Below are 72,089 nucleotides of genomic sequence, written 5' to 3'. Positions count from 1 at the left end.
TGCCCAGCTTGCCCCCAGTAGTATACAGCACTGCCCAGCTTGCCCCCAGTAGTATACAGCACTGCCCAGCCTGCCCCCAGTAGTATACAGCACAGCCCAGCCCAGCCTGCCCCCAGTAGTATACAGCACTGCCCAGCTTGCCCCCAGTAGTATACAGCACTGCCCAGCCTGCCCCCAGTAGTATACAGCCAAGCCCAGCATTAAAAAAAAAATAAACTTATATACTCACCCTCCGGTGGCCCCGATCTGCAGCGCTGCTCCCCCGATGTCTGCGCGGGTCCTCTTCTGGCTTCCGCGCCTGTCTTCTGTACATCGTGCCTGGGAGACAGCAATGGCGGCGCCCAGCGCGATGTACAGGGGGCAGAACAGGCGCCGGGAAGCCAGAAGAGGACATCGGGGGAGCAGCGCTGCAGAAGAGGACATCGGGGGAGCAGCGCTGCAGATCGGGGCCACCGGAGGGTGAGTATATAAGTTTATTATTTTTTAAGTATTTTTTAACTCGTTGTGACTCGTGTATAAGCCGAGGGGACGTTTTTGAGCACATTTTTTGTACACGAGTATATACGGTATTTAAAAAGTAATTTTTGTTGTTGGCATAACAAAGGAATTCTGCAATTTTTGGGGGTTTTACTTTTTGTCTTCATTTTACATTTACATTGTGGTATACCATATTTTTCAGACTATAAGACAAACTTTAAGCAAGAAAAAGTCTACCTGTGTCTTATAGTCCAAAGGTCAACGGGGTCCATTACTGCCAGATCCTCTTGAACAGTGGTTCTCAAACTTCTAACTACAAGGACCCTTTAATAAAGTTCCTCATGTTGTGGTAACCCCCAATCATAAAATAATTTTTTTTTTTGCTACTTCATAACTGTTATGAATAGTAGTCACAGTGATCCCTCTAGTAGCCAGTGGTCACAGTGTTGACCCCTTTAGTCACAGTGAGGTCCGCAGTAGTCATATAAATGCTCCCATTAGCAGATGGAGAGCAGCGGAGCAAGCGAGGTTTTAGCCATACTTTGGAGATGGGAGCCAACACTCTGCCCTGCAGTGTTTTGGTCCATAAGACCATCGGTAAACACATGCTTTTGATGGTTTTAGGCGACCCCTGTGAAAGGGGTTTTTCTTCATATTCTGAGATCTGTGTTTTCATAATCAAATACATGAAAGTTAAAACTCACAGTAGTACATTATACTACTATATTCGACTCAGTTTTGACTACTGCAAGAAAAAAACCTAAGTCCCAAAGCTTAATCTGGCCTAATCTGTTGTAAATGTGCATTATACTACTATGTAACACCAGCCCCATTGAGAAGTAATATCAACAGGGAAATCATGCTGGAAGATTGTAAACTTGAATACTATGGAATTCACTAGTACATGAGAAATGTCTATGGGCTGGTGTGCACATGCTCCCATTTCCAGAATCCCTCCAGGCTTTTGAAGTCACATGACCCATTTCAATCAATGAGTGGCCTCCTAGGATTCATAGATTATATTTTTTTTATTCTAAAATGATAAACATAAGTAACAATTATCATTTGGTATCTGTAACAGTTTAGCATTATTGAAAGCATAAACCTACTGCACAAAGTCAGCTTGAGATATACGGTATATAAAAAAATCCATTGTAGCACACCAAATGGTAGAGTTTAGATCATCTTATAACATACATCCTGTACTATTAACCAATAAACCACAAACTCATATGTATTGCATATGACTAGTGAACTTCTCCTGCCATTGTGTCTTTGAAAATAAGAGATAAAATGTCAATGCGTTACTCCCTTATCCTACACAACATCTGGTCTGGATTTCATGGTTTTCAAGTATTAATCCCAAACAAGGCCCACAGTGTCTCGAGTTCTGTTATTAAAAATGATGGTAAATGAAAATGAAATGACACATTTATACTTTTATATTACACTAGCTGTAGCTCCAGGCATTGCCTGGGAAAGTAAATAACTGCTCTTAGCTATAACAAAAAAGAATGGGTTAACAAAAGATATTTTATACTTATGTATCTATTTCTCTCTTACTGTCTCTGACTGCTTTTGACTGTCTCTTTCTCTGTCTGTCTCTGTCTGTCACTGTCTGTCTCTGTCTGTCTGTCTGTCTCTGTCTGTCTCTGTCTGTCACTGTCTGTCACTGTCTGTCTCTGTCTGTCACTGTCTGTCACTGTCTGTCTCTGCCTGTCTATCTCTGTCTGTCTCTTTTTGTCTGTCTGACTCCAGAGAGTTTTGTTGATTGCAAGAAACAATCCACTTCACCATTGGCCTGAGGCCAGTACGGAGGTATTTTCCGGTATGTGAATCCAAGATAAGTGGAGAAAGATTTCTAGTCTGCACTACTGAATGGAGGCCTATTATATGTTTTTACTGTTTCTCGTATAACATTTGCAGATATAATCTTGTACAATTTAGGTATAAAAGCCCTTGCAGAGGTTGTGGAAACAGGTTGAAAAACTGGAAAGCTAGAAAAATCATCCATGACAATTAGAAGATAAGAATGATTAAGCAATGCACAGAAATCAACACTGCAGTGCATGGACTTTCAGGCCGGGGTGTCATTTGTAATGGAGCTTGTCTACGGTCCACTGTCAATGCTTGGCAAGGAATGTATGCTTTAACCTCTTCCCGCTCAGCGTCCGATATATCGGACGCTGAGCTCAGTGACTTAGCGCTCAGCGTCCGATATATCGGACGCTGAGCTGATGCCGGTTTGGCTCAAGATCTGAGCCGAACCGGCATCGGGAAAGACGGGGTGCCGGCTGTGACTGATAGCCGGCACCCCAGTGTAACACCCGCGATCGGAGTTGTCTCCGATCGCGGGTGCTTAACCAGTTAAATGCCGCGGTCAGCGCGACCGCGGCATCTAACATGTATCTGGGGGGTCTTTCCCCCACGATCGGCCCCCCCGAACCGTTTTCGGGGTGCGCCGATCGTTGCTATAGTAACTCTGGGGTCTGATCTGGACCCCAGAGTTACCTGCAAGAATTGCCAGTAAGATGGCGTCTGTGACGTCATCTTACTGGCACAGTGCCAGCCTATGCAAGTGCATAGGCTGACACTGATAATACTCTGCAATACATGAGTATTGCAGAATATTATCATGAACAAGCAATCAGATGATTGCTTCTTCATGTCCCATGGTATAAAAGTGAAAAAGTAAAAAAAAAATGTTATTCAATAAAAAAATAAAGTAATAAATCACTAAAAATGCCCAAAACCCCCAAAACATATAAAGAGACATATAACTAAAAAAAAAGTCTAAATCATAACACAAACCCCACATATATAGTATCACCGCGTCCGTAACAACCCGTAGAATACAAGTAAATCATTATTGAACCCCCACGATAAACGCCGTAAAAAAAAACTGCTATAAACCTTCCAAAAATTATGATTTTTAGCTATTCAATCCCACAAAAAATGCTATAAAATGCGATCAAAAAACCATGTGTACTCCGACATGATACTGGTGCAAAGTACAACATGTCCCGCAAAAAACAAGCCATCAACCAGCTCCGTAGCCAAAAAAGTAACAATGTTATGCCACTTGGAAGACGGCAATACATAAATGATAGATTTTTCCCCACATTAGGGTTTTGTTTGACAAATTTAGTAAAACGTAAGAAAATATATTCATGTCTGGTATCCCCGTAATCGTATCAACCCATAGAATAAAGATAACAGGATTATTAGGCTATACGGTGAACACCAAAAAAAAAAAGAGTAAAAAATCCAGTACAGAATTGATGCTTTTCTACTCCTGCCCTCAAAAAAAGTTCCTAAATTTTCAACAATAGGTGATACCAACCCCAAAATGGTAACAATGGAAAAAGCATCTCATCGCGCAAAAAAAATGGCATCACATGGCCCCAATAACGAAAAAGCGAAAATTTTATAGCCTTCAAAAGGGGCCAATGAGGAAACTAAAATCCTGGCAGCTGCAGGGTGCTCCTTCCCTTCTGCGTCTCGCTGTGCGCCCATAAAACAAGTAACGGCCACATGTGGGGGGTCTCTGTACTCGGGAGAAATTGCAGAACAAATTGTATGGTGGGTTTTCTCTTTTTATATTTTGGAAATGTGTAAATTTTAGTGCTAAATGAACGTATAAGGGAACAATTTGACCATTCTAAATTTCACCTCCATTTTGATTCAATTACTATGAAGATCTCAAGGGGTTAACAATCTTCGTAAAAGCGGTTTCTGATAGCTTGAGGGGTGCAGATTTGAAAATGGGTTGGTTATATAGGTGGTTTTGATGCTAAATATGTAAAATTTCATTCCAAACTGTATTTATCCCCAAAATAGTCAATTCTGAAAATCCGGAAAAGCGATATTCTATTTGTAAGCCGCGTGACGTCAAAATAAATTATCCAAACATTTCAGAAATTATGAAAATGTAAAGTAGACAAATGGGAAATGTTATTCAGCAACTTATTTAGGTGGTAAATCGATCTGCCTGAAAACGCGGTGATTTTGAATTTCGAAAATGGCAAATTTTTCAAAAAATGTATCATATTTTCTTTTTTTTTGTAAATAAACGCAAAACTTATCAGCCAAAATTTACCACTAAAATGAAGTACAACATGTGGGGAAAAAACAATGTCAGAATCGCTTTGATAAGTAACAGTGTTCAAAAGTTATACCATATAAAGCGACGCAGGTCAGAATCCAAAAAATCGGGCTGAGCCTTAACCTGCAAAATGGCTGCGTCCTTAAGGGGTTAATGAGGGACTCCACCTTATTGTCAATTCCTGGAAACCACACCTTATCTCTAAGCAGTTGCTTAGATTTTACAACCCCTTCATGCACCTCATAAGCCAAATCAAGCACTCTCGACCACATTTACTAAAAACAGTGCCGCACGTTCTTAATGAATGACAGAGTGCACAAACTTTTTTTTGGTGTACCTGCAACATAGGGTGTGTGACACTCTTTTGGCAGACTTTGCATGATAAATGTGTTGTAAGGTCCGACTGTGCACCTGAACGCCCCTTTTAGTGCAAAAATTAGCATCATGCCAGGTATATTGCAGCCGCGATCCAAAACTTAAGTGGCACAAATACTTCTTAAATACCTGTACAAGCAGTTTGCACATAAAAGAACATCCAAATCCAACAGAAATCTGGTGCAGGGATTTTGGCGCATCGGCGCCGGCTTGCACGCAACACAAAGCGGGGGGCGGATTCGGACAACACGCGGGATTTAAGATTTTGAATTGTGTTGGAAGACACGCACTTACAAGCACTGGGAAGAAGAAGGTGAACTCCGGCGGACCTCGGCGGGGAAGTGACGGACGCAGGAACTCGGGCGCACGAGCTACGTGAATCGCACCGGACTTCATCTTCGTTGGACCGTCCGAATCAGGGATCGTGACAGGGCCAGGTAAGTAAATATGCCCCAAAGTCTCAAACTTATTCCAGTCCCCTGCTGGTCTATGAACTGAGACTTTTTATGCATTTTGTGACTTTTTTGGGACTTTTTGAAAAAGAAATCCCATACAGAAAATAGATCATAAGAACATTTATTAAAGGGCCAAAAATAGACATAGAACTGTCCCAAAGAGCTGGTCTAATGTTAAATCTTCCCCACATTGTGAATACTACTACAATATGTGTTTAAAAGATCTCTTAAAAAAGAGAAAATATCAAGGGCAGGTAAGTATTATGTCATAAGTAGAGATGAGCGAGCACTAAAATGCTCGGGTACTCGTTATTCGAGACGAACTTTTCCCGATGCTCGAGTGCTCGTTTCGAGTAACGAGCCCCATTGAAGTCAATGGGAGACTCGAGCATTTTTCAAGGGGACCAAGGCTCTGCACAGGGAAGCTTGGCCAAACACCTGGGAACCTCAGAAAAGGATGGAAACACCACGGAAATGGACAGGAAACAGCAGGGGCAGCATGCATGGATGCCTCTGAGGCTGCCTAATCGCACCATTATGCCAAAATTATGGGCAACAGCATGGCCATGACAGAGTGACAGAATGAAGCTAGATAGCATCTAAAACATGCAATAATTGACCCTGACACTATAGGGGACGGCATGCAGAGGCAGCGGCAGCAGGCTAGAGAGTGGCATGGCGACATACCCTAAATGGACTCAGGCTTCAAACCAATGGGTAGCAGAGAGGAACCAAAGAAGGTGAGCAAGAAGCGCTCAAATAATATTGGTACATGATAAAAGTTTGCCAGTATATTTTGTGGATTACACAGCAGGGTGGCGACAAAGTTAACATGGAAGCCATGAAAACAATCCAAAATTCTGCCTGACACAGCTCGTTTGATAAGGGGACCATGTATGGAGGCAGTGAACTAGTAGTAGATTAAAGGTACTGCAGTTAAAACTATGTTAGTTGGTTCTTGGCATGGAGCTGGCGCTCCGCTGCCAGGCGAGCTTTCGCCAATCCAAGCCCCTGTCTCTAGGCTACTCCCCAAACAGCACTTCTAAGAACCTTTTGTATAAGATCAAGTGTAGTAGCGTTCTTATAAGTTTGGGATATGGCGGGTGAGGGGAATGTAAACATCTGCGCAAGAAGCGCTGAAATAATATCCGTAAATGAAAAAAGTTTTCCAGTATATTTTGTGGCTTACACAGCAGGGTGGCGACAAAGTTAACAAGTTTGATGTGGAATGCCCTGCAATAGCTCTTGGGCGGTGTGCCTTTTATCACCTAGGCTCAGCAGTTTGAGCACCGCCTGCTGTCGCTTAGCAACGGCACTGCTGCTGTGCCTAGAGCTACCGACTGATGGCGCCATGCCCACGGATGGTAATTCGGAGGAGGAGGAGGTGGAGGAGGGGTGGGAGGATTTGAAGGTATAGTAGGCCTTTGAGACCTGGACCGAGGTAGGCCCCGCAATCCTCTGCGTCGGCAGTATATGACCAGCCCCAGGGTCAGACTCGGTCCCAGCCTGCACCAAGTTAAGTGTAGTAGCGTTCTTATAAGTTTGGAATATGGCGGGTGAGGGGAATGTAAACAGATGCGCAAGAAGCGCATGATGCGCATGGAGCTGGCGCTCCGCTGCTAGGCGAGCTTTCGCCAATCCAAGCCCCTGTCTCTAGGCTACTCCCCAAACAGCACTTCTAAGAACCTTTTGTATAAGATCAAGTGTAGTAGCGTTCTTATAAGTTTAGGATATGGCGGGTGAGGGGAATGTAAACAGATGCGCAAGAAGCGCATGATGCGCATGGAGCTGGCGCTCCGCTGCTAGGCGAGCTTTCGCCAATCCAATCCCCTGTCTCTAGGCTACTCCCCAAACAGCACTTCTAAGAACCTTTTGTATAAGATCAAGTGTAGTAGCGTTCTTATAAGTTTAGGATATGGCGGGTGAGGGGAATGTAAACAGATGCGCAAGAAGCGCTGAAATAATATCCGTAAATGGTAAAAGTTTGCCAGTGTATTTTGTGGATAACACAGCAGGGTGGCGACAAAGTTAACAACTTTGATGTGGAATCCATGAAAACAACCCAAATTTCGGCCTGACAAACCTCGTTTGATAAAGGGACGATGTATGGAGGCAGCTATATGGACGACTTTTGGAGGTAGCAATGGAGACAACGTGTGGAGGCTGCTATGGAGACAATTCAATTTGGATAGTGCCTGTATGTGGCAGTCCAAAAAATTTTTCAAACCAGAGGAGCAGGTAGGTGGCCCTCCAGAAAAATGGAATAGATTGAGTGCCTGTATGTGGCAGTCCAAAAAATTTTTCAAACCAGAGGAGCAGGTAGGTGGCCCTCCAGAAAAATGGAATAGATTGAGTGCCTGTATGTGGCAGTCCAAAAAAGTTTTCAAACCAGAGGAGCAGGTAGGTGGCCCTCCAGAAAAATGGAATAGATTGAGTGCCTGTATGTGGCAGTCCAAAAAAGTTTTCAAACCAGAGGAGCAGGTAGGTGGCCCTCCAGAAAAATGGAATAGATTGAGTGCCTGTATGTGGCAGTCCAAAAAAGTTTTTAAACCAGAGGAGCAGGTAGGTGGCCCTCCAGAAAAATGGAATAGATTGAGTGCCTGTATGTGGCAGTCCCAAAAAATTGTTTAAAACAGAGGACCGGAAAGGTGGCCCTCCAGAAAAATTGAATAGATTGAGTGCCTGTATGTGGCACTCCCAAAAATTGTTTAAAACAGAGGACCGTGTCGGTGGCCCTCCAGAAAAATTAAATGCATAAAGTACTATACCTAGAGCCAGTGGGCCCTGTCAAAAAACAGCCAGTTTCCTCTGCTTTACTGTAGAAAGAGGAGGAGAAGGAGGAAAATGAGGAGGAGGAGGAGTGGATAAATTATTCAGGTTGAGCTTCCTTCACCTGCTGGAGATTTGAAATTAGGAGAAATCCATGCTTTATTCATCTTGATAAGCGTCAGCCTGTCAGCGCTGTCAGTCGACAGGCGTGTACGCTTATCGGTGATGATGCCACCAGCTGCACTGAAAACCCGCTCTGACAAGACGCTAGCGGCAGGGCAGGCAAGAACCTCCAAGGCGTAGAGCGCCAGTTCGTGCCACATGTCCAGCTTTGAAACCCAGTAGTTGTAGGGAGCTGTGTGATCATTTAGGACGATGGTATGGTCAGCTACGTACTCCCTCACCATCTTTCTGTAAAGATCAGCCCTACTCTGCCGAGACTGGGGACAGGTGACAGTGTCTTGCTGGGGTGACATAAAGCTGGCAAAAGCCTTGTAAAGCGTACCCTTGCCAGTGCTGGACAAGCTGCCTGCTCGCCTACTCTCCCTCGCTACTTGTCCCGCAGAACTACGCACTCTGCCGCTAGCGCTGTCAGAAGGGAAATACTGTTTCAGCTTGTGCACCAGGGCCTGCTGGTATTCATGCATTCTCACACTCCTTTCCTCTCCAGGGATGAGAGTGGAAAGATTTTGCTTGTACCGTGGGTCCAGGAGAGTGAACACCCAGTAATCGGTGCTGGAATAAATTCTTTGAACGCGAGGGTCACGGGATAGGCAGCCTAGCATGAAATCTGCCATATGCGCCAGAGTACCAACGCGTAAGAATTCACTCCCCTCACTGGCCTGACTGTCCATTTCCTCCTCCTCCAACTCCTCCAACTCCTCTTCTTCTGCCCATACACGCTCAACAGTGTAGGACTCAACAATGGTCCCCTCTTGTGTCTCGCCAACATTCTCCTCCTCTTCCTCCTCATCCTCCTCCACCTCCACCTCCTCCGATATGCGCTGAGAAACAGACCTAAGGGTGCTTTGGCTATCAACAAGGGAATCTTCTTCCCCTGTCTCTTGTGAGGAGCGCAAAGCTTCCGACTTCATGCTGACCAGAGAGTTTTTCAACAGGCCAAGCAGCGGGATGGTGAGGCTGATGATGGCGGCATCGCCACTGACCATCTGTGTTGACTCCTCAAAGTTACTCAGCACCTGACAGATATCAGACATCCACGTCCACTCCTCATTGTAGACTTGAGGAAGCTGACTGACCTGACTACCAGTTCTGGTGGAAGTTGACATCTGGCAGTCTACAATCGCTCGGCGCTGCTGGTAAACTCTGGATAACATGGTCAGTGTTGAATTCCACCTCGTGGGCACGTCGCACAACAGTCGGTGAGCGGGCAGTTGGAGGCGGCGCTGCGCTGCCCTGAGAGTGGCAGCATCTGTGCTGGACTTCCTGAAATGCGCACAGATGCGGCGCACCTTCGTGAGCAAATCAGACAGATTGGGGTATGTCTTGAGGAAACGCTGAACTATCAGATTTAACACATGGGCCAGGCATGGCACATGTGTCAGTCTGCCGAGTTGCAGAGCCGCCACCAGGTTACGGCCGTTGTCACACACAACCATGCCTGGCTTCAGGTTCAGCGGTGCCAGCCACAGATCAGTCTGCGCCGTGATGCCCTGTAATAGTTCTTGGGCGGTGTGCCTTTTATCGCCTAGGCTCAGCAGTTTGAGCACCGCCTGCTGTCGCTTAGCGACGGCACTGCTGCTGTGCCTAGAGCTACCGACTGATGGCGCCATGCCCACGGATGGTCGTTCGGAGGAGGAGGTGGAGGAGGGGTGGGAGGAGGAGGAGGCATAGTAGGCCTCAAACACCTGGACCGAGGTAGGCCCCGCAATCCTCGGCGTCGGCAGTATATGACCAGCCGCAGGGTCACACTCGGTCCCAGCCTCCACCAAGTTAACCCAATGTGCCGTCAGGGATATATAGTGGCCCTGCCCGGCAGCACTCGTCCACGTGTCCGTGGTCAGGTGGACCTTGTCAGAAACGGCGTTGGTCAGGGCACGGATTATGTTGTCTGACACGTGCTGGTGCAGGGCTGGGACGGCACATCGGGAAAAGTAGTGGCGGCTGGGGACCGAATACCGAGGGGCGGCCGCCGCCATGAGGCTGCGAAAGGCCTCGGTCTCTACTAGCCTATAGGGCCGCATCTCCAGGCTTAGCAATCTGGAAATGTGCACATTAAGGGCTTGGGCGTGCGGGTGGGTTGCACTATATTTGCGTTTCCGCTCCAGCGTCTGGGGTATGGAGAGCTGAACGCTGGTGGATGCTGTGGAGGATCGTGGAGGTGACGATGGGGTTTTTGTGCCAGGGTCCTGGGCAGGGGGCTGACTATCAGCTGACACAGGGGAAGGAGCAGTGGTGTGCACGGCCTGAGGTGAACGCGCTTGTTGCCACTGAGTGGGGTGTTTAGCATTCATATGCCTGCGCATACTGGTGGTAGTTAAGCTAGTAGTGGTGGAACCCCTGCTGATCCTGGTTTGGCAAATGTGGCACACCACAGTCCGTCGGTCATCCGGTGTTTCCTTAAAGAACCTCCAGACTTCTGAAAATCTAGCCCTCGCCGCAGGAGCCCTCGCCACGGGAGCTTCACTAGTTGACACATTTGGCGCTGATGCACCAGCTCTGGCCCTGCCTCTCCGTCTGGCCCCACCACTGCCTCTTCCAACCTGTTCTGGTCGAGGACTCTCCTCCGTCTCAGAAGCACTGTGTTCACCCGGCCTCTCAACCCAGCTTGGGTCTGTCACCTCATCATCCTCCGATCCCTCAGTCTGCTCCCCCCTCGGACTTCCTGCCCTGACAACAACTTCCCCACTGTCTGACAACCGTGTCTCCTCATCGTCGGACACCTCTTTACACACTTCTTCCACTACGTCAACAAGGTCATCATCACCCACAGACTGCGACTGGTGGAAAACCTGGGCATCAGAAAATTGCTCATCAGCAACCGGACAAGTGGTTTGTGACTGTGGGAAGGGTCCAGAAAACAGTTCCTCAGAGTATGCCGGTTCAAATGGCAAATTTTGCTGGGAGGGGGCAGACTGGGGGGGAGGAGGCTGAGGTGCAGGAGCTGGAGGAGTGCCAATTTCGGTGACATGGGTGGACTGCGTGGAAGACTGACTGGTGGACAAATTGCTCGAAGCATTGTCGGCAATCCACGACATCACCTGTTCGCACTGTTCTGGCCTCAACAGTGCTCTACCACGAGTCCCAGTAACTTCAGACATGAACCTAGGGAGTGTAGCTCTGCGGCGTTCCCCTGCTCCCTCATAAGCAGGTGGTGTCTCACCCCGCCCAGGACCACGGCCTCTGACCCCTGCAGTAGTTGGACGCCCACGTCCCCGCCCTCGTCCTCTACCCCTAGCCCTCGGGTTAAACATTTTGAAAATGAGAGTTATAACTTGTATTTTTTTTTTAACTTTTTTTTTTTTTTTTTTTTGTGTTTTTTAGTTTTTAAAACCAAACGATGCTATCCTATTGCTATGGCTATTTTCTAGCCAAGTATTACAGCACACTACTATGCCAGATGAGATGACGCTGAGTTATGAAAAAAATAAACGTAAAATAAAAAAGGAAATGGCAGACTGTGCCTAGTTGAAATACAACCCCGGGCCCTAATAAATTTTCCCACTTCGGTCTTTGCGATGGATATGTGCGTCACTAAAACACAGTGGTCGCAAGTCTGACTCCAAATTGCTCCCAATTTGATAGTAGATGCACTGCAGCAAGTACAGCCACCAGCAGATCAACCAGAAATCAAATATATATAACGCTACTGTAGGCGTAATTAAGACGTTTGTATTCTCCTATGGCTATTTTCTAGCCAAGTATTACAGCACACTACTATGCCAGATGAGATGACGCTGAGTTATGAAAAAAATAAACGTAAAATAAAAAGAAACTGGCAGACTGTGCCTAATTGAAATACAACCCCGGGCCCTAATAAATTTTCCCACTTCGGTCTTTGCGATGGATATGTGCGTCACTAAAACACAGTGGTCGCAAGTCTGACTCCAAATTGCTCCCAATTTGATAGTAGATGCACTGCAGCAAGTACAGCCACCAGCAGATCAACCAGAAATCAAATATATATAACGCTACTGTAGGCGTAATTAAGACGTTTGTATTCTCCTATGGCTATTTTCTAGCCAAGTATAACAGCACACTACTATGCCAGATGAGATGACGCTGAGTTATAAAAAAAAATAAACGTAAAATAAAAAGAAACTGGCAGACTGTGCCTAATTGAAATACAACCCCGGGCCCTAATAAATTTTCCCACTTCGGTCTTTGCGATGGATATGTGCGTCACTAAAACACAGTGGTTGCAAGTCTGACTCCAAATTGCTCCCAATTTGATAGTAGATGCACTGCAGCAAGTACAGCCACCAGCAGATCAACCAGAAATCAAATATATATAACGCTACTGTAGGCGTAATTAAGACGTTTGTATTCTCCTATGGCTATTTTCTAGCCAAGTATAACAGCACACTACTATGCCAGATGAGATGACGCTGAGTTATGAAAAAAATAAACGTAAAATAAAAAGAAACTGGCAGACTGTGCCTAATTGAAATACAACCCCGGGCCCTAATAAATTTTCCCACTTCGGTCTTTGCGATGGATATGTGCGTCACTAAAACACAGTGGTCGCAAGTCTGACTCCAAATTGCTCCCAATTTGATAGTAGATGCACTGCAGCAAGTACAGCCACCAGCAGATCAACCAGAAATCAAATATATATAACGCTACTGTAGGCGTAATTAAGACGTTTGTATTCTCCTATGGCTATTTTCTAGCCAAGTATAACAGCACACTACTATGCCAGATGAGATGACGCTGAGTTATGAAAAAAATAAACGTAAAATAAAAAGAAACTGGCAGACTGTGCCTAATTGAAATACAACCCCGGGCCCTAATAAATTTTCCCACTTCGGTCTTTGCGATGGATATGTGCGTCATTAAAACACAGTGGTCGCAAGTCTGACTCCAAATTGCTCCCAATTTGATAGTAGATGCACTGCAGCAAGTACAGCCACCAGCAGATCAACCAGAAATCAAATATATATAACGCTACTGCAGGCGTAATTAAGACGTTTGTATTCTCCTATGGCTATTTTCTAGCCAAGTATTACAGCACACTACTATGCCAGATGAGATGACGCTGAGTTATGAAAAAAATAAACGTAAAATAAAAAGAAACTGGCAGACTGTGCCTAATTCTACTCAAACCCCTAATAAATTTTCCCACTTTGGTGTTTGAGGTGGATATGTGTGCCACTAAGAGCTAAACACAACGGTAGCAAGTCCCCCTGCTAATTCCTCACAAAATGGTACTAGATGCAAATAAAAAAAAAAAAAGTAGAACGTTATTGTAGCCCTAAGAAGGGCTGTTGGGTTCTTTAAGAATCACTCCTGCCTAACAGTAAGCTAATAGAACATCCTAACGCTTTCCCTGAGCAGCAGCAGCTCTCTCCCTAGCGGCATCCAGACAGAGAATGATCCGAGCAGCGCGGGCAGCGGCTAGTCTATCCCAGGGTCACCTGATCTGGCCAGCCAACCACTGCTATCTACGTGTAAGGGTACCACGTCATGCTGGGTGGAGTGCAGAGTCTCCTGGCTTGTGATTGGCTCTGTTTCTGGCCGCCAAAAAGCAAAACGGCGGGAGCTGCCATTTTCTCGAGCGGGCGAAATACTCGTCCGAGCAACGAGCAGTTACGAGTACGCTAATGCTCGATCGAGCATCAAGCTCGGACGAGTATGTTCGCTCATCTCTAGTCATAAGCAAATAACAGGTAATATTCAAAATGTATTGGGAAGACCAACACATTATATTGCCCATAAACCCAATATTAGCATAGATGTATTATAAAAGGTTAGGACATTGTGGCAATCCCCTAAATGTGAATGGATATATATACTAAGTTACACCATCTATGCACATGAATAAGTAAATAAGGGAAAGGAAAGCTCTCACCAATCCAGGGCTTGTAAGGTTTCCTCTGTAACCAACAAATTCCTCAGTGGCTCTAATGGTGCTTTAGTTAGTTAATGCTTTGCCATTAATACCTGCACTCATGGGAGTATGGTCAAGCAGTGGCTTGACACTCATTGCCAGACATGGGGGCAGATTTACTTACCCGGTCCATTCGCGATCCAGCAGCGCGTTCTCTGCGGTGGATTCAGGTCCGGCCGGGATTCACTAAGGTAGTTCCTCCAACGTCCACCAGGTGGCGCTGTTGCGATGAAGTTCCCTGAGGCCCGCTGGAATGCCCTGAAGTTCACCAGCCTATACCTGGTGAAGGTAAGTGCAAGTCCCGCGACACTTTTTTTAAAAAAATGCGGCGGTTTTTCCGAATCCATCAGGTTTTCGTTCGACCACACCCCTCTATTTCCGTCGTGTGCATGCCAGCGCCGATGCGCCACAATCCGATCGTGTGCACCAAAATCCCGGGGCAATACAGGGAAAACCGGTAATATTCGGGTAACACGTGGGGAAAACGCGAATCGGGCCCTTAGTAAATGACCCCCATGATGTCAACCAGACAGCCAGCTAGTGTGTGCAGTTTTCTGCTGCACATGCGTCCTCTAATATTTTTCCAGACACATGAGATACTGCCATCCTCGTACCCCATAAGCCCATTACGTGACCTCTCATGTAAGGGAGAGGGGCGGAGTCGAGCTCCAACCCTGATAGGTCGATCCATGGTGCACTATTTATAAAGCTAGATCCTTAACATATAAAACCTAAGAATTAAGCAAGCATCAAATAATCTCAAATGGCATTGCCCGTCACATAAAAGACTCCTCGTAAATACCTTGTAGATTGCCTTCCCAGTGTTTTCATTAGGCATCACTTATATTGTAAATTATTTTTCAACTCTGCTCATTTTCTAATGGGATTAATTCCTTTCCCTCTCTATTTATTCACCAGTTGTCCTTGAGGCTATGGTCCAATCTGTCTCGTCAAGCCCGATCCCCAGAGACGTGCCTGGAGGGCTGCGCATGGGCCGAGGATCATTGACTTGACCGGAAGTGGGGACCATGTGCTGACAGAGATAGCAAGAGAGAGAAACTGCTCAGATGCCAGCATTAAATTTATCACCACCTATAACAATGGTCCCTTTTATAGAAAATATGATGGCGACTACTCCCCAAATAACCAATGACCATAACCTTTCATTGCATGACCTGGACTGCCCGTATAGGAACGGTGTAATGTACAGTTCAAGAAACAATGTAGGGTGTCCTCAATCCCCAAAGAAAACATCCAATTTGTATGCTGTGGAAAGAACTTGGAAGGGCATTCCCCCAATTACAGTCGTATTATTCTTCCGATATGTTCCTTTATTGATGAAAAACTTTACATACCATCAGAGAGGGAGTGATGTGATCAGTGCATTGTTCAAGGGATTGCCGCTTCGCTCTCTCAGCGCTTCTTCCAGCTTGTTGACAACAAGTCCAAGAAGCGCTGAGAGCATGAAACAGCCGATGCTTGAACTATGCACTGTTTTTAATAACAGTGAATTAGAGAACGTGTTATTTTGTTACATTTAAGAAACTTGTCTTCATGGGAAGCTATGCATGTTTCATTGATACTAAATTTAACAAATAATTATTGACTGCTAGCTTCAACTCCTATCCCTAGAAGGATAAGTGATATCACCACTCCTTTCGGAGATATGCTCCTTTTGCATTATTACCTCTAGGCAATTGTCATGACAAGTCAGGAGCCATATGTGAAGGGTAACATGGAAGTGGTAACGGGGGAACTATAACGCCTGAATTTTATGTGCTAGTATAGATGTAAGATGGTGGTCCATCACTCACATACACCATGTACTAGTGTAGAATCAGCTTCCACATCATTACTGTAGAAGTTATTAATTACCACAGGAATTCATGTCTCCATGTCTCCTCATGTACCTGCTCCCACCTACCTCACACATAGCAGCTCTGGCTGTGATATCTGTGAGCTCATAACCCCACACAATGGATATGACTGGTTAATGTTACGGAGGAGCAGCATTACCTGATGTCATGTGCACATGGATGTAAGAAGCCGCCATGTCTCCTCAGCCATGTCTCCTCAGGAGTCTGCTACTAGCTATCTTATACCCTGCAGATATGGATATATATATATACTATACTTTTCTATATATACTATATCTTACACATGGCAGCTCTGGCTGTGATATCTGTAAGATTATACCTCACACACTGTAGATGTGACTGGTTAGTGTTACAGGGAAGCAGCATTACCTCATGTAATGTGCACATGGCTAAAGGTATGTAAGAAGCTGCCATGTCTCCTCAGCCATGTCTCCTCAGGAGTCTGCTACTAGCTATCTTATACCCTGCAGATATGGATATATATATATATATATATATATATATATATATATATATATACTTTTCTATATATACTATATCTTACACATGGCAGCTCTGGCTGTGATATCTGTAAGATTATACCTCACACATTGTAGATGTGACTGGTTAGTGTTACAGGGAAGCAGCATTACCTCATGTAATGTGCACATGGCTAAAGGTATGTAAGAAGCCGCCATGTGTCCTCAGGAGTCTGCTCCCAGCTCTCTTATACCCTGCAGCTATAGCTGTGATATCTGTAAGATTATACCTCACACACAGGGGTGAACCTTGCCTTTCTGCTGCCTGAGGCGAACTATAGAAAGTCACCCCCCCCCCACATGTATTATATGTAAACGCACGTACACGCCGGATACAGCAGAGTGCCACATATCTCAAAAGGATGTGCTGAGGCAGCTGCTGAGGTGTAGAGAATGTAACACTTTCATGTAGAAGAGCTGAGATGGACATAGCTCCCAACCGTCCCGGACTGCCCTGGACACTCCCGTTTTTTTACCTCTGCCTCACGTCACAGGCAGCTGGGAGATTGTCCTGGATATACCCTCCAGGTCCCTCAGTGGCTGGGGTTGTCCCGGCTCTGTGTCCCACATAGTAAATACTTTCAAAGCCAGAACCTGCAATACAGAATGGCTTCTACAGACATCGGGCAGGGAATCCTTTTGGGAGAAGTGTCGGGTGAGCGCAGAGCAGGGACCACGTCATCATGGAGAGATCACTATCTTTCCATATATGGTCTCCACATCTCCTAGGGTTCCCCCGGAGCAGACATTGGGCAGGGAATCCTTTTGAGAAATGTGTCGAGACACCTCTTTATTTAATTCAATTAAATAAATTTATGCCCAGAATTTGAACCTACAGTCTTCTGTAATAGACACACAGAACCTCTATCCACTAGGCTATAAGCTCAGGGGATGTCAGGGAGAGGATTTTATGAAACAAAGAGTTTCACTGTTACATTGTGACACACTGGTATATAAAGAGGGATCTTCTCAGAGATTATTATTGAGATTATTATTATAGAGATTATTATTATTGAGATGATTATTGAGATTATTATAATTGAGATTATTGATATTATTAGTATTGAGATTATTACTATTGAGATTATTGAAATTATTGAGATTGAGATTATTATTGAGATTATTAGTAATATTATTGTGATTATAATTATTATAATGAAGTTGATTATTAGTAATAAAAATTTGGGGCGTGGCCAGAGAGTTATTAGGGGTGTGGCTTAGGGGCGTCGCCATCGCCATTTTGTCCCTCTTCCTTTTCCGGAAATGTTGAGAGGTATGGAGGTGGACACTTCGACTCTACTACTCTTGTCCCAGCACATTTATATGATATGGCACGCAACTCTGCTATAATCTAACAGGGTTGAGGGTGCAGATCATGTACCAGCAGATAGCAGGGCTTGGGCTGCAAGGCTCAGGGATTACATGACATTACATATAACTACTATAATACTGACCCCTATGTACAGGAATATAGCTTTTATAATACTGCCCCTATGTACAATAATAGAACTACTATAATACTGCCCCCTATGTACAAGAATATAACTACTATAATACTACCCCTATGTAGAAGAATATAACTACTATAATACTGCCCCCTATGTACACAGAATATAACTACCATAATACTGCCCCCTATGTACAAGAATATAACTACTATAATACTGCCCCCTATGTACAGGAATATAACTACTATAATACTGCCCCCTATGTACAATAATATAACTACCATAATACTGCCCCCTATGTACAAGAATATAACTACTATAATACTGCCCCCTATGTACAAGAATATAACCACTATAATACTACCTCTATGTACAAGGATATAACTACTATAATACTGCCCCCTATGTACAAGAATATAACCACTATAATACTACCTCTATGTACAAGGATATAACTACTATAATACTGCCCCTATGTACAAGAATATAACTACTATAATACTGCCACTATGTACAGGAATATAACTGCTATAATACTGCCCCCTATGTACAAGAATATAACTACTATAATACTGCCCCTTTATACAGAAATATAGCTACTATAATACTGCCCCTATGTTCAAGAATATAACTACTATAATACTGCCCCCTATGTTCAAGAATATAACTACTATAATACTGCCCCCTATGTACAAGAATATAACTACTATAATACTGCCCCCTATGTACAAGAATATAACTACTATAATATTGCCCCTATGTACAGGAATATAACTACTATAATACTGCCCCCATATGTACAGGGATATAACTACTATAATACTGCCAGAGCAACGAGGGGTCTCTGAGACCCCCACTGATCAGCAAGGGATAGGGCCTAACTTTTGTTTCTCAGAAAACCCCTATAATAATTAACATGTTAATTAATATTATAAACTAGGGTTGTACCGATACCAGAATTTTGATTGCGATACGATACCCAGAAAAGTATCATGATGCTCGATACGATACTTTCAAGAACAGAAAAAAAGGATTATCTGAATGTTTAAGGTGCGGTCACATGGGGCGTTTACATTGCATTTAAAATTTGCATTTCCATTGAAACACATGCCCCGGGATTTTGGCGCACGCGATCGGATTGTGGCGCATCGGCGCTGGCATGCACGCGACGGAAATCGGGGGGCGTGGCCGAACGAAAACTTGACGGATTCGGAAAAACCGCCGCATTTAAAAAAAAGAAAGTGTTGCGGGGCTCGCGCTTACCTTCACCAGGTTCAGTGCATTCCGGGGGAACTTCAGCGCAGCAGCGTCACCTGGTGGACGTCGGAGGAACTGCCTTAATGAATCCTGGCCGGATTCCTGGCCCCACTGTTTCCTATGTTCACATGTCCATTTTTTTCACGGAAGTGCAGAAAGCGAGAAAAAAAATAGCAGCATGCATTATTTTGTCTCGCATGCAGACCACGCTCATCCATACAGTAGTAGTCAATGGATCCACAAAAAAATGGATGACATTTTTAGGCAACCAACTGGGTGGGGCAAGAAGTAGATTAGAAACCCATCATTGCATACGTGAAAAAAACGGATGGCGTACGGATACAATATAGACATCACACAGACATCACACCTGCATTTTTTGCAGATGAGCAGCGCAAACCCAGGAGCCCTTATTCTTTGTCTTATACATTTTTATTCATTTAATTTAACTGTATTATATGCTTACGATATTATAATCTCCATAATAATAAGTAATAATCACCTCAATAATAATAATAATCTCTGAGAAGATCCCTCTCTATATACCAGTGCATGGAGCCTGTGTCACAGTTCAAGCTTTTGGTTACAAAAAATTCCTCCCATAGACAACCACTAAGCTCATAGAGGCTCTGGCCGCGGTCACACGTTCCACTAGGCGTCCGTTCATAACGCGAAGCTAGCGCACAGGGGGAGCTCCTCAGCCCGAACGCACATGCGTTTCCAGGGAAACGCATGCGACTGATAAGACGATCGCATGCGTTTCTCTGGAAACACATGTGCGTTCGGGCCGAGGACCGCCCCCTGTGCTCTAGCGTCGCGTTATGAACGGACACCTAGCGGTATGTGTGACCGCGGCCTCTGTGTTTCTATGGCACGTGGAGTGTGGAGGTTGTAGGAGGTTCAAATCCCAGGCTGGGCAAAAAATTATTTAATTGTATACTTTAGAGCCTTGTGTCTGGGGAAGCCCTGAGAGATGTAGACACTATATATTGACAGTCGTATTTTTATGAATATTTATGAATAATTTTTTTGTGTATGTGTGTTTTTACTTCATATGTTCCCCATGAGGTTATAAAAGACCCCAGGGGGATATTTTCACTTTTTAAAATTTTTTTTACAAGTTTTCTCCTATAACTGAGCCATCTGTAAGAGCCTCAGTTACAGGGGAAATGACCACCTGTCAGTGGGGATTCTGATCAGAGCTGTACTGGGTCTAATTAGACCCAGCAGCTCAGTTTAACCCTTTTAGATCCGACAGTCACATGACCGGCGGCTCTGCTCCTCTGTGCATCGCACTCTTTCAATGTAATGCTGTGAGGAACAGGGAAAGGAGAAGCAATAACAAACTTTATCTCCCTTCTCCCTAGGGTCTCCGGGTCTCTCTGACTGATTTATCTTTTTGGTTCGGTACGATCACAGTGATAACAAATTTATACAGGTTTTATTGTGTTTTGATACATTTTCAAAAATGAAATGAATATGTATGAAAAAGAAAAAAAAAATTGCCATCTTCTGACGCTAATATCTTTTTCATGCATTGGTTTACGGAGCTCTGTGAGGTGTAATTTTTTGCAAAATGAGGCGACATTCTCATTGCTACCATTTTGAGGACTGCGTGATATTTTGATTACTTTTTATTACATTCTTTATAAAATTATGTAAATTTTGGCGCTATTTTCCATTATGGGGTTCACCGCCGGCAATAACTATTATAATATTTTGATAGATCAGGCATTTTGAGATGCAGCGATACCTAAAGTGTTTGAGATTTTTACTGTTTATTACATTTTATATTAGTTCTAGGGAAAGAGGGGTGATTTTGACTTTTAGGTTTTTTTAAATTTTTATTATTTTTGAAACTTTTTTTTAAGACCCTCTAAGGTCCATTAACCCTAGATGGTCTGATTGTTCCTACCATATACTGCAATACTACTGTATTGTAGTATATGGCATTTTTGCACTGGCACATTGTAACGAATCTGCAGAAACCAGACAGTCTGCCGGAGACCCGAGGCTGTCTTTACTAGTGGAGTAAGGAGGCTGTAAAAACAAAAAAGCAGTTGTACTCACCAGCTCTGGAATACAGAGATAGAGAAGTGACATCACCATCACAGCGCCCCCTGTGCAGCCTCTGCTTGCAGCCTATGCAAGAGTTAAACTGAGGTTAGATTTTCCCCCTGTTGCTCCCTGAGATGATCTGAGCAGACGATCGAGCATGCTGTCCCGTTAATGTCCATGGAGCTGGCGGAGATAGCTGAGAGCCGTACTTGCTAGATGAGACAACCCCATTGGTGAATAACAATGTCCCACACATGTTGCTACTAAGAAAATGTATTTACATGTGATGAAGTATTTTGCCCAATGCATTTCAAAACACAAGGCAAACGCATCATGTGAACGTAGCCTGAAGCAGTTTTTGATTCTAATGCTTACCGTGGATCATTAGAGAGACTCCTCCTGGGTTTCAGCGCTTATTTTTTTCTAGTAACGTGCTGAGGGTTATAGGCAGAGGCATTAGCTTAACGGCTCCAATAGGGGGCATAAGCACTGAGACTGCCTAGGGCAGCACCAACACTAAATACGGTCCGACACTTTTATTTAGCTTCTGAACATTGTACTAGTATCTGACACATAGAAAGAGAGATGAGACAGATCAGAGATGATAAGATCCATGAGATGCCTATTACACACAATGACACAGGCAGCTCTCCTACATCTCTGCTATTCCCCAACACACTAGATCCGCTGTGCCATCCTGCTGTGCCTCCCCAAGAAGAACTTATCTGCCTGTACCTTCTAGTTCTCCTCATGCTACTGCTGCCAGCAGGAACTCAGTGTCTGTGTGTCGCATCAGGAAGTCAGTGTGTGTGCATCAATTAGTGAGCTCTGTTCTGGTGTGCAGGGGGGCAGGGCTAAAGTGAATCTCAGCTCCACGGCTGTCACACAGAAATCCAATATGGCGTCCCCAACACTAAGTCAGAAGTTACAGGGTCGTGTCTAGGGGCAACTGAAATTGTGTACAGCAGGACTGATAGAGACAGGTTGCACTTGTATGTGGAATGCTGCATTTTTGTTAATAACAGTGAATTAGAGAATGTGTTATTTTGTTATCCTGAGTACATATAAGAAACTTGTCTTTGTGAGAATACCCCTTGAAGCCGGGGGCCAAATCCATTTCACTAATATCAGAGACACATGCGAGCTGCGTTATTGATTTACTGCTTGAAGTTGTTGGACGAGAAGCTTTTCAACTATATTAAAACCTTTGAATACAGCAACAAAGACATTTATGCTTGTCCTCATCAGTCTCATATTAACCATTCATTGGACATTCATATTGGAGTTCCCGCCACACCAGAGAGGAATAAGTACAAGAACACTTCCCACTCTTTGTATTGGAGATGATTGTTTGCTCATGTAGTAACCAAAAATGTATTATGATAAACATACTGCAGAACCTAATGGGGGATGCGTATCTTTATTTCTGCTAGTTAAATTGTCTCATGTTTGCACTTTTATAATTTTGCGACTTTTCACTGCGACTTTTGCTGTCGTTTCTCAAATACAGCTTGGGGATCATTTCTTATATCTTCATTTCTTGTTTTTGCTATTTTTTGTCTGTCTTTTTTTCTGTCTGCTTCTTTGGTAATTTATCAATCTCACTTTTTCCTTGTGTTAAATTTTTTTTTTTTTCAGATCTCCTTTGGAGACATTTGTTACAAATGTCGCAAAAATGTTGCACAAATGTCACAAATCATTACTTTACATTTTCTAAGTTTTCCTTAAGTATGTTTTGCTCTGGAGTTATTTGCTCCAATAAATGTTGCAAATTTGAGACAATTTGAAATGATAAATGTCATTTGCGACATTTAGCACATCTTCAATAGAAGATAAATGTCTTACTGACGAAAAACAAATGTCCGACAGACATCTCAAAATGTCCCTAAAAAGTCGAAAAAATTGCAATGCGCCAAAAAGTGTCTAAAAAAAGACAGAAAAATACAGGAAGAAAAATAAAGATAAATGACCCCCCTTATGTATCTTTATTTTCCAGATGTTCCATGCGACATTTCACTTATATATCACTTTTTTTTGCTTATTTTTACAACTTTTTAGGCACAAATCTCCACCTGGTCCAGGGAAGGTGCAAAGGAAGGATTTTTTTTTTCATGGATCCTGTTTTAACATGTAAATTGGAATTATTTCACATGCTTCAAATGATAAAAATTTTGCACATTAACCTGTTTTTCTAAGCCCTTCCTGACGGGGTGCGGGTGCCGGTAAGTGCCCTTTACATAGCCGGTAAGTCTTTGCTGCATATTGCCATAGTGTTATGCCGCCTCCAAAGCTGCTGGCGACTTCAAAAAGATGGCGGCGCATGGGCACCACCATCTTGCCGAAAATCATCGCCCCCCCATGATGTAATAGGGGAGAGGCGATCCATTGCTATGGGAGCCTCGGGTTTAAAAAAAATTTAAATTAAAATCACCCCCCTTTCCCTTGAAGTCATATAAAAAGTTTGTACAGTCCTAAAAACTATAGCATTGAAAACACCATCAAAAGTCACAGAAAATGACACCACCCACAGCTCCGTACAATTAAGTATGAAAAAGTTATTAGCTCCAAAAGACGGCAAAATTTTTTTAAAAACCTATTTTGTACAGGAGGTTTTAATTTTTGTAAATGTATGAAAACATTATAAAACCTATACAAATTTGTTATCCCCGTGATCATACCAACCTAAAGAATAAAGTAGACATGTTATTTAGGGCGCACAGTGAAAGCCTTAAAACCAAGCCCAGAAGAAAACAGAGCAAATGCGTTTTTTTACCATTTTCACTGCATTTGGAATTTTTCTCCTGCTTCCTAGTACACGGCATGGAATAATAAATACCATCACTATGAAGCGCAATTACCTTACGCAGAAAACAAGCCATAACAGAGCTCTTTACGTGTAAAAATAAAAAAAGTTTTCGTTTTCAAAACGCAACCTAAACACAATGGGGCACATTTACTAAGGGTCCGCAGCCGCGAATCTGTCGGGTTTTTCCCGAATATTTCCGCTTTGCGTTGTATTTCACGGGATTGTGGCGCACGCGATCGATTTTTGGCGCAATCGCGCCGACTTTCGCGCGACAGAAATCGGGGGCGTGGCCACCGGACAACCCGAAGGATTCGGAAAAAAAGCAGAATTTAAAAAGCCATTTGTGTCGCAAGATCAAGCACTCACATACACCAGAAAAAAGCAGGTGAACTCCAGCGAACCTCGGTGCAGCAGCGACACCTGGTAAATATCGGCGCACGGACCTTAGTGAATCCCGGCAGGACCCGAATCAGCGTCGGAGAATCCGCCGCTGGATCGCGACTGGACCGGGTAAGTAAATGTGCCCCAATGCATTGACATGTGCATTTTGGAAACACAAATATTAACAGTAGTGTAATTAGGCAAATCACCTCTCCTCAGCTGTTGCAATGTCTTTCAAAACGCAATGAAAACGCCACATATGTCGTCATCTCCCTGGGGTGTGACTACAGTGCTTAAACATGCAGGACACGGCTTCAAATCCAAAATTGACAGTACTGTCCACTCCTGCATGTAACCTCCTCACATGGCTTGTGTGTCCATGTGGATTTGAGACATAAGCAACACAAAGTCTCAAAAAGAAGCCAAAATTTTCGCCTGCCAGGATAGGAACAACTAAACATATATCACAAGTAAAAAGACCTGATCATACATAAGGTACAAAAACTAGCCGCCAAAAGTCTCAATTATACACCAAAGAAAAAATACTATGATACATGTGCCCCTATGAATATTATTGATCACTGATGAATAAAATTCTGGCCCAGAAAATGGTATCCAAATTTAATTTATAGGTATTACTGCATGCTATTCACTGACGGAAGTACATATTAATGCATTATTCTCAATGAACATACTTTTCTGAATAGAAAAGAAAAATGCAATATTATCTGACAACAAGACAGCAGTGCTAGACAGGAAAGCACAGTTATTGCTGACAATAGGACTTTTGCAGTAGTTATTTGTGAGCGCTATTTGCACAGTTTTCTGAGCTAGTTAGAAAAACACATTGGGGTCATTTACTAAGGGCCCGAATCGCTTTTTTCCTCTGGTTTCCCGAATTTCTCCGATTTGCGCCGAATTGCCTTGGGTTTTTGGCGCACACGATCGGATTGTGGCGCATCGGCGCCGGCATGCACGCAACGGAAATGGGGGGGGGCGTGGCCGTCGTAAAACCCGACAAAACCCGACAGATTCGGAAAAACCGCAGAATTTTTTTTTTAAAAGTGTTGCTTGACACACGCTTACCTGCACCCAGCAACGGATGGTGAACTCCAGTGAACTCAGCACCAGGTGGACATTGGGCGCACTACCTTAGTGAATTGCCGGAAGACCTGATGCCTCGACAGAGAACGCGGCGCTGGATCGCGACAGGACCGGGTAAGTAAATCTGCCCCAATGGATCAGATTTATCAAGTATCTGAAAGTCAGAATATTTCTACACTCACCGGCCACTTTATTAGGTACACCTGTCCAACTGCTCGTTAACACTTAATTTCTAATCAGCCAATCACATGGCGGCAACTCAGTGCATTTAGGCATGTAGACATGGTCAAGACAATCTCCTGCAGTTCAAACCGAGCATCAGTATGGGGAAGAAAGGTGATTTGAGTGCCTTTGAACGTGGCATGGTTGTTGGTGCCAGAAGGGCTGGTCTGAGTATTTCAGAAACTGCTGATCTACTGGGATTTTCACGCATAACCATCTCTAGGGTTTACAGAGAATGGTCCGAAAAAGAAAAAACATCCAGTGAGCGGCAGTTCTGTGGGCGGAAATGCCTTGTTGATGCTAGAGGTCAGAGGAGAATGGGCAGACTGGTTCGAGCTGATAGAAAGGCAACAGTGACTCAAATCGCCACCCGTTACAACCAAGGTATGCAGAAGAGCATCTCTGAACGCACAGTACATCGAACTTTGAGGCAGATGGGCTACAGCAGCAGAAGACCACACCGGGTGCCACTCCTTTCAGCTAAGAACAGGAAACTGAGGCTACAATTTGCACAAGCTCATCGAAATTGGACAGTAGAAGATTGGAAAAATGTTGCCTGGTCTGATGAGTCTCGATTTCTGCTGCGACATTCGGATGGTAGGGTCAGAATTTGGCATCAATAACATGAAAGCATGGATCCATGTATCAACGGTTCAGGCTGGTGTTGGTGGTGTCATGGTGTGGGGAATATTTTCTTGGCACTCTTTGGGCCCCTTGGTACCAATTGAGCATCGTTGCAACACCACAGCCTACCTGAGTATTGTTGCTGACCATGTCCATCCCTTTATGACCACAATGTACCCAACATCTGATGGCTACTTTCAGCAGGATAATGCTCCATGTCATAAAGCTGGAATCATCTCAGACTGGTTTCTTGAACATGACAATGAGTTCACTGTACTCAAATGGCCTCCACAGTCACCAGATCTCAATCCAATAGAGCATCTTTGGGATGTGGTGGAACGGGAGATTCGCATCATGGATGTGCAGCCGAAAAATCTGCGGCAACTGTGTGATGCCATCATGTCAATATGGACCAAAATCTCTGAGGAATGCTTCCAGCACCTTGTTGAATCTATGCCACGAAGAATTGAGGCAGTTCTGAAGGCAAAAGATTCATGAGCACTGGTAAAATGAAAGCTGAGCCGTGATTGGTTGCCATGGGCAACTTGAAATATTCTGACTTTCAGACACTTGATAAATCTGCCCCAATATTCTCTAAAAGGGGCAACTTTGCAAACAAGAGATGATTGATGATGATCATAGTATCATAGTTTATATGGTTAAAAAAAAATACACATGTCCATCAATTTCAACCAAGGAAGGGAAGGAATTTGATGAGGAAGGGATTTGGGGGAAACCATCATGTTATATAGCAACACCATCAGTGTTATTTAGGTGTAAAAAGGCATCTAGACCCTTCTTGAAGCTCTCTCCTGTCCCTGCTGCGACCAGCGCCTGAGGCAGACTATTCCACAGATTGACAGTTCTCATAGAAAAAAAGCCCTGTCACCTCTGGTGAGTAAACCTTTTTTTCTCCAGATGCAGACAGTGCCCCTCTCCAGCTCCTGAGCATCCTTTTTATGGACCGGAGCCCAGAACTGGACAACACATTCCAGGTGAGGCCAAAACAATGCCTTGTATAGTGGTAATATTACATCCCTATTCCGAGATTCCAGACCACTTCTGATACATGACAAGATCACATCATACTTGCAAGTGTGGAAGGGACCTAAGAGTTCTCCTTACCGAGACTTTGCCAATAAAGGCCACAGGTATGTGGAGACATAGATCCATTGATGTCCACTATGGGAAAAGGAAAACATTGCCTCTTTTCTACACTCGCGGGTGTGATGCAATGAACTCGCATCACACTTGCTACACATACTGCCGGGATCGCACGGCCCGAACGAAGCACACCGGGAGTAAACTGACATGCTGAGTTCACTTCCGGTGTGCAGCATTCGGGCCGTGCGCTCTGAGCAGCACGCGTTGCGAGTGTGATGCAAGTTCATCACATCACACTCTCGTGAGTGTAGAAGGGGCCTAGATGTGAGTTTTGGGGATTTTCATAAAAATGAGAAAAATCTCACCTTAAGTTCTAAGCCTCATAACATCCTAGAAAAATGAGAGGACGCATAAAATATCATCCCAACACAAAGCAGACATCAAGATTTTTGAATAGTTTTACTTCCTGTCTGGAAAGCAGAACATTTCAAACTTTGAAAATGAAGAATTTTTACGAACTTTTGCCATAATGGGTTAAGATTGCATATTTCTGTTTCTGTGGCAGCTAAAAACACAATACAATATTTAACCAGGAATTATATTCCTGGCATAAAGTCTATACATGCGCTGTCTACAATTAGTACGTATATAGCTGTTTTGCAGTCATGAAAGGGTTAACTGCACCCTGCATAGCTATTTGCGTAATGTTTTATGTGGCTAGGATAACATGCCCTAATAAGGTCTGGTGTAAATAGCAATGTATTATACAGTAAACAATCAATTTATTGGCAGTGTGGAAACATAGGGGAATCTAATGTCTTCTGACAAATCGGTTATAAAATGTCTCGAAATCTGATTCCCCACAACAGAAACAAAAAACAGAATGAATGTTCTCAAGCTACTCGTCATAGATCTTTCTGAAAATCTGTAATGTAACGTCACATAAACAACCACTTTTAACCCCTAGGCGCACCAGGACGTTATAGTACGTCCCGGTGGCTAGATGCTTAGCACCCCAGGAAGCACTATAACGTCCTGCTTCTGGCACCGGCTCACGAACGGAGCCGGTACCAGAAGCAGCGGCTGTCAGCTGTCAATCACAGCTGACACAGCGCTGTAACACCCGCGATGGGAGTCAGCTTACACATTACAGGTAAAGCATGAACGCAGCGTGTAAGGGTGTTTCTGCTATGGATCAGATCCCCTGTGCCGCTTAGGGGGATCCGATCCTATTCTGGGCAGCCCCGAAGACTGCCTAGTGCCCCGGGGCTGCCTGATGTCCCTGGCAGTCAGACCCCATGCGCCTGCATGCTCAGACAGTTTACACTGCTCTACAATGAAATAGTTTTGTAGAGCAATGTATTGAACTTGAACCAGCGATCAGAGAATCGCTGGTTCAAGTTCAAGTATGGAAAAGTAAAAACATGTAAAAACAATAAACACTACACATTATAATAAATAAAAAATAAATACATAAAATATAAGCCCCAAAAATGTCACTTTCCCTTAAAAACACTTATTAAAGTATAAAAAACACAAAAACACACACAAAAAACCACATATTTGGTATTGCCGGGTCCGAAATAATCTGTATAATAAAAAAGGATAATTACTGGACCTGCATGGTAAACGCCGGAGAAAAAAAACGCAAAAAACTTTCCAAAAACAGATCATTTTTAATTAATATCTTTTAAAAAATGCTCTAAAAGGTGATAAAAAAAATGTTCCACACTCTAAAATAAGCCCACTATCAAGAACAACTCTTCCCACAAAAATTAAGCCCCTAACCAGATAAAAAAAATAAAAAAGTAATGCGTATGAAAAGATGTTGATGCTAAAATGAACAAGATTTTCTCCAAATTAGTTTTTATTCAGTACAATTGAATAAAATACACAAAACCCCCACATATTTGGTATCCCTGCATCCGTAACAATCTGCATAATAAAACAGAATCATTATAAGATCTTCAAAGTGAATCCCGTAAAAAAAAAAAAAAAAGCTCCAAAAAAGATCATTTTTAATTAATACCCTATAAAAAATGTTCTAAAAAGCGATTTAAAAAATGTTATGCACTCTAAAATAAGACCAATAAAAAGAACACTCGTTCTCGCAAAAAATAAGCCCTTAAATAGATTTGTGAGGCGAAAATTAAAAAAATTATGCATGAAAGACGGTGATGCTAAAATTAACAACATTTTTGCCATATTACATCTTATTCAGTAAAAATGGGAAAAAATTTGTAAATCTATATGATTGATGTATTTACGTAATCGTGGCGACGCGTAGAATAAAAATAATATTCTCCTTCCCTTCTATGCCCGGCAGTGGACCTATACAGCAGGTTACCAGCACATATAGGGTATAGGTGTACTCGGGAGAAATAGGGTATCAAACTTTGTGGAGCCTTTTTTCATTTAATCCATTGTAAATTTTTAATTTTCTACCCAAAATTAATGTATTGTGAAAAAATATTACAATTTGTAGACTGCATCTCCATTTTGTTTTAACCGCTATAAAACACCTAAAGGGTTAACAAATTTCTTAAAAGTGGTTTTTCATACGTTGAGGTGTGTAGTTTCCACAATGGGGTATTTTACGAGTCCCACTATTATTTAGGCCTCTCAGTGTCAATTAGAAGTTGAGGAGGTCCATCTAAGTACGGGTTTTGGTGATTTTACAAAAAATTTGAAAAATGATACCTAAATTCTGAGCCTCATAACATTCTAGTAAAATATGTGGAATCTTAAAAAACCATGGCAACATAAAGCAGACACTTGGTAAATGTAAGTTATGAATTTATTTGGGAGCTATGACTATCTGCATCAAAAGTAGAGAATTTAGAACGTTGAAAATAAAGAATTTTTCAAAATTTTGCCAAATTTAGTTTTTTTTTCATAACTAAACACAAAAGATTTAATCCAAATTTTTAAACCAATATAAACACAATGGGGCACATTTACTTACCCGGCCCATTCGCGATCCAGCGGCGCGTTCTCTGCACAGGATTCGGGTCCGGCTGGGATTTAAGATGGTAGTTCCTCCGCCGTCCACCAGGTGGCGCTGCAGCGCCGAAAATAATCTTAACGCCCCGGAATGCAAGCGACACATTTTCGGCATTTAAATGCGGCGGTTTTTCCGAATACGTCGGGTTTTCGTTCGGCCACGCCCCCCCCGATTTCTGTCGCGCGCATGCCGGCCCCGATGCGCCACAATCCGATCGCGTGCGCCAAAAACCCGGGGCAATTCATGTACAAGCGGCGCAAATCGGAAATATTCGGGTAACACGTCGGGAAAACGCGAATCGGGCCCTTAGTAAATGACCCCCAATGTGTCACGAGAAAACAATCTCAAAATCCCCTGGATATCTCATAGCGTTCCAAAGCTATAACCACTTATAGTGACACAGGCCAGATTTGAAAAATGGAGCCGCGACCTTAAAGGAAACCTACCAATTCAAATGGTAGGTTTAAGCTGTAAACACCGAGCACCAGCTCAGGGTGAGCTCAGGGTGAGCTGGTGCCGGTGCTTAGTTTCGTTAGTGTTAAAACCGCGGTATCGCGGTTTTAACACTTTTTAAACTTTATAGCAGAAGCCGCTTCGGCGCTGCGCGCGACCCTGCGCGTGCAACGCCTGCGGCATTTCCTATGTAGGCGCGCGCACGATCGTGCGCACGCAGCGCCGAAGCAGTTTATGCTATAAAGTTTAAAAAGGATACCGCGGTTTTAACACTAACGAAACTAAGCACCGGCACCAGCTCACCCTGAGCTGGTGCTCGGTGTTTACAGCTTAAACCTACCATTTGAAATGGTAGGTTTCCTTTAAGGCCAAAAGAGTCCCATAGTGGTAAAACCGATAGAAATAAACTCCTCTAGGTCTCTAGGGTCTATTACATTCTGATCACACTTCCTGTGATACCCTGTGCTCTTTCATGAAGGTTCTTAGTAGAAAATCTAACAAGAATGCATATTCTGTACATTCAGTATCTATTAACCCCTTAACGACCAGGCTCTTTTTTGTTTTTGCATTCGAGTGCTGGGAAGAGGGAAAAAATTCCAAATGCAGGGAAATTGGTGAAAAAAATGCATTTGCACCATTTTCTTGTGGGCGTGGATTTTACGCCTTTCAATGTGCATCCCAAATGACATGTCTGCTTTATTCTTTGTTTTTTTTTACTATTTTTCAGACCGCCTAGGGTATTTTAACCCTAGGTTGTCTGATTGATCCTGCCATATACAACCATACTACAGTATGGCAATATATAGGGATTTTACAAATCATCTTTTACAATGTGCAAATCACACATTGTAATACATGGGTTAAAATCAGACAGCCTCGAGTCTTTGTATGGCCCGAGACTGTCATAGTAAGCGATTGCTGACCTTCAATAACTTTACAGGGGGCGGCAATCAAATCCATTGCTTTGCCGGAGGTATTCACAGGGTTTGCACCTGCGATCGGTGCCAGTACCAACCTCGGGGGTTTCAGGTGCGTGTATGCTGCAATATGCAGCAAACACCCACCTTGCATGGAGAGGACTCTGTTTGTGAGCCCCCTCTACACAGCAGGAGCTGACGTGTGACGTATAGGTATGTCACACTTTGGTAAGGGGTTAATTGCTTGGCGACACTGGACAAAAAAGTCCAAATTAATGCTCTGTTGCAGCATTTGCACAATTTATTTCATCCTCAGGATCTGGGTCTCATAGTCAAACTGTCAGTAACACTTACAGTTACAATATAAGTCAGTACAAAAGTACTGCAATGTATTGTATAAGGAATCAAGGTATCTCCAGTGTAAGTCCATAGTGGGACAGTCAAAAAAAGTTACCGTATATACCGAGTATAAGTCGACCGGGTATAAGCCAAGGTCCCTAATTTTGCCACAAATAACTGGGAAAACTTATTGACCCTAGTATAAGCCTATGGTGGGAAATGCATTGGTCACAGACTCATCCAGTAATAAAATGCCCCCTGCAGCCATCCACCCCCTACTGATGAAATGCCCTATGCAGCCAGCCACCCTCCCAGTTATCAAATGCACCATGCAGCCAGCCCCCCGCTGATTAAATATCCAATGCAGTCAGCCACCCGAGTTATCAAATGCCCCATGCAGCCAGCCCCCCCACGATTAAATGCCCCATGCAGCCAAACACCCCAGTTATCAAATGCCCCATGTAGCCAGCCACCCCGCTCGTTTGTTGAAATGCCTCAAATACAGCCATTTGTTGTATAAAAAAATAAACTTACATACTCACCATGCGGCGCTCCCAATTCTAGACGTGGCTGCCCAATGCTCCCGTCCCTGTGGCTCCTTTTCTTTCTTCTCTCTGCTGTAACAGAGACACGTCCATGCACTCTGCCTGCCGGCTTACACTATGACGTCATCAGCGCCGACACAGATGCATCATAGTGTGCGCCGGCCAGCAGAGTGCATGGACGCTTCTCTGCCCACTGTTACAGCAGAGAGAAGAAGGAAGAGGAGCCGCAAAGATGGCAGCATCGGGGAGCCACGCCGAACATTGGAAGTACCGAAAGGTGAGTATGTAAGTTTATTGTTTTATAGACTCGAGTATAAGCCGAGGTGAGGTTTCTAAGCACATTTTTTGTTCTGAAAAACTTGGCTTATACATGAGTATTTATACTTTAAATACATTTTTTTAAATATAAATAAATGAAGCTAAAAATCACCCATTCCCAGTACATAATTATATTTTGTGTTTAAAAAGGTGTAAAGGTTATAAAAATAAAAACTAATTAAAAATTGCAATTTTAGTGCTTCCTACCCTTTAAAAAACGTAATAGAAAGTGATCAAAAAGTCAGACTTACCCTATAATAGTACTGAACTATTAACTTTTCCTGCTGTAAACAAGCCCTAATAACCCTCTTTTGATTGAGAAATAAAAATATTATAGCTCTAAGAACATGGCGACACGTAGGCAAATGCAGTTTCCTTAAAAAAGTGTCTTATTTGTTAAAGTAGTAAAACATAAGAAAACAATAAACCAATACAATACAACTTTATTGATCCCCAGGGCGGGGGGGGGGGGGGGGATTATTATGTACATAGTGTTCCGGCGATTGTTACACAGTTAGAGAAAGTTAGAACGATACAAATGCATAAATACTTCTAGAGGCGCCTTCTTGTTGTTGGTTCCTTGGTTGCATAAAAACATAGTTACAGGACATTGCGATTCAGCACAATACAGGTTACATGATACATATATGGGGAAATAATTACGGTACGAAAATATACCAGTCACAATAACACATAGACACAGACTAGACAGACATATTACACGAGGAGTGTCGTAGCTGCACTATCAGTGTTGTGGTGAACTAGTAGTGTGCTGCTGTTGGTTTAACAGAAGAGAAACTGCCCATAGCTTAGCTCCACTTTTGCCAGGTTTGGTGTCTCCTTAATCGTACTAACAATGTTTATTATACTGTACAGTAAACTGTGTAAAAGTTTTAATTAAAAAAACTGGTGACAAAACAGCTGTTTTATTCCTATCCTATGCAGGAAAGCATTAATAAATTTAAATCATCGTGCTATCTTTACCATAAAAAGGAGCCCATTGGAAAATACAAATTTTACCACAAAAAAACATACCTCATATGCCCACGTCAGATAAAAAAATAAAAAAAAGTTCCTTTGGAATTTGAGAAGGGAAAAACATAACAAAAAAACAGTCTGTGTCCTGAAGGGCATTTTAGGCTTTGTCCTTAAGGTGTCCTGTTAACTTTTTAGTACATTGGGGCTTATTTACTAAGGGTTGCGCTACTCAATTTCGTCTGACTTTTTGCAGTTTTCGGGATTTGCGCAGCTTTAACAGGTATTTAACAGGGGTTAGCGCTGGGATTGTGTCACACACAATCGGATTTGTGGCCCAGTTACGCTGGCTTTCAGTCGTGTTGTGTGCTGTCGGACAATCCAACTGATTCAGACTGAGCGCGGGATTTAACTTTCAAATTGTGTGGCAAAATCAAGCACTTACATGCACCAGGAAGAAGAAGGTGAACTCCGTCGGACCTGAGCGGGGAAGCGACACCTGCACTGTGAGGGACGGGGGAGTTTCCTCTGTCTCTCTCCTTAACTGCAACGATCCTACTCGATTGAGGCAGTTAAGGGGTTAAACTTCCCTGCAGGGAACGAATCCCCTGCCGGGCAGACGCAACATGGACCAACGTAATAGTACTCGAAACGGCTCGTTGCTCGGACGAGTATTTCCCCTGCTCGAGATCGAGCATTTAATTAAAAATACACATACCGGGGCAGCAGCACAGAGACACCGGGGAGCAGCACAGAGACATCGAGGGAGCAGCACCATGGAGACATCGGGGAAGCAGCACCATGGAGACATCAGGGGAACGGGCAGAACGGAGACATCGGGGGAACGGGCAGAACGGAGACATCGGGGGAACGGGCAAAACGGAGACATCGGGGGAACGGGCAGAACAGAGACATCGGGGGAACGGGCAGAATGGAGACATTGGGGAAATGGGCAGAACGGAGACATCGGGGCTGGGGCAGCACAGATACATCGGGGCTGGGGCAGCACGGATACATCAGGGCTGGGGCAGCGCGGATACATCGGGGCTGGGGCAGCGCGGATACATCGAGGCTGGGGCAGCGCGGATACATCGGGGCTGGGGCAGCACGGATACATCGGGGGAACGGGCAGCACGGATACATCGGGGGAACGGGCAGAACGGAGACATTGGGGGAACGGGCAGAACGGAGACATCGGGGGAACGGGCAGAACGGAGACATCGGGGGAACGGGCAGAATGGAGACATCGGGCTGGGGCAGCACGGATACAACGGGGCTGGGGCAGCACGGATACATCGGGGCTGGGGCAGCGCGGATACATCGGGGCTGGGGCAGCGCGGATACATCGGGGCTGGGGCAGCATGGATACATCGGGGCTGGGGCAGCACGGATACATCGGGGGAACGGGCAGAACGGAGACATCGGGGGAATGGGCAGAACGGAGACATCGGGGGAACGGGCAGAATGGAGACATCTGGGGAACGGGCAGAACGGAGGCATCGGGGGAACGGGCAGAACGGAGACATCGGGGGAACGGGCAGAACGGAGACATCGGGGCTGGGGCAGCACGGATACATCGGGGCTGGGGCAGCACGGATACATCGGGGCTGGGGCAGCACGGATACATCGGGGCTGGGGCAGCGCGGATACATCGGGGAGGGGCAGCACGGAGACACTCGGGGAGGGGCAGCACGGAGACACCGGGGAGCGGCAGCACGGAGACACCGGGGAGCGGCAGCACGGAGACACCGGGGAGCGGCAGCACGGAGACACCGGGGAGCGGCAGCACGGAGACACCGGGGAGCAGCAGCACGGAGACACCGGGGAGCAGCAGCACTGACACACCGGGGAGCAGCAGCACGGAGACACCGGGGAGCAGCAGCACGAAGACACCAGGGAGCAGCAGCACGGAGACACCGGGGAGCAGCAACACGGATCCCGACAAGTAAGCAGATGTGTCAAACATCTGCAATCTATTCTTCACTGTGTTTTTCACAGCGTTTTTCACTTAAATGATCCTGTGTTCACTGTTTTTATTCTATTCTTCACTGTTCTTCACATCTGCTAACTTGTGGGGAGATAATATACGCGTGGAACAGTGAAGAATAGATTGCAGATGTTTGCATACATGTGCTAACTTATGAGAAGACATTCTTTTTCAATTAAATAACACATTTTATTCCCGAACCATGGTCCCTTTGAAAAATGCTCGAGTCTCCCATTGACTTCAATGGGGCTCGTTATTCGAGACGAGCAATCGAGCATCAGGAAAAGTTTGTCTTGAATAACGAGCACTCGAGCATTTTAGTGCTCGCTCATCTCTAATCCTGATATAGTATAAGGTCATCAGACAATTAGGCTACAAGCCTCCACCTTCGGACTGTCCTATCTATTAGAAAGGTCCGACATCGGTACTCAAACCACAGTAAGTCAGTTATAACTAACAAAATCCTGAAAACAACTCTCATTACAATCAAACATACTCAGCACTATCTTTATTTATGCTCCCCTTTTACAATTTTTCATCATCTCCTTACTTCTAATATCCTAAGGACACTATACCCACTCCAGGATACGGTCAGTTCTCTAATTGTACCACCGGCTACTATTTCCATGCATCTTACGTGCCTGTTTTGTTTGCCTCATAAACAAAACAGTTAATATTGTCTTTGAAATAATCTATGTATTTTAAGATGTATTTTATCCACCTTACCGCTACTGAGAAATTATAATTAAACTGTATGATTTTAGCATATTATACCATAGTTGAAACATTGTTAATCAAATGTATGTACATATACCGATGAATTATCCCTAGTTGTAATACCTAGGATCTTTTAGTTACACGTCATACTGTAATACATGAGTGTCTTTCTTTGACAGACTGTACTCTCATTTTTTTTGGACCTGAAAAAGGGGAAATTCCCCCCGAAATGTGTTGTCCTCATCTTTTTACCTGTATATTGAGTAATTTTTTTTAAGCAGCAGTAAAAACATTGTGCCAGCGGGGGACCCTAATATATGAAATAATTCATTATTGGAGCATCATATAAAATAACTAATGGTGGGGGGACATATAAAATAACTAATGGTGGGGGCAAATAAAAAAAATAATAACTAATGGGGGGGGTATATAAAATAACTAATGGTGGGGGGCATATAAAATAACTAATGGTGCGGGGGGCATATAAAATAACTAATGGTGGGGGGGCATATAAAATAACTAATGGTGGGGGGCATATAAAATAACTAATGGTGGGGGGCATATAAAATAACTAATGCTGGGGGGGCATATAAAATAACTAATGGGGGGGCATATAAAATAACTAATGGTGGGGGGGCATATAAAATAACTAATGGTGGGGGGGCATATAAAATAACTAATGGTGGGGGGGCATATAAAATAACTAATGGTGGGGGGGAGACATAAAATAACTACCGGTAATGGTGGGGGGGGGGCATATAAAATAACTAATGGTGGAGGGGCAGCATAGGAAATAATTAATGGTGGGGGGAGGGCATAGGTAATAATTAATTATGAGGGACAGTCTAGTAATTAATAGGGGGGCAGCATATTCAATAATTAATGGAGAGGGGTCCCAGTATATTAATAATTAATTAACCCAATTAATTAATTCATTGGGCCAGTATATAAAATAGTTCACAAGGGGGTGCAGTATGTTAAATTATTAATTGAGGGGGGGGGCAGTGTATTACAGATGCAGTCACATGTACTGCTATTTATCCGGCCCTCCAACGGTCTGAGAGGGACAATGAACGGCCCCCTGTGTAAAAAGTTTGGGGACCCCTGCTCTACACCTAGAGGAGAGGGGGTTCTACCAACACCATAGACAGGGACTATCCTCTACACCTAGAGGAGAGGAGGTTCTACCATCACCATAGACAGGGGGCATCCTCTACACCTAGAGGAGAGGAGGTTCTACCAACACCATAGACAGGGGGCATCCTCTACACCTAGAGGAGAGGTGGTTCTACCATCACCATAGACAGGGGGCAGCCTCTACACCTAGAGGAGAGGAGGTTCTACCATCACCATAGACAGGGGGCATCCTCTACACCTAGAGGAGAGGTGGTTCTACCATCACCATAGACAGGGGGCATCATCTACACATAGAGGAAGGTCTACAAAAAATGAGAAACAAAGAGGGGAATTGTATCTAATGGCTAAAAATAAACAATTTGAAGTATTACGATGTTGACGAAAAATGTTTATTTATACAATAGAAATCTCACACTGAACAAACAATTAAAAACACTTAAAAAGCACAAATGTAATGTGCCTCAATCTGAGCATGGCCTGCTTGGGTTGTCTGCAGGGCATGCTAGAGCTACCTATCCCCTAGTATGCCTATTGGTATTGGTGACCAATGAGTGCTGTATAGTGCAAAATGTAGTGTGTATAGTCAGCTAGAAATATAAGTATTCTATGCTCTCAGTTCAGGAATACAGCACTGAATCAATCAATGGTCCATGTTATATAGATAAAGCGATATCACCATGTCCAATAGATAGGGACAGGGGCTCAGTTCCCCACGCGTTCTGCCACCGTTTGGCTTCCTCAGGGGTAAAATAGAGGAGGGTCTACCATCACCATAGACAGGGGCATCCTCTACACCTAGAGGAGAGGAGGTTCTCCCATCACCATAGACAGGGACTATCCTCTACACCTAGAGGAGAGGAGGTTCTGCCATCCCATAGACAGGGGGCATCCTCTACACCTAGGGGAGAGGTGGCTATACCATCACCGTAGACAGGGGGCATCCTCTACACCTAGAGGAGAGGAGGTTCTACCATCACCATAGACAGGGGGCATCCTCTACACTGAGAGGAGAGGAGGTTCTACCATTTCCATAGACAGGGGGCATTCTCTACACCTAGAGGAGAGGCGATTCTACCATCCTATAGACAGGAGGCATTTTCTACATCTAGAGGAGAGGCGGTTCTACCATCACCATAGACAGGGGGCATCCTCTACACCTAGATGAGAGACTGCTCTACCGTCACCATAGACAGGGGGCATCCTCTACACTTAGAGGAGAGATGTTTCTACCATCCCATAGACAGGGGGCATCCACTACACCTAGAGGAGAGGCAGTTCTACCATCACCATAGACAGGGGGCATCCTCTACACCTAGATGAGAGACCGCTCTACCGTCACCATAGACAGGGGGCATCCTCTACACTTAGAGGAGAGATGTTTCTACCATCCCATAGACAGGGGGCATCCACTACACCTAGAGGAGAGGCAGTTCTACCATCACCATAGACAGGGGGCATCCTCTACACCTAGAGGAGAGGCGGTTCTACCATCACCATAGACAGGAGACATCCTCTACACCTAGAGGAGAGGTGGTTCTACCATCACCATAGACAGGGGGCATCCTCTACACCTAGAGGAGAGGCGGTTCTACCATCACCATAGACAGGAGACATCCTGTACACCTAGAGGAGAGGCGGTTCTACCATCCCAAATACAATTACCAGCTATAATCGTCGAAAACCACATGACGAAGAATATATTAGCCCAGATTTATTTAAAGCCCTTGCACCAGTTTTCTGTCTTTCTTTGCACATTCCTTTTAGTGCAAATTGCTACACTATTGCTGCACCACAATTCATGAATCTGATGCCCTCTGCTCACTACACAGGCAAACGGTTTGCACTGTTTTGATAAATGTGGGCCATTGTATATTATACAGAAGAATTGGGTAGGTTGGAGTTTTCATTCAGTTTGTTTTGCTAATTCTAGAGGGACCTTGATTTTGATCCATAGACCAATTGATTTCTCTCCAAATGAGATGTTTAGTGACCGTGAAGGTCGTTTTGTTTTTATTTATGGTAGACTTGCAGGGGGGAGCTGTACAGTGACTGTAATTTATGTTCATCCCTTTTTTCTATTAGATTTCCTAAATAAGTTTATGTATTTAAAAAATAAGTTGGGAGCAGTTAAAGAAATTGGAAGGGATAGATTAGGCGAGAATGTTGGTAACACAAAGTTTCACAAGTTCTGAAAGGACGTAGGCTTTGTGGATCTATGATGAAAATTGTATGGATCGATTCCTACACTCACAATTCCTTTTCACTTATTGACCTGAGTACTCTATTTAGCATTTTCATGCACATTTACTAAGAACAGTGCCGTCTGTACTATGTACAGTTTGCCTGTGTAGAGGGCGCCAGATTCAGGATTTCTGGTGCACATTCTTCATGAACCTGGCGCTCCCTGCAACACTTTTTTCATGTCGCACGTGATACACTTCTATCCTACTTTGCATGTTAAATTTGACACATGGTCCGACTGAGCACTGGAATGCCCCCTTATTTGTTTTGCATGATGACTAGTGCAGCGGCCCCACAAAGGGGTCACCTGTGACACAAAAGTAGCGTAGGCATTTCTTAAATACCTGTGCAAGTAGTTTGCACTAAAAAGAACATGCAAAGTCTGACAGAAAACTGGAGCACGGCCCTTAGTGAACGTGCCCCATTGTGTTGTGTTTTGACACAGGTCCATCTCTGATTTTTCTCCAATCGTTATTGATTTTAGGGCCATCTTTTCTGCATTGCACAAAAACAAGGTGGTTGGAACCAAAGAACTCAAATTTGGACTCATCAGACCAAAGCACAGGTTTCCACTGGTTTCATGTTCATTCCTTGTCTTCCTTAGCCTAAACAAGAATCTTCTACTTGTTGTGTGTCCTTAGCAGTGGTTTTCTAGCAGCGATGTTACCATGAAGGCTGCTGCACACAGTCTCCTCTTATCAATTGTTGTAGAGATGTGTCTGCTGTTAGACCTATGTGCGGCATTGACCTGGTCTCTAATCTGAGCTGCTGTTACCCTGCAATTTCTGCGGCCGGTGACTCTGATGAACTTATCCTCCGCAGCAGAGGTGACTCTTGGTCTTCCTTTCCTGGGTCGGTCCTCTTGTGAGACAGTTTTATTTGTATCGCTTGAAGGTTTTTGCAACTGCACTTGGGGACACTTTCAAAGTTTTCCCATGTTTTTGGACTGACTGACCTTCATTTCTTAAAGTAATGATGGCCACTATTTTTTTTTCAAGCTATAATACAAATTCTAAAAGTCTATTCATTCAGTAGGACGATCAGCCATGTATCCCCCTGATTTCTGCACAACACAAGTAATGGTCCCAAACCCATTTATAAGGCAAAAAAATCCCACTTATTACACCTGACAGGGCACCTGTGATGTAAAAACCTTTTCAGGTGACTACCTCTTGAAGCATATCAACAGAATGCCAAGAGTGTGCAAAGCGGTAATCAAAGCAAAAGGAACCTACAATATAAGACATATTTGCAGTTGTTTCACACTTTTGTTGTTAAGTATATAATTCCACATGTGGTAATTCATAGTTTTGATGCCTTCAGTGTGAATCTTCAATTTGTATATTCATGAAAATACAGAAAACTCTTTGAATGAGAAGGTGTGTCCAAACTTTTAGTCTGTACTGTGTGATATATATATATATATTGGTATCAGCAATTGAAGACAATTTGTCTGAAATGTAGCATCATGGTTGTTGAAGCCTTTTTTATGCTAAAAGTGTTAATAAAGATTTAATTTAAAAAAATTATAGAACAACAACTTTGCCTAGCTATGAGTAATTGATGATAATTTTCCTGTCCTGATTTTTTTAGTTCCATGCACCCCCTCACAACACTGCTCCCTAAAGATACAGTAGTCACTTACAGTATAGTGGACTGAATGAACTTCTACATAACACCAGCACTCCCTTATTAATTTCCGTGCAGTGCCAGATGCCAGAACTGTCTCATTAATTTCAAGTAAAGCATTCTATCATTAAATAATATAAAGCACAACAACCACTGAGTAATAAATATGGAGCATATTGATGGAGGAAGCCATGTTTCTTTAGATGCATTATACTAAAAGCTTTTTTTGCTAATAAAAGTACCAATAATGTTGTTTCTGATGCTTCAAATGTTGTTTCTGCGGCTCTAATACTGTCTATAATGCCCCAAATGTGGTATAAATAGAACAGGGATCTAATTATATTTTTAGATCAGAGAGAGTTGGCCTTGCCAACCCAAGTAAATTCTAGCCTCCACATAGAAACCGGGCTGTTGAAACATAAATACAAATTATGAAAAATAAGTTCAATGAATTAAAGCATAACACCACTCAGACTGTAGTTCGACCAAACATGACCTCAGCAGAAATTGAAGCCTTGGCCAGGCTGGCTGATGCCAACCACCTGATGATCAAACCAGCTGATAAGAGAAGGGTGATTGTGGTGATGGACACCAGCTAGTATGTCCAAGAGGCCCTCCGTCAACTAAGTGACCCAGATGTTTACATTAAAATGTTAATACGACCCCAAATTCGACATATCCCAAAAAAATATCAACATTCTGGTTGCATTTGCAACAGATTTAATAGATAAGAAATTACATTCTTTTTTACTGACACAACATCCAATCACACCCGTCTTATATCTGCTCCCAGAAATCCACAAAGATCTTAAAAATCCACCTGGCAGGCCAATAGTGGCGGGCATCGGATCTATTCTTATGACTATATGAATGCTTTTGGACAAAATATTAAGAAAAGCTGCCATTTCAGGGATACCAAGGATTTCATTAATAAATTAAATACACTAGAATTAGGAGATAACGGTATATTGGTATCTTTTGATGTTGTAAGTCTGTACACCGGTATCAATCATGAAAAAGGTGTGAGAGTGGTAGCTGAAGTTTTACATAATTGGCATTTGGATGATAATGGTAAAGAGTTTGTCATTTCTCTTTTAGAAATTGTACTCCAATATAACTACCCTCTTTTCCAGTCAGATTTTATGTCCAAAAATGTGGGGTTGCCATGGGGTCGAATGTTGCACCCACGTATGTGAATATTTACATGGCATGGTTTGAAGAGAAGTTTGTCTAAACATCCAGCCATTTCCACAATGTGATAGGTACATAGGTACATAGATGATATATTCTCTCTTTGGAAAAGCAGTGAGGAGGTTCTACTATCGTTTGCACATGAAATTAATCTTCATATACCAGAGTTGCAATTCACGATGGAGAAATCAAATGAATGTTTGCAATTTCTTGATGCAGTGGTTAGTATTAGTAATAATCAATTACAAACTGATTTGTACTCAAAAGCAACCAATAAGAATAGCTTTCTATTGTTTAGTAGCAGTCACCCGAATTATATGCTGGACTCTCTCCCCTTTGGGCAGCAGTTGAGGGTTAATCCACGACTTGATGCAATGTGTGCCAAGTTTGAAAAAAAGAGGCTATCCCAAACCGCTACTGACTCGCACCAAAAATAATGTTAGTATGTGTGAGAGACATACACTATTGCGCATTTAAACCCAAGGGCATAGGGGGAACTAGCAGGGTCCCATTCATATCCCCTTTTTGTCCAGTAAGTAACAAAATAGCGAACATTCTGAAGGACAGTTGGCCTATCTTACGAGATTCATTACCAGACATACCTGAGTTCCATAAACCTCCGATTATGGCATACAGAACACCAAAAAATTTGGGGGATGGCTTAGTACATGCCAACCTCCACCCAAATAACAACAAAGGGAATGGGGTAAAAACTGGTTGTTTTTTAATTAATGATGCACTGGTCCTGTAAATCCTCTGAAGCCGGTGCATGCGCCTTAGGAGACGGGCAGAGGAGCGGGAGCGGGAACGGGACAGGTAAGGGCAGCAGGCAGAGAGAAACACCCATGACAAGTCTTTTGGAATTCAATCCCTTGGGTGAGGTGGCTTCCTCCATCAATAGTGCCTGACTCTGGGTTTGAGCACCTTAACTCTCAGCTGCAAGCACCATCTTACCCAAAGTATCATATAGAATGCAGATAGCTATCTTACTTACTACATTTTAATATGGAGCTTAGCCACCCCCTTATTTAGCCTCTTTGCACACCCTGATATACTATAATGTCATGGTGCTGTGGGGGTTGTATAGAGAGAGCACATGGCAGTTTAACTGTTAAGCCCTCATACATATCTGTAAACTTATGAATAAAAAAAACATTTGAAATAAGGGGATAAACTGGTATGCAAAAAACGAAAAACGGCTGAGTCCTGAAAATTTCAGGAGCCCACCACACCTTAATAGTTAATGCAGAGTTAGACAACCCCCTTTTACTTAATGTAGCATTAAGTAGCTCCCCTATTAATGAATGCATAGCGCAGAATCTTTCCCCTCCTTATTAATTAAAGCAGAACTCAGCTTCTCTCCCCTTCATTCAATAATGCAGAGTTCCGCCATTTTCCCTTGCATTGCCTCATGCACAGTTCAGCTGCTCCCCCTTATTGATGCAGAATTTATAGCAGCCCACCAGTTCTCCCCCTATTATTAAGTAATGCAGATTTCAGGAGGGTCAAAACATTACTCATTTACTGCACCACTGGCACTACTGCGATTTCCTTTTCTGGACAGATAGTTTCTGCCTGTATAGGAGGCATGTGATGTGTTACACCCCCCTACACAATAGAGTTTGTGCAGACAGAGAGCGCAGTGTGTCAATCCCAGAACACATACACAATTAATTCTCCCTTCCTTAAGGTAGACCCGTTATTTAAGTTTGCGAAAGGATATGCTGCTGCTGATGCCTCTCTTAAAAGTTTTTTTTTGTATTTCCATTTTTCACTCCTCTCTTTCCACAAGCCATAACTTTTAGATTTTGTTTACAAAGTTATATGTTGGATTGTTACATGCAAGACAAATTTTATTTACCAGTGGCACCATTTAATAATCTGTACTGGGAAGCTGGAAAAAAATTCCAAAGGTGGTAGAGTTGTCAAAAAAACACAGTTGCACCCTATTGTGATGGGCTTTATTTGTATGGCTTTCAATGTGCGGTCAAGATGACACCAACTGTTATTTTTTGGATCAGTATGACCACAGTGACACCACATTTTTGGTATGTCTCAATATCTTTTAAAAAAATCAAAAAACCTGCATTAATAAAAATAATGCCTTGCATTACCATATTCGGTCACACATAACTTTTTTTTTATACTTTTGTGCTACAGTGTACACTACAGAGTTGTGTAATATACACTGAAGTTGGTTTTCAGCACAAGAAGATCAAATGCAAGTTCCCAACATTAAAAATTGTAATCTTGAGAAGACTTTTTTTCCGTCAAAATCTTATGAGGTAGGAACTATTTATATCAATGTTATGTTTTTACCTTCTGAGATCATTATGTGACTGTAAAAGTTGATTCTGGAGTTAATTTCTGAATAATAAAACACCTTTATGCAGCTTTAACCCCTTTGGAGAACACAACTATCCTAAAGTTCACGATTGCTACAAATGTACATTGTGCAGACCACAAACAGCGATCTTATTCTAAACTGATTGTCTCATTTTGGAAAATCCCTGCGAGTTGATTAAAATCTCAAATCTTTGTCTTTCTTAGTTTTATGACCATGTTTGCTGTATTCTTTAATTGTTTACGTTTTTGTTCTGCAATTAAACTGACATCATGTTGCATATGTCAATGTTCTATGTCATTTCCCAAGGAATATAATAGGGGAATGGTTTATGCTTACATTTTGCAATATTGTAAAGAATGAGCTGAAAATTAGAAACAAATGTAAGTGTATCTTGTGTACCCAGAATGACAGCTATTTACAATTCTTATATGAAACATTGAAGATAGGGAAATATCTCATGGTAACTTAGAAATTCTCCTTTAAAGAGGCTAAGACTTTCAATTGAATAACTATCAGAGCATTTGAGCAAATTTTGTGCCCTTTCCATGTGGCTATTCACTTATAGCAGATGGTTCTATATAAAAACGTGTTTTATAAATAAAATGTTGACATATTCATGTGCAGATTTATGACACTGACTTGATAGTGGGGTCTATTTTGCAGGATAAAGACACCAAAGTGACTCACAAAAATTAGTGCATGCAGTCTACTTGGCCGACAAAGCTAAGTTACTACCCTAATGAGGACAGTAGACTCCTATCATCTCTACAGAACTGCCACTCTACATTAAGGAATCCCACATGTGGCAAAATGCCCAAAATTATTCTATTTAAACCGCCATCCAGCCCTGGATTTGGGCACAGTGCTGTCGGCCATTAGCTGCAGAGTTAGTCCTATTAACAGGTAAGCATATTTAGAATTACAAAAAGTAGTTATTTTTAAATTAGAACTTTTTATATATATACAATTGAAGATGTGTGAGCATTAAAAAACTTTTACAAAAATGATACAAGTTATTTTTCCTTTTTAAAAGGCATTATTGGAAAAAACAATAATTAAATTTTCAAAACTATATGCAATTGCCAAATCATATTATATTTGCAACTACAGCTTTTGAGCTATATATGTTATAAACATTTGATATTTGCATAATAATAAACTAATAATAAAATAAAATATGTAAAAGATTAATAGGACATAAAACTAAAAAGGGAAATATATTTAGACTGTACTAAAATTTAAAAAAAAAATAGTTTCTAATGAATCTAAATAACTTAAAAATGTTTGCTTATAAAATCTAGAGCCAAGTATAATGCAGTAAGCAGAAATAAGTTTTTTCTTGTTATGAATTGCATCAAATTTTATTAATGGGGAATAACATTAAACTAAAAATATGTTAGATTAAAAAATATGAAGTATGGAAAAATAAATACTGTACTGATATTATAACAGTATCGTTAAAGATATATTCATAAGTTCATTGATAACACATTGATCTTAATTTATAATTTATAAAAATATTTCCTTACAATTTGTGCTAAGAATATTTTCATTTTACTGAGCCCCTGTTTGTTATTGTGAATTTTTTTTCCCTATTTGTGTTGAATTTATCTAATAATGATATTAATATTAATTGATTTGTAAATACTAGACTGTCCTAAATTGATGGAATATAAGATGAGAATGGTATTACACTGACACAGCTTATTCGATAATAACTTTACAGTCCGTCCTTACAAAACCTCCATTAATAAGTTCTGTATAAATTTGATGTTTGCTTTAACTTAGAATTTTTCAGATTTTTCATATTACCAATTTACAGTCCAAGATACTGCATTGCAAAAAACTTTTGATCTTTTTATTACCAACATATTTGTCTATAATTTTAGGATAAACTGAAATAATCTGAGAGCAAATGTTTTAATATCTTTTAATGCAATATACAATATATAAATATACAATAGTAGTTTCTAATACTAAGGAATGTTTCTTGAAAAAAATAATTAATTCAAACTGGCCGTATATGAAATAGGAAAATCAATGTAATATGGAAAGCAAAAGAGATTGAATTTTCGGGTGAATTTGTCGTTTAAAGCAGTCTACGTTTCTGTAATGCATGTAGGTGCATTGCTTTTGATGATAATCTTGATGTCATATTTGTGGATTCGTTTGTATTATGCACCACATTCTACAGCAGTTATTTGGATTATATGTATCTATCAATGGTCTAGAGATAATTCACTGGTGGTTATTGATCATAACTGGGTGCATAGTGTGCCAGATGTGATACTCCCACCACTAGCGGATGAGCTAGCGGATGATGCTGCAAATGTACCAAGAGGCCTGTACCTGGGATAGAATTCTACTATAGCCTGCACCAGGATCCTAGCATAAGCTTAGCTATAGCAAATGTATGGAAATTGGGCTTCCCAGCCCAGACTGTTCCCCACCTCTCCCCACCACCTCCCTCTCCCTTTGGTATTAGAGTGTAATAGGTGAAGCAGATGGCCATGCGCCAGGAATTGAGACTTTATCTTAGGTTACAAGCATTGATAGATTCCTCCCACTGACTTCCATGCATGAGCTCCCTAGTTCCTAAAGCCATATACATCATATTTTCACATACCAGATGCAGATAGCAGGTTCATCAACATCATGACAGTGACCAAAATTAAACAGCTATGTCTCCTGAACCCTTACACCTAGAAACACAATCTAGGTATCAAATTAAAAAGTTGACTCTCCCCTTTAATATAAAAATTGTGTGTGGATGCTTCAAAGAAAGAGGAAATTAGCACCAGGGTGCCAGAAAATGAATCTGAACCCTTAACTAGAACTACCAACCAATATATAAACGAGTACAAAGGTGGGGATAGTGTAGACAATAAAACTTACCTTTTATTATCTAAAAATAAAAAGAATTCATATGCACATATCAAAAAAAAATATCAAACATACACATCAAAATTCAATATCAGAACTAGTCAGCCAATGTGTCATAGTCATGACCAGATAAAACAAGAACCAACATGGGAGACCAATCTTATAACATCCAGGTCAGTTTAGTATGAAAAAGATATAATCCCACCTACTTTGTTGATCACAGATATAGGAGAGAATCACAGATATCACATTTGGTTCCAGGACACAGTGCATCCTGTAGTCCAAGGGGATGGTCTATCCCTTTCACACCCTACTGTTCAGACTGGACCTGCGCACCTCATAGCAGTCATCCTCTACCGCTAAAACATGGAATTCCGAGAGGACAGTATCTTTGGCTCAGGCGTAACTGTTCCTCATTGATTGACTTTAAGATAAAGGCAAAGATCTGCATAGACTGGCCCTGCGCACCCCAATTGACTCCTTCCCTTACAAGGGCAGTACCAGTATTCGCCCTGCATACCTTTCCCTGTATTTCTCTTATATTGACATTGATGCATTTCTGGAGCCAATAGGTAACAAAACTCCTTCATCAGGGAATCAAGGTCATGAGACTGCCTATGACTGCTGTCTGCATTTCCCTATGGTCATGGGTTACATACATATGCAGTGGCATCAATGATGTTCAGACAGAAGTGTCTATGGTCTGCAAAATGGATCTTTAAACATTGTTGGGAAAATAGAGGCATGCCCCTAAGCAAAACCAGGACATGCATCCAAAAGTGTGCCTCCATCATTATGATTGGGCCCAATCGTCATGGCTACCATGTTGTCACACCTAACACTGATAGGTCCGTAGGGGAGGTATCTTGTGGAGCCTACGTCTCAAACTGAGGACTCATTACCTTAGTAAACGGTAGTCCTGCATAGGACCCACAAGCTGTCCATCATCTTTCGCCCACTTATACAATGGTGACGCACCACCAGGAAGCGTTGGGACACGGAAGCAAACAAAGCCGTGGCCCGGCAAAATCACTGGTGGGAGGAGTTCAGCAGACTCCTAAGTCATCAAGATGGAAGGACAGTGAAAAAACACCCATTCCCATTTTCGAGACACCGTCTCATATATAGTGGTAGGTGATATGAGCGAATATTAAAGAAAGATAATGACCAGGTCCCTGTCCAAACTAATCACAAAGTTAAGTAATCATGGCACTAAGGAGTATATCATTGAGGATACATGAGGTTACACCATCATCCTCATGAGGTTATGATTCAATTTGTTACTTGAGTAAAAATATAAAACAACAAGGTCATAGTGATCCAATATACATATATTCACTCCTATGCTGTACTTGGTTTTCAACAGTTTGGTTTTGACACACACAACAGCAAATGAAGCCAATACATAGGGCTTAAATGAAACAACCAAATAGTAGATTTTCATTTAGCCCCCCGGAGGTGACTGTGTTTAGTTCAAAAATCCAGTGTGCCTCCCTACGCTGGATTGGGGGTAACTACATCTATCCCCATGAAGGTGAATCCATCCCCCCCACCATATTCACAACTTCGAGCATGTCTAGCAATGGGAGTATCTCTATTGTGACCTATGTCACCCAGGTGATCTTCTATTCGTCTCCGTAGTTCTCTTTTGGTCATACCCATACATTCAATCCCGCATTTACAAGTTGCAAGGTAGATTACTCGCTGGGATTCGCAGTTTGTAACGTTTCTAAAAGAGTAGGTTTTACCACTGACATTGGATGTAAATGTCTTCCCCATCAATAAAACAGGACAGGCCACACACCCACTGCATTTATAGTAGCAAGCCTTCGTTCCTGAGTGTAGCCAAGTTGTTCCTCTTTGATGAGTAAAGTGATTATCTACCCGTTTGTCTCTGTGACCTCCCCCTCCTAAATGTAAATAGTGGGTTCAGGCCAATGATATCACCTATATCTGAAGTATGAATGTTTTGTGATCAATTGTTTTAGACCTCTGGTATTCTTATTAAAGGTAGTGATAAGGTGAATGGTTCCATTATTGTTAACCTACTTTTGGTTTGGAATGAGAAATTCAGTCCGATTTTGGTCCAAGGCATGTTTATAGACATGCCTTAAAAAATAATCAGGATAGTCTATTTTAGCTTTTGCCTTTATCTTAAAGTCAGTCAATGAGGAACAGTTATGCCTGAGCCAAAGATACTGTCCTCTTGGAATTCCACATTTTAGCGGTAGAGGATGACTGCTGTGAGGTGCTCAGGGCCAGTCTGGTAGAACAGTAGGATATGATAAGTATTGATAGACCATCCCCTTGGACTACAGGATGCACTGTGACCTGGTACCGATGTAATATCTGTGACCCCGCCATTCTCCCCTATATCTGTGATCAACAAACTGGGTGAGATTGTATGTTTCTCATACTATACTGACATGGATGTTATAAGATTGGTCTACCATGTTTGTTTTATCTGGTCATGACCATGACAGATTGGCTGACTAGTGCTAATATTGATGTGTATGTTTGCATATGAATTCTTTTTATTTTTAGATATTAAAAATGAAATTTTATTGCCTATACTATCTCCACCTTTGTACCGGTGGATGCTTCAAAGAACCAGAGATATTCACTTTTGCAAAAATCCATATCTATATGGATTTTCATATAGACCTTTCTATTTCTCACTGTAAGTTTAACAGTGGATATCTTAGATTCTGTGAAACATCCAAACACAAACTTAACCACAGAATAGTGTTTCTAGATGCAAGGGTCCAGGAGATATAGGCTTCTGAAGTCTGCCCTCATTTGAAGGCATAATGTTGAATAAGCTTCAGGAAAGATTTAGCTTAAAATTATTGTACATGACACTGCACATATTTATAACATTTTTGGTAAAATATTCAGTTTTACTGCGCTGCAAAAGTTATCCTAGACATTCAGGGCCTAGACATGCTTTGTGATTAGTGCAGAGGTCAGTGTGCATGGATAGGTAGTTAATGTTGTGACCATCATCTTTTATAAATACTGTATCATATTATAGAAGTGTCCATCTGGAGGGATACATTAAAACATTGGTCACCTATGCAAAATTAACATGTTATATGCTTTCTGATTAACAGAAATGAACGAAGCGTCGCTATGTCTTCTATTAGGCTATATTACATGGGTTGTACATTCTCATATTGCCCTAGAAGAAAAACTTGAGAAAGTCAACAATGACAATGGGGTTCGTTTCCCAGAGATTCTTCCACCAATTTCAATTATGGGTGAGTTATTGACATACTATACATTTGGCATTTAAGATTCTATAAATTTTAAATGTATCAAAGGTAAAATGCAATCTTTTTTTGTATTTAGATTTAAAAAGGTCTTTCCGGAGAGTAAGCAGAGAAGATGCGGAAAGGAGTAAACTGCCAAAGGTAGACATAAAATAATATATAATATAGTTTTGTATGCCTATATTATACACATATAGGGGAGGATTGACTTTTTCTCATATTTATAATAATACATTTTTATACAATTTATGCCAGAATTTTTACAGCCAGTAATTGGCCACTGTGGGTCAAGTAGCCAGTGGCTGGCTGAGCGGGCCATTTCAAATCCTTTTGTAGATGTGTGTCCAGATTTTTCTTTTGCCCAAAAACAGGGATTATTTGGAAAGATGCAAATGGTTCAGCATAAATAATGTAACTTAAAGAAGACCTGTTACCAATGGCCGTCTCCATCTACATAAACCACACCTAGTAACTTTTAGATGCCTTTATAAATGTTCCACTGATGCTATTGGGATAAAAGCCATCATTCTTCTTAAGAAGACTTACAGTATGTAAGAGAAGGTTGAAGAGCAAGGCTGATTTCTCTTCACATATCCAGTGTCACTCTCAACCTCCTCTTTCCTGAGGGAGTGCTTTATGATAGAGAGCTGAGTCACACAAAGCCTCCCTCACTTCCTTCCCACCCCACCCCCAGTCATACTTGATGTTAAGGGGGCTGCCTTTCAAGGTAGTAAAAGGAGGTATTGTTTTCCATTTAACACCTTGGAAAACTTATTTGCATTCTTCCCAGAATTCCCTAGTGGAGCATTATGGCTTTAAGTCTCCACACGCCTTTAAGGTGGCCTTAATTGGCATTGTCTCCTTAAGGAGAACACCTACTGTCTGTCCCCACCCCACCCACAGGAATTCTGCTGGGTTAACAGTGCCAGCCACTGAGGAGGAGTGCTAGTTTTACTGTAAATCATGGCTCCTCCGCCTCCATGACTAAGCACATCTAAAAAAGTATTTTCACTTTCCTTCAAATTTCTGCTCTTGGTATGTGTCAATTAAGCCCCCATCACAATAGGTCTATGGGAACGGTCAGAAATGGCCCCCTCATTAATGAAATGTCCAGCCGTGCCCCCTCATTAAAGAAATGTCCAGCCGTGACCCCTCACTAATAAAATGTCCAACCCAGTCCCCTAAAAAATAATCTTATATAGTTCACCTTCAGCGATCACCCAGGCATCCTTTTCTCCCCAGACTGCGACTCTGCCACATGATATGGCAGACTCGCCTCTGCCTGCTCTGTGGGAGATCGAAGGAGTAGTGGACACTGGGGGGTGTCGAGGGGTAAGTATATATAATTATAGTAAAGGTAAGTATATATAAGGGTAAAACATGGCTTATGTCCAAGTATATATACCATTTATACTCGAGTATAAGCCGACCCGAGTATAAGATGAGATCCCTAAGTTTACCAACAAAAACTGGGAAAATCTATTGACTCGAGTATAAGCCGAGGGTGTAGTATACAGCTAGCCACCCCCAAGTAGTATACAGCCAGCTCCAAGTAGTATACAGCCAGCCCCAAGTAGTATCCAGCCAGCCCCATTTAGTATCCAGCCAGCCCCCATATAGTACACAGCCAGCCCCATGTAGTATACAGCCAACCCCTTATAGTATCCAGCCAGTTCCCATGTTGTATACAGCCAGCCCCCATGTTGTATACAGCCAGCCCCCATGTAGTATATAGCCAGTCCCATGTTGTATACATCTAGCTCCCACGTTGTATACAGCCAGCCCCCATGTAGTATACAGCCAGCCCCCATGTAGTATACAGCCAGCCCACATGTAATATACAGCCAGCCCCCATGTTGTATACATCTAGCCCCCACATAGTATACAGCTAGCCCCCATGTTGTATACAGCCAGCCCCCTGCCAAGCGCATCAAAAATTAAAAAAAACGTAATACTCACCCTCCGGTGGCCGGATCGTTGGCCCATCAGCAGCGACACCGCCGCATCATAGTGCTCACCTGCCAGCAGATCGCTTGGACGCGATCTGCCGGCTACAGAAGAAAGAAGAGCGAAGAGGAGTCGCTGGGACCCGCGGGTGAGTATTAAGTTTTTTATTTTTTACTTGACTCGTGTATAAGCCGAGGTGAGTTTTTTCAGCACATTTTTTTGTGCTGAAAAACTTGGCTTATACACGAGTATATACGGTAGTAGGTTCTGAAATAATCCCCCAAGAAATTTATTTGGGTGGTAAGTAAAGTTTTTACAGCCACAAAAACCATACATTTACATTTAATCAAACTGACCGAAATCTCCTATGATGCAAGACACCATAAAGAGACTCAATATCTATGTATGGACAGACACTCTCCAATAATGATGTGTTATTTACAATATGTACAGAAGTATTCACAAATACTTTCACAAATTTTTCACTCTTTGTTTTATTGCAGCCAATTAGAAAGATTAAAAAGTTCTTTTTTTTGCTTATTAATGTACACTCTGATCCCCATCTTGACAGAAAAAAACTGAAATGTAAATATTTTTTAAGGCTCTTCTTGTTTTCTACCACTAGGCTACTACTGTAGCTACTAGGGGCTTATAAGGGGTGGGTGGCTGCTGGAAGAGGATGAGGACACTGTGGTTTCCGGGGGAGTGGACAGTGTGGCTACTGCGGGGGACAGTGTGGCTACTGCAGGGGACAGTGTGGCATATGGGGGATTAGGACATAGTGGCTTATGGGTTGTGGTGAGGACATTGTGGCTACTTGAGGATGACAGTGTGGCAACTGGAGTAGGGAGTACAGTGTGGCTACTGTGGGGGGTGCAGTGTGGCTACTGGGGGAGGCAGTCTAGACCAGGACATGAGTTTACTAAAAAGGGGCCCACTAAGGTTTTGTCTCCCTACTTAAGGGCCTGCTTAAACCTGGAGTCGGCCCTAAAAAGTGGGATTGTCTCAGGAGCATAATTAGACTAACCTGAGGGACTAAAGTGGTAATTTAGGCCACAAAGTGCAAAATTCCTGTACAGGGAGTCCAACAGATTACTGTACTATTATGGGAGCAAGGATACTAAGAATCCTTACCGATACATTTTTTTTTTAAAATGTCCTTCTCTCCATTTATCGTAAGACTGGAACTAGACATTTTTATGTCATTAAAAATAATCTTTCTTGTGTTAAATGTTTATATTTGATGTGAAGTAGAATATTTAGTTTGATTTTTTTTTCTACCCCAATTTCCCTGTCTGTATTGTACTTTCCATTTTTTGTATTAAATTAAATAATTAATTAAATAATTATTTATAATAATTTAATTAAAATAAAAAATAAAGATAGACTATGCAATTGCATGTGATTGAGATTATATATGTTAATGAAATTTGGTTTGTTTTTATGAATCTGTTTTTTACTGTGTTTAAAAATCAATAAAGAATTTTTAAAAAGAAACTTTTTAATTCAGCATTGGAATAGTGCCTTTTGACATAATTTTTTTTAATATTTTTTTTTTTAATGCTATTATTTCAAGTAGTTTCCTTAACCAATCATGAACGGTGCAACTGCCCTGTTATTTCCCAATTTTTCAACCATCTAACTCTTACTAGCCCCCTTTTACAGCCATTTTTGGGTGTTATAATCTGGGTCCTTATTGACTTCAATAGTTTTCGTGTTCAGCTCAAAGTTATGGCTGGAAGGCCAGGACCCAAACCAAATTTTGACATGAAATTCGGACAAACTCAAATTTCTACCAATCTGTTCAAGTCTGGTCCTTTGCCGACAGCCTAAAAACAAATATTCTGCTCCCCTTCCACCTTTCTTTTCTGCTCCTTAACAGTCATATGAAACAGCTGCTTTGTATTATTACAAAAATAGTTTAAAAAGGCAAGTTGAATAAAAATGAAAATTGATTTTATGTGAGTGCTGAAAATAATTAATTATTAGCACTTTTATTGCAGAAAAAGGTTATATCTAGAAAGAAGCCATGGACGCCCCCTCCTAACTGCGTGCCTCTTAAATCCAGTTGCAAGCCGCCTGCACCTCCATGCTGTGAACCTTGTGCCTTCTGTCAATGTCATCTTTTCAAAACTGTCTGCATCTATAAAATGGGTTATTCTTATTGCTAAAATACTATTAGTTTATCCTTCCAAAGCATGGCAGTCAATAGAAATTTGGCTTCAGTCCCTAAAAGATTTTGATATATGATGCAAGGCTATACCATGACAATATATGGAAGGATGTTCAAAATTTGCCAGTTTTTAAGTTTAATAAACACAAAATGCTACCTTATTGATTATTGTTTGTAAATTTGTTGCAAAGTTGTTAAAGGAACTGAAAACAAATCTACCATCAAAATCCCTCTTGCTAAACCAGGGACATTACTCATAGATCCAGGCACCGTGACTGTGGTAATCTTCTTATATTTGTTATTCATGGCCTCTTTCCTTTGATGAGCCAAAAGGGCCTTACCAGAACCATTCCTTGCGGTAGCTTCACAGGCTTGTACATAGTGCAGGAGCACTTCTCTTCCTTTCCCCTGCTCCCTTATAAAAAACTTAAATATTTCATTAAACATGATAGTCACCTGTACCCAACAACAAGCTTTATAAAGGACATAAGACTAACTAAAAGAGATAATTCTTCAAGAAAATATTGATAACAGTTAACTTTTGCAGAAAACTTTTTAAAAAATGAACATTGCAGGTGATAATATTGACTTTTTCTGCTCCTTATTTCTCCTGTAGTGAGCAGTGTTTCTGAAAATGCTATCAAAATATTTCACTTGATGATTTCGCTAAACAGATTTGACAATCCAGGGACTGTCTGTAAAGAGTTAAGTTATTAGACACTTTATAAGGTTCCTTCATCTTTCGACTGTCTGTGGATACAGGACAGAAAGGTAATTTACACAAACTGCTTAATACAGGAAGAAAGAAGGGAAAAATAAGGACACCGGAAGATAATTCTTCAATAATTCTTCAATAATTTCTAACTATCTTCTTACCTTCTGCAAAATTAAATTCTGCAATCTAGATAAGAGTTTAGTTTCACTTAAAACCATCCAGCAGTATCTAATTCCCTGTATGCAAACTCCATTCTCCATAAATGTAATATTAAAGTAGACATTAATCTAAACATTCCTCAGACAAAATTGAGCAAGTGAATGTGAATAAAGACCCACTCATTATAACATTGTATTGTAAATCGATGACATTAATTTGCTATTTGACCCGTAAATAATCAATGCATAAATTATCAGTGTGTACTGAGGTCAATACTGTATTAATATTGAGGATATGTATTTTTAAGTAGCACTTTCAATTAAAGACACACTTGCGAAATCCTATTATTTCTTATAAAGTATAATATACATTTGAAGAAAGTAGTGCAGAACTTTGAATAGATGTATCTGGGTAAGTTACCTAATATCCTCCCCCCCCCCTCCCACAAATAAACACACACATTACGAAAACATGAAGTAAATTGGCCAATCCCTTTAAATGTTTTTTTTGGGGTAGAGGATAGTCAGTGTACACAGAATGGAGTTTTAATTTTCAGGGTCAATAGGCCGGATTCTTAAGGAAGATGTTGGTTGGCATCACATATCTTCCCAATTCACTAAACTGACACATTTTTTGTTAATAACATCTGATCTTAGAAAACATGCACACTGACTATTTTCAATATTTTGCAGTACTGGAAATCTTTTCTGGATAAAGGGGAAGTCTTTTGTAATTGTTTTTTTTTTTTGAGAAGTTGCACTGTATTTTCTTTTTGCATTACCAATATTCCTCTTTATAAATATGCAATTTACAATAAAATATTTTTGTATGGGCATTGCTGTTAAATGTATTCTTATCTACAAGGTATGTTTAGAAATAACCTCAAAAGTGACACAGTTTTTGATTTAGTGAGTAGTCATAGGGAGGCACCTGCTCTAAAGATGAATAAGTATGTTACAGACTTATAACATGTTCTAAATTTTGTGTTAAGTCAGGTTGAAATCTAACATATGACCCCTTCACGTATCTCCCTACACATTTGCTGTGAAGTCTCAGTGGGAGATCTACAGCACCTTATCTAGTATAGGCTCACAGATGAAATTGATTCTGGGGGCCCTAGAGAAATGTGAATGAATGTGAATAAATTTTACTCAATTACTCAATTAATAAGTCAGACACAACATGGGCAAGATTTTTTTAAGGGTGTCAGGGACTGGATCATAGACCTGCACAATTTGGAATGGACTACAAACCCATAAGTAAGAAGTGAGTAGATGACAACTGTAAAAAAAATGGAAAAAATACAAAATATTGACAGTGATCTGGAGCGCCATGCAAAATTTTCCCTTGTGGGGTATCCTTGATCATGAGGAGGGTGAGAGATTAGCCTAAAACTACAAAGGGGGAACTTAATGATCTCAAGGCAGCTTGGACCACAGTCACAAAAAAACCCCATTGGTAACACATTACTCCGTAATGGTTTAAAATCTTGAAGATCCCCTCTTCATGAAGGCACATGTGCAGGCCAGTCTGAAGTTTTCCAATGAACACCTGGATAATTTTGTAAGGAATTGGGAGAAGGTGCCATGGTCAGATGAGACTAATTTTGAGCTCTATGGTATTTAACTTGCAGTTTATGGATGAAACTTGCAGAAATGCTGCATATGACCCATGGACAGGTGGAAACAATATGGATGGAGCCATGTACTTCCTTCTGCAAGGACATTACAATGGGTCGTGGCTGGGCCTTTCAGCAAGACAATGACCCACAACATACAGCCAAGGCAATGAAGCAGTGCCTCAAAAGAAGAAGCACATTAAGGTCATGGAGTGGCCTAGCCAGTCTCCAGACCTTAATCCCATAGAAAAGGTATGGAGGGAGCTGCAGATATGAGTTCCCAAGTGATAACCTCAAAATCTCAATGATTTAGCGATGATCTGCAAAGATGAGTGGTCCAACATTCTCCCTGACATGTGCAGAAACCTCATCATCAACTACAAAAACATCTGACTGCTGTGCTGTCAACAAGGGTTTTGCCACCAAGTATTAAGTTTTGTTTGCCAGAGAAATCAAATATTTTTTTCTCTCAGCAAAATGCAAATATATGTATATAATTTATTCCATGTGATTTTTCTGAATTTTATTTTAATATTCTATCTCTCAATATTAAAATTAACCTGCCCCTACAATTTTAGGCTATTCATGTCTTTGTTAGTGGGCAAAATTGCAAAATCATCCAGGTATCAAATATTATTTTCTTCACTGTAGTATAACATGTGTGAGACACTGAAGGGGTTAACTGTGGATGGGCGGTATGTTTCCCCTAGGTTTTGCTATTATGCAAGGCCTTAGTGCTGAGGTTGTGGTGTCCAGCACCTAGAACACAGGTGGTGGGAACAGCCCAATCAGCCTCATAAAGCCGCTGAGCAGAGCTGAGAGTGTTGTCTCTCTGGAAGGAGGCTGGAGAGCACGCAGCCTTGACCTCTGTGCCTGGAGCAGCAAAAGTGTTTTTTGTTAGTGGTGAGTCAGAGAACCATTGTTTAGTTAGCACCCTGACGGGTAGGATATTATTTTGTTTTTGATGCCTGAATGTAAAGGCTGTTTATTTTGTTCCTGCTGAAATAAACACAGGCTAGACCTGTTTTGGACTGTACTTTGGTGTCACTGTCGTGAACTGCATCACAGCACCCCGCTACCACGGTCTCTACTGGGCCAAATCTCCCACATATGGTGGAGGATGCGGGCAGTTCAAAAGACACACACCTGAAAGGCTTGATACATCCTGCAACATTGCATGGCCTGGGTGAAAACAGCAAGAAAATTGCAGGATACAGCCAAGATGGAGGACTTTATTAAATACCTGCAAGAGGCGGCCAGAGCTAATCAGCAGCAGCAGCAAGCCATGCTCCGGCAACAGCAGGAAGAGTCCCAGGCTAATCGGCAGCTGCAGCAAGCCATGCTCCAGCAACAGGAGGAGAGGTCCTGTCAGCAGCAAGCCATGTTCCAGCTGATGATGGAAAAGCTTTCTGGCGTTATGGCAGCACCGCAAGCAACGACTACTGAGGGGTCCCATACTGGTTTGCAAGGGTACCCGGTTGTCCAGCGTTCCGCACGGGCTGCAGTACAAAAGGCTTTACAAAAAATGACGACGACCGACGACGTGGAGGCGTATCTCACTGTGTCCGAGCGAGTAGCTGAGCGAGAGGAGTTACCAGCTGAGCAGTGGGCAGATGTCCTGGCACCGTTCCTGACAGGCGGGTCGCAGAAGGCTTACTACGACCTGAGTGAAACGGAGGCCCGTGAGTACCCCCAGCTAAAGGCGGAGATTCTGGCTCGTCTTGGGGTCACCGTTCAAGTTCGATCCAGCCGGGTCCACCAGTGGGCTTACTCAGAAAAACTACCCCCACGCTCCCAAATGCATGACCTGATCCATCTTGTCCGGAAGTGGCTACAACCAGAGGACTGCACCCCAGCACAGATGGTAGAGAGAGTGGTTCTCGACAAGTTCACCCGTTCTCTGCCCTCTCGGCTCCAGCGGTGGGTTGGACAGGCCGGTCCCACAAAAGCTGAGGAACTCGTGTCCCTAGTAGAGAGATATCGAGCTACGAAGGACCTTCTACTTACCTCTCCCACACGAAGCAGTGCCAGTGACAGGGTCACCAAACCATCTGGTAAGACTGCTACTGCGGAAAAGGGGAGACATGTCAGGTTGGGAGGGGGTTCATTGGGGGGCGTGGATACCCAGAAACCCAGTGAGGCTCGGGACAGAGGTCATGGCCGTATCCAGTGCTGGCGGTGCCATGAAATGGGCCATATTGCTGCCAACTGTCCACTGTCAGTGGAGCCAATGGACTGCAACCAGACCCGGCGAGTGTCACTGTTTGCCCGGGCGGTTCTGGCGGGCGAGTCAGTCACGGATGCAGAACCCCAAGTGTGCATGGTCACAATCGGTGGTCACACAGTGGAAGCCTTGCTAGACTCAGGGAGTCTGGTCACTCTGGTGCGGGGAACTTTGGTTGATCCTGGACTATACAGTGGGTGGAGAGTGGGCGAATATCCCACTGCTGTCATCAACCTACATACCCCTTGTGGTACTATTGCCCATGAAGTGGGGGTGGTGGGGACCCTGTTTCATGAGGCTATTATCGGCAGAGACTTACCGGTGTTTTGGGACCTCTGGAGACGAAGACCCACCTCAGGTGCTGTTGCAGATAATGGACATCAGGTATGTCCGGCCTTGGCCCCTGAACCCTTTGAGGCTGATGTTCCCACACCAGTAGTAGGGGTGACCCCATGTGATGAATTCTCTCCCCCAGAGGTCCTAGCTGGTGAGGTCGAGGGCCACGAGGAGGTGGCCGACATGCTGGACCTTGAGGTTTCCCGTGAGAATTTTGGGGCTGCACAGCTACAGGACCCTACCTTATTTAAAGCACGGGAGAATGTTAAGGTGATAAATGGGGTACTCCAGATACCAGGGGCTGACAAAATATACCCCCGAATGGTGATTGTTGGGGAACTGTTGTACAGGGTTGACCCGGTACGGGGTGAGGAGGTTGAGCAACTTGTAGTACCCCAATCTCACCGTAGGCTGGTGCTAGATTTGGCACATAAACATGTGCTGGGAGGGCACTTAGGTGCTGAGAAGACCCGAGAGAGGATCCTGCAGAGATTTTTCTGGCCCGGGGTGTGGGAGGAGGTAAAACGGTATTGTAGCTCCTGCCCTGAGTGCCAACTTATTGCCCCGGTGTCCCACTTCAGGAGTCCTCTGGTGCCGTTACCAATCATAGAGGTACCGTTTGAATGGGTTGCAATGGATTTGGTTGGCCCCATAGTCAAGTCCACAAGGGGGCACCAGTACATCCTGATTATCCTGGACTATGCTACACGGTATCCGGAGGCAATCCCATTAAGGAACACCTCCTCCAAAAACATTGCTAGGGAGCTGTTCCAGGTGTTCTCCCGTACAGGCCTCCCCAAGGAAATCTTGACTGACTAGGGAACCCCATTCATGTCTAGAGTAATGAAGGAGATGTGTAAGTTACTCCAGGTTAAACAGCTCCGCACCTCTGTATACCATCCTCAGACAGATGGCCTGGTCGAGAGGTTTAACAAGACCTTGAAGGGGATGCTAAAGAGGGTGGTCAGCAAAGATGGGAAGGACTGGGATTGTTTGTTGCCTTATTTGATGTTTGCCATACGTGAAGTTCCCCAGTCCTCCACGGGTTTCTCACCCTTTGAGCTGTTATATGGCCGTTCCCCACGTGGGCTTTTGGATGTAGCTAAGGAGACCTGGGAACAGGAGAGGACCCCCCACCGGAGTGTGATTGTTCATGGAAGAGATGAAAAAACGATAAGGTCTTGAATTGTGCTGCTTGGTAAATTAAAATTTTTTTTTATTTTTCAAAGACAAATACAGGATGGACTACGCGTTTCGGGAACAAACCGTTCCCTTCATCAGGTCCGATAATATATTCTGAAAGAATATTTAACATAAAATTGCATAAGAACAACGGTTCAATACGTACATAGTATTAAAAATAGTATAAAGTACATATATTATAATAATAAAAAATGGAGGGTTAAATGGATGCTTAAAATATTATTATGATGTTAATTTATATACAAATAGATAAAAGTGTGGCCACGTGATTATAACATGAAACACAACTAAAATGCATCAGGTTCATGGAGAATAAAAGTGGCAGTAGAGAAGTTACATTCGGTTCTTAATTAGGAAGCGGAAATACATTCATAGGTAGTAATAGTAATTAAATTCATAGGGGACAGTAAAAAATATATAAATAAATAAATTCATTCAGAAGGGATAGCGATAAAATGAGATTGTAGTCACCCACCCTACAGTGTAGTAGACGTCTACTACACTGTAGGGTGGGTGACTACAATCTCATTTTTTCGCTATCCCTTCTGGGGGGAGGGTATGTGAGACACTGAAGGGGTTAACTGTGGATGGGCGGTATGTTTCCCCTAGGTTTTGCTATTATGCAAGGCCTTAGTGCTGAGGTTGTGGTGTCCAGCACCTTGGACACAGGTGGTGGGAACAGCCCAATCAGCCTAATAAAGCCGCTCAGCAGAGCTGAGAGTGTTGTCTCTCTGACAGGAGGCTGGAGAGCACACAGCCTTGACCTCTGTGCCTGGAGCAGCAAAAGTGTTTTTTGTTAATGGTGAGTTAGAGAACCATTGTTTAGTTAGCACCCTGACGGGTAGGATATTATTTTATTTTTGATGCCTGAATGTAAAGGCTGTTTATTTTGGTTCTGCTGAAATAAACACAGGCTAGACCTGTTTTGGACTGTACTTTGGTGTCACTGTCGTGAACTGCATCACAGCACCCCGCTACCACGGTCTCTACTGGGCCAAATCTCCCACACATGTTATACACTTTCTTGAGACTGATCCAGACCTGGTAGGATAGATAAGTTTTTCAAAAAATTTGGAGTCGATTTGACCTTTTTTTTTGTTTAAAATTTTTTTTTTATTGAGCAATCAACATTACAAGTCATGCAAGCATTCGGGATGTCAGGGCGCGCAGGCACCGGTCCCGATTACAAAAGCAAAGTCGATTTGACTTTAAACAATTTTTAAACAGTCTTTTTCAGCAGTTTAGTCATAGTATTTTAAGAAATAAAGAATGATTAGTTGCTGTGATAGGCAATGGCAGTTTTTATATCCAACCTTTTTTTTGTAAATGAAGACCATGTTGTGCTTTTGTGAGAAATCACATAGAGGAATGTAGAGGCATGGTCATGAACTATGTAAATTTCTGCAATGAATACCATACAGTGATTTTTTTTCCAGATTTTCCAAAAATGAATTCAGCTAAGAAATTACTTCCAATAATTAGACACATTTCTTGATTCCAATCATAAAAATTCTTGGAATATAAATAACATTAGTCTAGGAAGGATCAAAGCACAGTCAGAATCTCAGCATTGTTCAGGGTTAAGGACATTATCACAGTATTTTTTACATTGATATGAATTTTAATAAACCTTTATGAAACAAAAGGACATCTGGATTTGGTTATTCCAGGTAATATTGTGGAAAAATGCCTGGAGGAATTATTACACTGTCTTTGATAAAAATAAAAAATACTGGTTCAAAGTGTGTAGCACATGTTCAGAATTGATCACTGAAAACTTTTCTAACATTTGCCAATTTTTCCCTTTTGTTTTAAGTTTTGTTCTTATCCGGTTTTCTGTTCTGTTTGGCCATTGTAGTACACTGTAATAGAGTCTTGTCCTCATCTGTTGTCATCACTTTGGGTTAAGCAAGGACTGTTGCCCAGCTACTGGCCACCGCCTAGAGTGATTTCAAGTAAGTAGATAGGGAAGGTCTGGTGGGTTCAGCTTTGGGGCGCACTGTCTGTATAAATCTTTCTGTTCCCAGTATGACCCTTACAGCCACATCTGCGACAGAACCTCATTTGCAGGTTCTGCTTAAAATCATGGACAAAGGAAGACACAGGACAGTTTTACAAAAGTTCAAGAGACCCAAATATAGTCAAAGTCCATTATTATAGTCCTTTATCTTTCACTTTCCATTATTTCAGTTATTTTTATTCTTCTTTTAAAAAAGAGAGAATGGCAGGAGCTAATGGTAGAACGAAGGGGTTGTATCAAGTTTTCACTGTAAAATTCACAATCTGCCGAGGTTCCACAAGTTTCACAAGCCATTGCGCACCATACAAGACTTCTGGATTTTGTTAGACCTGTAGATTGGTGCATCCTTCACTCCATTTACTTTTATTGGACTTATGGAAGTTTATTCTTTACAATTACAATGAAAACTGTACAATTACAGTTTTTTGAGGAATCGTATGATCCAAGGACTACTGGTGCACTGGTAGGGTCCCAATCCCATGAAGAATATAGTATAAGGATCCAGGTTTATTTGAATTCTCAGAAAATTAATTTATTGGCTCAAAATATCAGCAGCATAAATCATACATGATGCTTAGGTCTTGATTAGACCTCCATCAGATTGCTGAAGTAGAGAATATAAGGCATATAAGTAGAGGTATGGGAACCCCTTAGGCATAATGAGCAATAGGTCTTTTTGGTCTGAGGGCCACTGGCTGCCTTTAAAAGTGAGCACTCAGTGATAACATATTTGTATTACTTTTGAAACTGTTACTAAGCTTTAATGCAGGATAAAAAGACAGGGGTTAAAGGGACACAAACATTTTACATTAATAAAGCATATTACAAAATTTACTATTATCATCTGCACTATTAATTTATGCAATTTGGATAAAAGATGAGAAATTTGGAAAGTGTGAATTTTATAGATCTTTTGCCCATTTGAAAGAAAGTCACACAATGCCTTGTTACTGACTGCATCTAACCCCTTAATAGAAAATAGCGCCCAAAGTCAAAAATTGCACTTTTTGCCATTCAGAAAATCATATAAAAATCAATAAAAAGTGATGAAAAAGTCGCAAAAAGTCGCAAACAAATGACCCAAAGCTCCATACACTGAAGTATGAAAAAGTTATTGGCACCAGAAGATGGCAAAATAAAAAAAAAACTTTTTGTACAGGAGGTTTTAATTTTTGTAAATGTATGAAAACATTATAAGACCTATACAAATTTGTATTCCCTGTGATCGTACTGACCCAAAGAATAAAGCAGACATGTCATTTGGAGCATACAGTAAAAGCCGTAAAATCCAAGCCCACAAGAAAAAGGTGCCAATGAGTTTTTTCACCATTTTCACTGCATTTGGAAATTTTTTCCCCACTTCCCAGTTAAAAATGAAATACCGTCACTATGAAGTACAATTTGCTATGCAGAAAACAAGCCATATCAGGGCTCTGTACATGTAAAAGTAATAAAGTTATAGACTTTTGAAGGTGGGGAGTGAAAAATGGAAATGGAAAAACAAAAAAGGGCCAGGTCATTAAGGTTATAAACTTCATTAATTCTTTCTAAGAATTTTTAAAGAGATTTTTGAAGGCTACAAGTGCACCAAAAAAACTCTCTGAAATCTCCTATACTGCTATAAAATGGTGATTATGGGGTTATTTATCATGCACCGGCGCTTGTGTGGCTGTGGCTGCAGCGGGGGCACAAAGCCGGGCACAGGAACTGCCCCCTCCATGCTCCCCCCTGGAGTTAAAGTGGATTGGGGAACATAATCCCAATTGTTATCTGTAAGCAAGCATTTGTGATTATTTAACAGCTTCTACACCACTGACTTGGCGCAGAACCCCTGATAATTATCTCTCCATGTGCCAATTGAATAATTATGAGTGGATCATAAAAGGAAGAACTAAGAAAATGTATGCTTAAAAAAAGCAGATTGTACAACAACAAAAACCTCAACTTTGAGTTTCCCATGCTTCCATGACATTTACTTCCCCGGCCGAAGTGCATTGTCCGACATCAATGCACTGTGTCGCAATTCACTAAGATCGTGCGCCTGATATCCTACTTCTGTTGCTTCCCCACTCAGATCCACCGGATTTCACCTTCTTCTTCCTGGTTTACGTAAGTGCATTGGTTTTGACTAGAGATGAGCGAGCACTAAAATGCTCGGGTACTCGTTATTCAAGACGAACTTTTCCCGAAGCTCGAGTGCTTGTCTCGAATAACGAACCCCATTGAAGTCAATGGGAGACTCGAGCATTTTTCAAGGGGACCAAGGGTCTGCACAGGGAAGCTTGGCCAAACACCTGGGAACCTCAGAAAAGAATGGAAACACCACGGAAATGGACAGGAAACAGCAGGGGCAGCATGCATGGATGCATCTGAGGCTGCTTAATCGCACCATTATGCCAAAATTATGGGCAACAGCATGGCCATGACAGAGTGTCAGAATGAGGCTAGATAGCATCTAAAACATCCAATAATTGACCCTGACACTGTAGGGGACTGGTGAAACACCCGAAAAATGAGCCTGACACAGCTCGTTTGATAAAGGGACGACATGGGGAGGCAGCCATGGAGACGACTTCCATGATTAAGAGTGACTACTGGGGCATCCATATTGCTTCTATGATTAAAACTTCAGGTCTCCTGCATGGTGACAGATGGGCCGAGTTCCACTATGTATCTGGTGAAACACCTGAAAATTCTGCCTGACACAGCTCGTTTGATAAGGGGATGATGTGCTGCATATCCTCTCGTGCTCCAGCGTCTGGGGTATAGACAGTTGAAAGTTGCACACGAGACATTGGTAGACGCTGTGGAGGATCGTGGAGGCGAAATGGACAGGAAACAGCAGGGGCAGCATGCATGGATGCCTCTGAGGCTGCTTAATCGCACCATTATGCCAAAATTATGGGCAACAGCATGGCCATGACAGAGTGTCAGAATGAGGCTAGATAGCATCTAAAACATCCAATAATTGACCCTGACACTATAGGGGATGGCATGCAGAGGCAACGGCAGCAGCGGCAGGCTAGAGAGTGTCATGGCGACATACCCTAAATGGACTCATGTATCACCAAAGGAGGTGAGCAAGAAGCGCTGAAATGATTTCCTATGTGAACAAAAGGTTGACGATATATTTAGTCGATAACACAGCATGGTGGCGACATAGTGACCAAGTTCCATAACGTATCTGGTGAAACACCCGAAAAATTAGCCTTACACAGCTCGTTTGATAAAGGGACGACATGGGGAGGCAGCCATGGAGACGACTTCCATGATTAAGAGTGACTACTGGGGCATCCATATTGCTTCTATGATTGAAACTTCAGGTCTCCAGCATGGTGACAGATGGGCCGAGTTCCACTATGTATCTGGTGAAACACCTGAAAATTCTGCCTGACACAGCTCGTTTGATAAGGGGATGATGTGCTGCATATCCTCTCGTGCTCCAGCGTCTGGGGTATAGACAGTTGAAAGTTGCACATGGAGACATTGGTGGACGCTGTGGAGGATCGTGGAGGCGAAATGGACAGGAAACAGCAGGGGCAGCATGCATGGATGCCTCTGAGGTTGCCTAATCTTGGGATGGAGCTGGCGGTCCACTGCCAGGCGAGCTTTCGCCTGTCCAAGCCCCTGTCTCTCGGCTCCTCCCCACCCAAAATGGGCCTGGGGGCCAGAAGCGTTTACTTTGAAAAAACGTATAATTTTCAAAGCAGGCGGGTTCATTTGAATATTTCACCTAGGAATAATGGAATAGCATAGTGATTCTATTTTTAATTGTTTTTCGGAAATGGTTCCATGATTAAGAGCGATGTATGGGGCATCCATATTGCGCTGCTATGATTGCAACTTCAGGTCGCCAGCATGGCGGCGACAGATGGGCCGAGTTCCACTATGTATCTGGTGAAACACCTGAAAATTCTGCCTGTCACAGCTCGATTGATAAGGGGACCATGTATGGAGGCAGTGAACTAGTAGTAGATTAAAGGTGCTGCAGTTAAAACTATGTTAGTTGGATCTTGGGATGGAGCTGGCGCTCCGCTGCCAGGCGAGCTTTCGCCAATCCAAACCCCTGTCTCTAGGCTACTCCCCAAACAGCACTTCTAAGAACCTTTTGTATAAGATCAAGTGTAGTAGTGTTCTTATAAGTTTGGGTTATGGCGGGTGAGGGGAATGTAAACAGATGCGCAAGAAGCGCTGAAATAATATCGGTAAATGATAAAAGTTTGCCAGTATATTTTGTGGATTACACAGCAGGGTGGCGACAAAGTTAACAAGTTTGATGTGGAAGCCATGAAAACAACCCAATATTCTGCCTGACACAGTTCGTTTGATAAGGAGACCATGTATGGAGGCAGCTATATGGACGACTTTTGGAGGCAGCTAAGGCGATGACGTGTGAAGGTAGCAATGGAGACAACGTGTGGAGCCAGCTAAAAAGACGACATGTGGAGGCTGCTATGGAGACAATTTAAATTGGTATAGTGCCTGTATGTGGCACTCCCAAAAATTGCTTAAAACAGAGGACCGGGTAGGTGGCCCTCCAGAAAAATTAAATACATAGAGTGCTATAGCTAGAGCCAGTTGGCCCTGGCAAAAAATAGCCAGTTTCCTCTGCTTTAGTGTACAAAGAGGAGGAGAAGGAGGACAATGAGGAGGAGGAGTGCATACATTATTCAGGTTGAGCTTCTTTCACCTGGTGGAGAATGAAAATCCGGAGAAATCCAGGCTTTATTCATCTTGATAAGCGTCAGCCTGTCAGCGCTGTCAGTCGACAGGCGTGTACGCTTATCGGTGATGATGCCACCAGCTTCACTGAAAACCCGCTCGGACAACACGCTAGCGGCAGGGCAGGCAAGAACCTCCAAGATGTACAGCGCCAGTTCGTGCCACATGTCCAGCTTTGAAACTCAGTAGTTGTAGGGAGCTGTGTGATCATTTAGGACGATGGTATGGTCAGCTACGTACTCCCTCACCATCTTTCTGTAAAGATAAGCCCTACTCTGCCGAGACTGGGGACAGGTGACAGTGTCTTGCTGGGGTGACATAAAACTGACAAAGGCCTTGTAAAGCGTACCCCTGCCAGTGCTGGACAAGCTGCCTGCTCGCCTACTCTCCCTCGCTACTTGTCCCGCAGAAGTACGCCCTCTGCCGCTAGCGCTGTCAGAAGGGAAATACTGTTTCAGCTTGTGCACCAGGGCCTGCTGGTATTCATGCATTCTCACACTCCTTTCCTCTCCAGGGATGAGAGTGGAAAGATTTTGCTTGTAGCGTGGGTCCAGGAGAGTGAATACCCAGTAATCTTTGCTGGAATAAATTCTTTGAACGCGAGGGTCACGGGATAGGCAGCCTAGCATGAAATCTGCCATATGCGCCAGAGTCCCAACGCGCAAGAATTCACTCCCCTCACTGGCCTGACTCTCCATTTCCTCCTCCTCCAACTCCTCCAACCCCTCTTCTTCTGCCCATACACGCTGAACAGTGAAGGACTGAACAATGGTCCCCTCTTCTGTCTCGCCAACATTCTCCTCCTCTTCCTCCTCATCCTCCTCCACCTCCTCCGATATGCGCTGAGAAACAGACCGGAAGGTGCTTTGGCTATCAACAAGGGAATCTTCTACCCCCGTCTCTTGTAACGAGCGCAAAGCTTCCGACTTCATGCTGACCAGAGAGTTTTTCAACAGACCAAGCAGCGGGATGGTGAGGCTGATGATGGCGGCATTGCCACTGACCATCTGTGTTGACTCCTCAAAGTTACTCAGCACCTGACAGATATCAGACATCCACGCCCACTCCTCATTGTAGACTTGAGGAAGCTGACTGACCTGACTACCAGTTCTGGTGGAAGTTGACATCTGGCAGTCTACAATCGCTCTGTGCTGCTGGTAAACTCTGGATAACATGGTTAATGTTGAATTCCACCTCGTGGGCACGTCGCACAACAGTCGGTGAGCGGGCAGTTGGAGGCGGCGCTGCGCTGCCCTGAGAGTGGCAGCATCTGTGCTGGACTTCCTGATTGGGGTATGTCTTGAGGAAACGCTGAACTATGAGATTTAACACATGGGCCAGGCATGGCACATGTGTCAGTCTGCCGAGTTGCAGAGCCGCCACCAGGTTACGGCCGTTGTCACACACAACCATGCCTGGCTTCAGGTTCAGCGGTGCCAGCCACAGATCAGTCTGCGCCGTGATGCCCTGTAATAGCTTTTGGGCGGTGTGCCTTTTATCGCCTAGGCTCAGCAGTTTGAGCACCGCCTGCTGTCGCTTAGCGACGGCACTGCTGCTGTGCCTAGAGCTACCGACTGATGGCGCCATGCCCACGGATGGTAATTTGGAGGAAGAGGTGGAGGAGGGGTGGGAGGAGGAGGAGGCATAGTAGGCCTTTGAGACCTGGACCAAGGTAGGCCCCGCAATCCTCGGCGTCGGCAGTATATGACCAGCCCCAGGGTCAGACTCGGACCCAGCCTCCACCAAGTTAACCCAATGTGCCGTCAGCGATATATAGTGGCCCTGCCCGGCAGCACTCGTCCAAGTGTCCGTGGTCAAGTGGACCTTGTCAGAAACGGCGTTGGTCAGGGCACGGATGATGTTCTCTGACACGTGCTTGTGCAGGGCTGGAACGGCACATCGGGAAAAGTAGTGGCGGCTGGGGACCGAATACCGAGGGGCGGCCGCCGCCATGAGGTTTCGAAAGGCCTCGGTCTCTACCAGCCTATAGGGCAGCATCTCCAGGCTAAGCAACTTGGAGATGTGGACGTTGAGGGCTTGGGCGTGTGGGTGTTATGCGCTATACTTCCGGGGTATGGAGAGCTGAACGCTGGTGGATGCTGTGGAGGATCGTGGAGGTGAAGATGGGGTTTTCGCACGGGAGGTGTTTGGGCCGTGGTCCTGGGCAGGGGGCTGACTAGCAGATGAAACAGGGGAAGGAGCAGTGGTGTGCCTGGCCGGAGGTGAACGGGCTTGGTGCCATTGAGTGGGGTGTTTAGCATTCATATGCCTGCGCATACTGGTGGTAGTTAAGCTAGTAGTGGTGGAACCCCTGCTGATCCTGGTTTGGCAAAGGTTGCACACCACAGTCCATCGGTCATCCGGTGTTTCTTTAAAGAACCTCCAGACTTCTGAAAATCTAGCCCTCGCCACGGGAGCTTGACTACGGGCAACATTTGGCGCTGATGCACCAGCTCTGGCCCCTACCTCTCTGTCTGGTCCCACCACTGCCTCTTCCAACCTGTTCTGCTATAGGACTCGCCTCCGTCTCAGAAGCACTGTGTTCACCCGGCCTATCAACCCAGCTCGGGTCTGTCACCTCATCATCCTCCGATCCCTCAGTCTGCTCCCCCCTCGGACTTCCTGCCCTGACAACAACTTCACCACTGTCTGACAACCGTGTCTCCTCATCGTCCGACACCTCTTTACACACTTCTTCCACTATGTCAATAATGTCATCATCACCCACAGACTGCGACCGGTGGAAAACCTGGGCATCGGAAAATTGCTCAGCAGCAACCGGACAAGTGGTTTGTGACTGTGGGACGGGTCCAGAAAACAGTTCTTCAGAGTATGCCGGTTCAAATGCCAAATTTTGCTGGGAGGGGGCAGACTGGGGGGAAGGAGGCTGAGGTGGAGGAGCTGGAGGAGTGCTGATTTCGGTGACATGGGTGGACTGCGTGGAAGACTGACTGGTGAACAAATGGCTAGAAGCATTGTCCGCAATCCACGACATCACCTCTTCGCACTGTTCTGGCCTCAACAGTGCTCTACCACGAGTCCCAGTAACTTGAGACATGATGAACCTAGGGAGTGTAGCTCTGCGGCGTTCCCCTGCTCCCTCATCAGCAGGTGGTGTCTCACCCTATCCAGGACCACGGCCTCTGACCCCTGCAGTAGTTGGACGCCCACGTCCACGCCCTCGTCCTCTACCCCTAGCCCTCGGGTTAAACATTTTCAAAATTAAAGTGTAAACTTCAAATTTTTTTTTTTGTGTTTTTTGTGTTTTTTTTTTAAACATAACGATGCTATCCTATTGCTATGGCTAGTTTCTAATCTACACTGACAGCACACAACTGGATTTTGTGCTGTGCCAGATGACTTTGAG

The 72,089-nt window shown here is 43.0% G+C and overlaps 1 long non-coding RNA gene across 1 annotated transcript; it reads left to right on the top strand.

Annotated features, from left to right (window-relative positions):
• Positions 1-51,462: 51,462 nt before the first annotated feature.
• LOC140066160 (uncharacterized) lies at positions 51,463-55,669 on the top strand. Its single transcript, XR_011848136.1, has 3 exons — positions 51,463-51,593; positions 51,685-51,746; positions 55,556-55,669. It is a non-coding gene; the product is annotated as an uncharacterized lncRNA (long non-coding RNA).
• The last annotated feature ends 16,420 nt before the right edge of the window (positions 55,670-72,089 follow it).

This window comes from Engystomops pustulosus, chromosome 6 (assembly GCF_040894005.1).
Source record: "Engystomops pustulosus chromosome 6, aEngPut4.maternal, whole genome shotgun sequence".
In the NCBI taxonomy this organism is placed as follows: Eukaryota; Metazoa; Chordata; class Amphibia; order Anura; family Leptodactylidae; genus Engystomops; species Engystomops pustulosus.
This window is presented reverse-complemented; position numbering and strand designations above follow the sequence as displayed.